This window comes from Vigna radiata, unplaced genomic scaffold, assembly GCF_000741045.1.
Source record: "Vigna radiata var. radiata cultivar VC1973A unplaced genomic scaffold, Vradiata_ver6 scaffold_223, whole genome shotgun sequence".
NCBI lineage: Eukaryota > Viridiplantae > Streptophyta > Magnoliopsida > Fabales > Fabaceae > Vigna > Vigna radiata.
Genome location: NW_014543246.1, coordinates 1 through 51073, shown reverse-complemented (window position 1 = coordinate 51073; position 51073 = coordinate 1). Strand labels below are relative to the sequence as shown.

The 51073-nt window shown below is 33.3% G+C and overlaps 5 protein-coding genes across 11 annotated transcripts; 2 read left to right on the top strand and 3 right to left on the bottom strand.

The window, feature by feature from the left end:
• Nucleotides 1-3509: 3509 nt before the first annotated feature.
• Nucleotides 3510-9301, bottom strand: LOC106753276 (boron transporter 1). Of its 6 annotated transcripts, none has more exons than XM_022777472.1 (12): nt 9075-9296; nt 8115-8978; nt 7188-7553; nt 6958-7096; nt 6652-6823; nt 6264-6430; nt 5958-6131; nt 5732-5827; nt 5230-5367; nt 4828-5150; nt 4314-4584; nt 3510-4000 (listed from the first exon to the last, which is right to left on the bottom strand). In XM_022777472.1, exons 2-12 carry the CDS (start codon nt 8216-8218, stop codon nt 3842-3844), a joined length of 2109 nt encoding a protein of 702 aa, XP_022633193.1. In that variant the 5' UTR covers nt 8219-8978; nt 9075-9296; the 3' UTR covers nt 3510-3841. The 6 variants fall into 6 exon arrangements, with proteins under 6 accessions (XP_022633193.1, XP_022633194.1, XP_014490555.1 ...); XM_022777473.1 differs by having other exon boundaries at nt 7188-7380; nt 7471-7553; nt 8115-9291; XM_014635069.2 differs by having other exon boundaries at nt 4828-5147; nt 7188-7380; nt 7471-7553; nt 8115-9287.
• A 3162-nt stretch (nt 9302-12463) lies between these two features.
• On the top strand, nt 12464-14644 carry LOC106753332 (iron-sulfur cluster assembly protein 1). The gene is made up of 3 exons (XM_014635134.2): nt 12464-12792; nt 12895-12949; nt 14172-14644. The coding sequence occupies exons 1-3, from the start codon at nt 12510-12512 to the stop codon at nt 14332-14334; spliced, it is 501 nt and encodes a 166-aa protein (XP_014490620.1). The 5' UTR covers nt 12464-12509; the 3' UTR covers nt 14335-14644.
• A 592-nt stretch (nt 14645-15236) lies between these two features.
• On the bottom strand, nt 15237-16616 carry LOC106753331 (inositol-tetrakisphosphate 1-kinase 1). Its single transcript, XM_014635133.2, has one exon. The coding sequence runs from the start codon at nt 16434-16436 to the stop codon at nt 15483-15485; it is 954 nt and encodes a 317-aa protein (XP_014490619.1). The 5' UTR covers nt 16437-16616; the 3' UTR covers nt 15237-15482.
• Nucleotides 16617-17531: 915 nt separating this feature from the next.
• On the bottom strand, nt 17532-28288 carry LOC106753328 (transducin beta-like protein 3). 2 transcript variants are annotated; one of them, XM_014635129.2, is made up of 14 exons: nt 27888-28288; nt 27611-27793; nt 26042-26212; nt 25728-25942; nt 25325-25607; nt 23267-23401; nt 22962-23080; nt 21191-21347; nt 20702-20948; nt 20549-20625; nt 19812-19931; nt 18685-18815; nt 18444-18621; nt 17532-18175 (listed from the first exon to the last, which is right to left on the bottom strand). In XM_014635129.2, exons 1-14 carry the CDS (start codon nt 28182-28184, stop codon nt 17834-17836), a joined length of 2655 nt encoding a protein of 884 aa, XP_014490615.1. In that variant the 5' UTR covers nt 28185-28288; the 3' UTR covers nt 17532-17833. The 2 variants fall into 2 exon arrangements, with proteins under 2 accessions (XP_014490615.1, XP_014490616.1); XM_014635130.2 differs by having other exon boundaries at nt 18444-18618.
• A 5764-nt stretch (nt 28289-34052) lies between these two features.
• Nucleotides 34053-49016, top strand: LOC106753321 (pantothenate kinase 2). Its single transcript, XM_014635120.2, has 22 exons — nt 34053-34531; nt 35113-35322; nt 35514-35566; nt 35933-36049; nt 36642-36761; nt 36869-36963; nt 37054-37147; nt 37306-37437; nt 38055-38167; nt 38266-38458; nt 39301-39509; nt 39592-39636; nt 39740-39788; nt 42393-42475; nt 43258-43374; nt 45941-46004; nt 46213-46359; nt 46457-46615; nt 46882-46965; nt 47643-47837; nt 47930-48001; nt 48610-49016. The coding sequence occupies exons 1-22, from the start codon at nt 34369-34371 to the stop codon at nt 48697-48699; spliced, it is 2604 nt and encodes an 867-aa protein (XP_014490606.1). The 5' UTR covers nt 34053-34368; the 3' UTR covers nt 48700-49016.
• The last annotated feature ends 2057 nt before the right edge of the window (nt 49017-51073 follow it).

Below are 51073 nucleotides of genomic sequence, written 5' to 3'. Positions count from 1 at the left end.
GCAGATAGTTCATGTGCTAGACCCCTAAAACTGTAGATGAACTCCAAGAAAGGGCTGCAGAATTCATCCACGTAGAAGATATGTGAACTTCGCAGAAGAAGCAACAACAAGAAGCTTCATCGGGAGGAGAGAAGAAGGACGCCAGAAAACCATTCACCGATAATGACAGGGGGCAGGTCCTCATTCAAATGATTTCCTCCGAACGCCCAAATTTAATCATTATACAACCCTTAATGCACCTAGGGCAAAAATTTTAGACGAAGCCCTTAGTGCTGACCTCTTCTCGATTAAGAAGTCTAGTACACCCAAAGATGTTGATTGAAGGAAGCACTGTCGATATCATCAAAACATGGGACACACTACTGAAGAGTGTGCAACATTAAAAGATGAGATCGAAAAGCTTATGCAGACAGATCATCTCCATAAATATTTGAAAGAGGAAAGGCCAGGAAGAATTGAGCGTATGGAAAATTAACGGCCAACTGGGAAGGACCATTTCGCATTTCATCACAGAGGATTTGATGAATGGAGCTTATCGTCTCGAGTCATTAAATGGGAAAGTCATTCCCAACACTTGGAATACAACTCATCTCAAGTTTTACTTTAGTTGAATTTTGATGTCATGTTTTGTTTCAATCAAATTTCGTTGACAACACTTATGTTATTTGAATTCTTTTGAACATATACACTTTTGGTATGAATAAAGCCAGACAATTTTCGGTCAATCATAGGTTGCATGGTCATAGCAAAACCCAGGAAGCGTTCTCTAAAAAACTCCTGATGCAATCCAAGTTGTGATAAAAGTTATCAACGAACTGTCACTCTCATCCACTAAGGAATATTCTCCATGAACTCCTAATCTAAAACCAGGCGGTGATAAAAGTTCTCAACGAAATGTTGTTCTCGTCCACTAAAAATTTTTCTCCGTGAACTCCTAGTCCAAAACTGAGTGGTGATAAAAGTTCTCAATGAACTATCACCCTCGTCCACCAGGGAACGTTCTCAAAAAAGCTCCTGGTCCAAACCAAGCTGTAATAAAAGTTCACAATGAACTATCACTCTTTTCCACTAGGAAATGTTCTCCGTGACCTCCTAGTCCAAACCGAGTTGTGATAAAAGTTCTCAATGAAGTGTCACTCTCGTCCACTAGGAAATGTTCTCCATGAACTCCTAGTCCAAAACCGAGTGGTGATAAAAGTTTTCAACGAATTGTCACTATCGTCCACTAGGGAATGTTCTCCGTGAACTCTTAGTCCAAAACCGAACGGTGATAAAAGTTTTCAACGAACTATCACTCTCGTCCACTAGGGAACGTTCTCCAAAAAAACTCCTAATCCAAACCAAGTTGTGATAAAAGTTCTAAACAAATTGTCACTCTCGTCCCCTAGGGAATGTTCTCCGTGAACTCCTAGTCCAAACAGAGTTGTGATAAAAGTTCTCAACGAACTATCACTCTCGTCCACTAGGGAATGTTCTTTGTGAACTCTTAGTCCAAAACTGGGCAGTGATAAAAGTTCTCAATGAACTATCACTCCCGTCCTCTATGGAATGTTTTTCGTGAACTCCTAGTCCAAAATTGAGCTGTGATAAAAGTTCTCAACGAGTTTTCGCTCTCAGGAATGTTCTCCGTGAACTCCTATTCCAAAACCGAGTGGTGATAAAGTTCTCAACGAACTGTCGCTCTCGTCCACCAGGGAACATTCTCCAAAAAACTCCTGGTTCAAACCGAATTGTGATAAAAGTTCTCAGCGAACTGTCACTCTCGTCCACAAAACCCAGGGAACGTTCTCCAAGAACTCATGGTCCTAACTTGAGCTATGAGGAAGTTCTTAGTGAACTCTCACTCTTGTCCAAGAAACCCAGGGAACGTTCTCAATGAACTCCTAGTATCAACCGCTCAGTGAGGAACGTTCTTCGTGAACTCTCACCCGAGTTTCTTCGACCTAGAGAACGTTTAAAGTGAACTCCTAGAGTCTGCCTCTTGGTACAAAGAGGAATGAAGACTTAAGGCGCATTGAACACAACCTCCCTAATATTTTTCAGCGGTTACGGTACCATGTCTCGATTGGGGTCCGTCACTTAGGCTTATCATAAGTCCTATAATTAACTATGATTAACTCGGAATTGGAGGCATATGTATGGTATAGAGGATAGGCCGAACGATTAACATTTGTAGTTGTTCGGTCTGTTCCTTCTATCGACGGTCAAGCAGGTTAAATGTTGGGCAAGTGTTCAAAGATATTAGGTTAGGCCATAATTGGGCCAGCACTCAAGATATTGTTATTGGGCCAATGGATTGAGCAAATAAAACAAGTTAATAAACTAATAACAAAATGATTAAAGATATTGATAACTGATTACAGGTTAAGGAAGTTGTTAATAAGTAACAGACCGAAATTAAAAGTAAGATCGTTTTGATAGACTTATAACAGGGTCCACGAAATAACTTATAAATAGAAAGCTAAGCTGCAAAGGTAAGGAACTTTGAATTAATTCTCAATATTTACTCTCTATTGAATATTATCATTATTATCATGCAAAATCACTTGCTTAAGTATAAAAAAGATTTTAAAGCAACAAGTTCTAACATGAGAAGGACAGAAAAGTATGTCTCGGTTTCACTTAATTATCTAAAGAAACAAGCTTTATTTAGTATACATATCATTTAGAAATCAAAATCATTGTATTTCTTTTTAAAGTAACTACGATGAAAAAATTGATTTAATGAGTGTTTGAAACTATGCACCAACAGTCCCTACATGAACCTGTTTTTCACCAGTGGTAAACAGAAAAAAGCAAACTGTTTGAAGCGCACTATCAAATGTTGTCTGCAATTTGGCTTTATAGTTTTACGAAAGTTTAACTATAAGTTTATCTATACACTTGACACCTTTTTTTTTTTAGTCTCTATAGTTGAAATTGTTTTTCATATTAGGCCCTACGTTCGAAAGAACCACACCTCATTTTTTTTTCTCTCCGTCCATTCTGGTACACCCGCACATGACTATTTTTCATTTTGGTCCCTTCATGAAAAATACACTTAACTCCCTCATAACTATTGTAAACAAAAATTGGTGTCAAGTACGACCAAATTTATGATTAAACCGTTTACATACAGAGAACTGGTACTTTGATATGTTGAGGTGTCAAATCCATTTATTTGACACGGTAATACGTCAATAATTTTTAAAATGGTGCAATTTGATTGGTTAAAAAAAAAATATTCACTGCACTTGAATGTTAAAGTAAAAAAAAGCGTGTGAATCTATTATTATTCTTGCATATATCACAGAACATATGCAGTAAATTTGGCAACGAAGAAGGTTGAACGCAAGGTCTATGATACACAGCGAACTAACCATACATTCATACGATGCTTTATTTAGTAGCAAGGAGTAAGATAAATATTCATCAGATCTTTGTTTCAAAATCCCCTTGTTTTTTTTTTCTTTGCAGTTTCCATATACACTACACGTAAGCAAACTTAAAGTCAGATTCAACACCATCTATCCATCAACTCGAAATGCCCGTGATCATTCTGTATAAAGGTATAATGAAGTCAATATGGTTAAAGATTGAAAGGAAGAAGAATCAAAGATAAACATCTATAAGATAACTTGTATTACATCAATCAAGCTCATGACCTAGTGCACTACTTAAAACTATTTTCAACGGACTTAAGGAAACCCTTCAAATAAAGCTTTGAAGGTGAACCTCTGGAGTCTTGTCCAAGAACAGTGGCTGTGAATTAGTACTTCTCTTGAACTTGATCTCCTTCATGATCTTGATTGATCCTTGGCGGCTTTCCCCTCTCAATTGAGTTACTCGAGGGCAATGAATCCTATGAGTTATTTGCACAAGCAGGAATAGTATGTCCACATGATGTTGGAGTTGAATTCCTCGATTTCTGACTTACGATCTCCCCACGACTCCTTGTAATAATTTCATCAAGGATTTCCTCACTATTAATATTGACTGTTGCTGTCTGACTACCTGAGTCCTGTGAGGTATATAAGCATCAATCTATGAACAAGATCTTCGACAGATTCATGTATGTAATATCATGTTATGCAGTATGAATATTTTGTGGTCTAGCTAAGCAAGCTGAGTTTGTACTCCACCCATCAGAAGTCCAGAGAAAGCCATTTTCTAATCAGAAAAATCATGTTTGGAAAAGAAAATGAATCCTTTTATAAACCTAATTATAATTTATAAGGATTGAATTGAGCATGTCTTATTCATTCTCAATTATAAATGAAAGTAGCTCGAGAAAGACTTCTTATGCTAATTTGATGAGGGTTGAAACTACCTACTTCGAATGACAAGTTGAAACTGACAACAGATGCTTCCTCATATGCTGCAGCATCCAATTCTTGAAGATGGGCTCCTTTAAAAAACTTGGGAAGGAAATATTGACGTACTGGGATAAGAAGCATGATTAACATTGGGAAAAGGACCCCGGCAATCGGTATCCATGTTAGACCAAAGCAGAGAAGCAAGTAAGCTGTCTGGAATAATGTAAACATGGCCACCGCTTTGAAAGGCACGGTCTCAATAAAGGCCGCATGGTGTTTCTCCAGCACTCTAGTAAAGAGAAAATAAAATGGAATAAGCACTCCCAAAAGATCAATAACTTCGTTTAATAATTGAGCAAAAAAAAAAAAAATGAATAAACTGGTCGTGAAATTCTGGAAAATCAAAGAATGTAGGCTTCTTATGGACTAAATTTAAAGTAGGAAGTTGATGCAGGATGAAATTTTTGACACTATTTATATCCATGAATCCTGGGACCATGAAAAAGATAAAATTGACTGAGCATAGATATACTTGTATCTACGACTTGGAGCAGTGAAAAGATATAATATTCTCTCCCAAAACTGATTTCCGGGCAAGCTTTCAATTGCCATGAAAGCAAAGTAACCCCAAAGCACTGAAGTTGGTATCTTCTTCAAAAGAGGCATAGCAGCAACACAAAGTGCAACCATTAATGCCTGCAGTAGATTGCTGAGGCGCTGTTCTTTTACTTCAACAGGTAAAAGGTCATCAACATCTTTATCCACATCGAATACAACCTCATCAACAGGGGTGTCAATGTATCCATGACTTTGAGCAAGTTGGATGGTGGATTCCTCCATCTCCTTTAGCCCCTGCTTGAATAACAAAATATAGGACAAAGGTGAGAAAGATCACAAATTTAAAATCGTTAGGAAATGATAGGATTATATATACCAAGGCAGGTGGTATTTGGTGGGCTAACGGAGTCTGCATTTGATCATATGCTTCTTGCATACTTTGGTATAGCTGATTCAGGTTCATATTTTTCTGCATGCTTTTCCGTGCGGCAGATACAATTTTTTTACGCAACAGCTGTTCCAAACAAAGCAAGTAACAATGGTTGCCATAAACAAGCAAAAGTTAGCAACATGGACTATACAAGTTTGTCAGTACACAGAAAAATTAGTGAAACAATGACAGACAAAAATACTACAAGAGGAGGTAATGAAAGGGTAACAGTTTTAGTTTCAGAATGAAACTGATATAGTTTTCACTAGAAATATGCATTAGATAGTATCCAAGACAGTTACTAAAACTATGAAGTAATGAAATGGTTAGATTGTGGTCAACTGCCTGAGAAAACTATTTGTCCACCAAAATAAATGAAGAAGTTTGCAGGGAATTCACTATTAACAATTGAGTTGTATAATTATTGAAGGTAAGAAAATTATATTACCTGATGTTTTAGAGTAGCTAGGCTTTTAGTATGCATAGGAGATTGAGGAATCACACCGTTGGCCGGAGGGATTCCAATAAGCCCACACAAAATGGTCTGGCAAACAACTTAAATAAGATTTCAAAAGGAAAATATTTGCTATATGTCTACCTACACAAAAAGCCGTCATTTGACATTCATTAATACTGCAAATGAATTTCAGAAGTATTTCAGAGAAATAACATACCAAGAAACCCAAGAGGAGAAGGTCATAATGATATGATGAGGGTTTTCTTAGATTGAACTCCTTTTGCTGGGCAAGTTGTGAAGCAACACTGTGATCAAAGTAATAAAGCACGGCAATCATAGTCGCTGGTATAAATGCTCCAATAATATAGATGAGAGGGACATTCAACATTTCCTGCTAGTAAAAGAAAAAATGAGCAAAGAACTACACATTTCAAGGGAAAAATATAGAATTCAGCTTTCCTAAAAGTGACGTTGTCTATCATTTACTGTTTTAGAATATTATCCACATTAAATAATCAGAGACCTTAATTACTGTCCAATTTGTGTATGCACCGGGAGACCATGGATTTGGACTGAAAAGTCGCCTAGGGATTCCCCTTGGAACCTTATTGGTTGGCATATAAGACACAGCAGTCCACACCAGAATCATTAGTGGGACTCCATAATCAGCCACAAATCCCCGCAACCAACCTATAACACAATGTTATTTATCAGAAAGTAACTTGTAGCCAAAACTAATCAGCAAAAAGCATTAAGGAAATTTTAAATCAATGTAAAGTATAGAAATAGACCGATGAGATAGCCCTGAGAACAGAACATTAGTATGTCACAATCAAAGTTGTAGCATATCTTGCAATGCATGAAATTCCCTACAGAATCGTTTCATCAGGATTCAGAAGCATAACCACTACCTGCTCCGTATCGCCAGGATCTAGCCTTACGGCTTTTTAGTGCAGTAAACAGAAGGCCAAATGACAAAACCAAAGCAAACATTCCATTTCCGAACAGCCAAGAAGATTGGAGTGCAATCTGATTGGTACCTTCTCCCTGGGACTGGGGCACACCGAACTCTTCAACAAGTCCCTTTTAAGAAGGAGATTACTGATTTTATTACAAAACAGTAGTTTTAATTTTGGTAATTGTAAATAAAGGATCCCAATATCAAATTTTCATGTTACTTAACAAAAATTGTTCATGGTTGGTGTATGTGTACTCACCCTTATCGCCTGCTGCATGAAGAGCATTGCAATCAGCAGACCAAATAGTTCACCTGCAAGGCGCGTGAATCTGTTGATTATGGAGCATGCACCAACAATAGCCAGCAAGAAGAGCAACGCAGCAGTCCAAACACACACCCTAAAAATAAAAAAGTGGAGAATTTTTTCTTCAAATTAATAGTGCTTTCCTTTCAATAAATAATTCACCACTCAAGGAAATCAAGAGATACCATCCAGTCCAAGGAAGGAACAGTTTGTGTCCCAAATCTTTTCTATCCTTTGCAAAGTCATACAAAAATGTATACATCAGAACTGTTGGCTCCGCTACACCAAGTATGAGGAGGGGCTGCCCTCCTAAGATTGAATGGATAATGCCACAGAGTGCTGTTGATGCAAGGGTCTGCACTGCAGTTAGAGTTCCATCTATAGAATATAACCAATGAAGCACTTTTTTAGGAAAAGGGTCACCAAAATTCCAGAAAGGACACTGAACCAGAAAAGTTTTAATTGTACCTGTGTTTCTCTCCAGTTGCTCCCCGAAAGAGATCACTGGAATTGCTGAAGCGAAAAATATATATGTAGTTGGGGCAAGGATCCTATATCAAACAACATCAAAATTAAAAGTTTAACAAATCTTCTTGTAAGTTTCATGAGGCTAACTGTGCAAGTAGTGTTGGGTTTATCAAAAGAGGAGGTTGATTTGAAAGATATAGAATCAATAATCACATATAAAAAATTGATACTACTCTCTATCCAATGGGTTAATGTATCTTCATCTGTGTTGTTCTACTTTTTTTATTTCAACCCAATTGAACTGACACTTGGATTCCAGCCATTATCTGTTCCATTTGCATTAGCTATGCGTTATTTATTTATTTATTTTGAAATGAGTGATTTTGTTTTCAAACTTGATGCAGCTAGACATGTTAAATAATTTCTGCATAATTGGACACAGAGAAAAAGAAAGTAGAAAGGTAAATAAATAAATAAATAACTCATAATTTAAAACTAATTTACAAGTAAACTAATTTTAATTTATAAAAGCGGTTTATTTCATTGTTTCCTTCCTATTATCTTCTTCTCCTACCATTATTCATGGAAAAAATTTATCCATAATTAGATTGAAATATCAGAATCTAAAACTTTATACCACGAACCTGATGCCTGCTTGGAATCCACTAGTCCAATCTTGTTTGTAGCACACAAGTCTTCCTTTGAGGTCATTCTTTATCCCACGTAACGGAACAAATGTTTCTTCCATGAAAGTATTGGAATGTGAAGATATGAGTTTTAGTTTGCAAGAAGGAAATGAAGCAGAAGATTTGAGTGGAAGATAGTGAGTCACTTCAAGGGACTCTAGAGGCAAATGGTGATTAAAGTTGCTTAGAAGAAATGCCTATAACCAGACTTTGAGCAGGGAGACGGAAAACCTACATATCTAAATCTTCCTACATAGGAAAGTAAGACAATAATGGATGTTCATCGGTAGCTTGTAGCAGCACACCAGGCCGGAAAACGAATAAACGAATTCAGATGACGAATTCTCATTTGCAATGACAATGAAAATGTTTTCGGTATATTGCTATGAGTGAGCAAAGAATGAGTTAAGTTAGTAAATGAATAAAAAACAATCGGTTAGCATATCCAAGTTGAATTCGAGAGTAACAGAAAAGTGAACATTCTCCATAAGCTGTATATGAAGAGCAGAGTTCAATAACCACGATGAGTTAAAGAACCAAAATCTCTTTCACTATCTTACCACATGAGCCTTCCACGCAATCGTCATTCTGCGAGAGCAAACGTGAACCTTAAACAGAAGTTCACGTTAGTCACATTCAAACTGAAATTTAGCCTTGGAGAACAATCCAAAGAAATTAACGGAACCCCATCATTGCAAGCTGCACTGGCTACAGCTCAGAAACGTCTGAGAGAATGGACATGACAGAAGACAAACAGAGTTGTCGAAAATGAAAAGCTAGAACCAGATGGGTTTGTCTGGAAAGATTAACGAGATTCCATGACTGAAACCATGATGGGAAATAATTGTTTAAAAGACTTGTGAGAAATTGGACATTAAATGAAAGAGAAATCGAACGCTTATCACATAAAAAAATTACTTTTTTCTTTTCACAGAAAGAAGATTGCAGCAGTTACATTAAAGTGAGGGTACTAATGAAGATTGCACGCTATGGCTATAACTGAACAGTTTCTGAGCAACGAGGAAGCAGAAAAACGGTGAGTGAAGTTGGAAGATTTTTGTGTGACATGTGAGAATGTGTGTGAAGGCAGCTCATGCATATATAGTTGTAAGTCATGAATGAAAGTTGCAGTGGAAGGAGCAGTGACAGGAATAAAAACCGTAAATGGAAGTGTGACGCAAACACGGACAGACACATGAAGAAGATATTTTAAGTTATTTGTATAGATTCAAATCAAGTTAATGCTAACACTGTAAGAAAATCAGTGTTATATTGAATTAGTAATGTTTTTATGTTCTAAAATTGAAATTACAGAATTAAATATGCATATGCATAGATAGATGAGATACTGAGACGTTATTGGCACCAAAATTAGGTAATCTGTAAGAAAGCAGTGTTTTGAAAAGGAAAGCCCAAATCGAATAGATACGTATCTGTCAAACGCACATCGCATTATAGTGTGTAGAACTCCTGCCAAACACATTTTTTTTTTTAAATTCAATTAAAATATTCGTAACTTTTAAAGCAATTCCCAGTCAGTAACCACTATGAGTCCTATGTTTAAGGAATATTTTATTTTTTATTTTATATTTTATATTAGCAGCTAAAAAAATGCAACCCGTTAGGTATCCGTACTCTATCAATGGTGGTCGAATCTAAGATTCAATATTTTATTAGAAATGTAAGTTTAATATTTCACTTCATTCCATTTCAAACATAATAATTATCTTTAATGAAACAAATTCTCTCTCTTATTTTCTTCTTTTGTGAAAGGGACAACAATAATTTTTTAAATCTTAACTTAAGTCTGATTCATGAAAATAATAAACTCTAAAGATGAGTTAATTTTATCATATATAAATATTTTTTACTTTTGGAAAGCGTTAGTTTCTAGAAAATATATACTCAGCTTAAATAAAAAAAAAAAAAAACTGTAGCTCTAATAAAAAATTTACTAATCTCATTGGCTGGGGTCTTTTTTATGCTTTCAAGAAACTAATTAATTATTATTATTATTATTATTATTAAAGGAAATGAAAAAAATAATAATTTGAAGTTATAGATTATGTAAAAAACTTTTATATTTGTCACGTAATTATAAATTGCGAAGTATAATAAATGTGTTCATTTTTCATAAAAGTCAGACCTTATATGATTATTTATTGACAAATAGAGAGAAATATTTATATTGCCGTACACAAATTTAGAGTTTAAAATCTATGTGGGATTACTTTTATGTTGTATTTGTACGAGGTTAAGAGAGTAATTCGTTTATTTAGAAAATTTGAAATTCTTTGGATAAAAAATTAAAAATTACATAAAATTGAGACAAGTATTTCAAAAAACTAAAGAGAGTTATAAGATGACATAGTGATAAAGTTGAAAAAGAGAATAGGTCAGGTTGTGGTTCAAATTCTTCCACTAACAATATGAATGAAGAGATTTCTTAAAAGATTTATTTATTAAGTTTCATTGATAGATAATTTACAGCATAAATACTTAAAAACCAAAGTGAATAGTTAAATTGTAGTGAGAAAATTGGAGGCATGCGATTCAATTCCCCTCTTTTGCCCAAATTCGAAGCCATAAAGTTGACCACATTTTTTTCTACTAATTGAAGAAATACCTAACATGATTCATTACTAATATAAAAATCCTTGGACTGAAGATCTCAAAATCTCTTACATAGTATCATGTGTTTCAAAACACATGCTTGTGTGTAGTGGCAAGAGCAAGTAGAGGTGATAGAAGTGACTTTTGAAAATAATGTAAGTTAGGTGCGATCACCACAAATACTTAATACCCTCATTCCCAAAATACTTAATGCTTTTGTTGATCTTCTTGGTATAAAGAATATATAATTACTGGATTTGACAATGATAGTGCACACATCAAGAATGTCAACAGTGTTTTTTCCGAATATTTAAAATTAAATTTAACACAAGTTGTTGTAAATATACTTGTTTTTTAATAAAAAGGAAACATCTGTGGGGAAACTGTTATTAATGGAGTCAATTGCAAAATGTTTTCATTGTTTTTGGTATATTATAATATTCGGGTTTGAGTGAATCAAGCTAACAAATTTTTAATTCCTATTATTTCTTAGAACATAGTTTGAGAAAAGGGATTAGTGGTGTTAAATATATAGAGATTCGTTATTAAATTTAAAGCAATGTTAATTAATTCATAAAAATAACAATGCTGTTTATTTTGAAGTTTAAAATGAAGGATTTTCTGACAGGGTGAGAGAGTAGGATTATTTAATGTTGTCATTAAAAAGAACAAAAAATACATGTAAGGATGCATTTTTTGCTTTGCTTGTTCATCCACTCATCCAAAATTTGGATAAGACAAAGTGGTGTGGAGGACCATTTTAAGGAATACAATTTCTAAGATTCGTTAATTATAATTCAACGAATCTTACAATCATAGTATTAGTTAATCATTCATAATTCGTCTTTTTCAGGAGAAACTTTGGATGATGATTTTCCAGCTGAACCTGGAACATTATTGTTTTTGTACTTATGTAGACATTTTACAAACAAATTGTATATACAAAATGGAATTTTGTCGGCCGGTGTCGTTATCTCTATCTCAAGTTTCATCCATAAATTCACTTGTCTGTTTTTCAAATTATGTTGTTGAATGCATAGTCTATACCATCAGGCCCATTACGGAAGAGGATATTTCTTACTGCACCCGTATAAAGTATGATACGACCATTTTACACCAGAATAAAATATATATTAAAATTATGGGGTGTAGAAAGTAAATGCCTTGCAAAACCGGCTTCCTAGTCCACATCCCCATTGATACTTTTAAGGGAGTTACTCCCTGTACCTCCCCAATTCCAACCCCCACCCCCCAATTTTTTTGGATTTTTTTTTTAAATACAAAATTAATCTTTATGTTTTTTTTTATTTTTACCGTTTTACACCTATTTACTAAAGTTAACCTACTCTTTTACAGTCTGCCTCAGTCAAAACACACAGACTCAAATTCCTCTCCTTCGTATTCCCACCCCCACCCCCACCAAAGCTTTTGAAACGCTCCTCCTCCAAACGCTCTCTGCAACTCTCACTCTCCCATTTATACGTTAAAAATATATTTAAAAATAATACATCAAAACATATAAATTCCATTATTAAAATATCTGAAAATTAATATAAAAAGTAAACTAATAAAACAAATCTTAAAAATGGAATGGGGGGTGGGGGTTAGAATTGGAGAGGTACAGGGAGTAACCCCCTACTTTTAATTAATTTACTTAAAAAAAATAAAAAGCGAATTATTATTAATATTTTCCCATTTTCTTGGCTTTCTCTCTGGTGTAGGGTGGAAGGGAAAATCAAGATGCTGAGAGTGGGCGCAAAGAGGGTTTTAGGAACGACATCGTTGGGCGTTAGGGTTTCGGCGCGGTTGTACCACGAGAGGGTTGTGGATCATTATGACAATCCCCGGAATGTTGGATCTTTCGACAAGAACGACCCAAGCGTTGGGACGGGTTTGGTGGGGGCACCGGCTTGCGGTGATGTCATGAAGCTCCAGATTAAGGTCGACGACAAAACCGGAAAAATCGTCGATGCGCGATTCAAGACTTTTGGGTGTGGCTCTGCCATTGCTTCTTCCTCCGTCGGTAATCACAAACACAAACCTTGCTCTCTGTTTTTGACTCAATTCATTCTATTCTGTCCTATCCTCATTTACCACTTTTCTGATGTATCTATCTTATTTTCAGCTACTGAGTGGGTGAAGGGAAAGCAAATGGAGGAAGTTCTGTCCATAAAAAATACGTAAGTGTAAATACTATATCTGCAGTTTTGCGTAATATATCAGCCCTATCTTATATATGCATTGGAAAACACTGGATGGAGTAGAAATACACACACACACACACATATATATATATATATATATATATTTGCTATGCTGTGCTAATTTTCTGTGTAAGGCTATAGAACAGCTTGCCTTTTTGAATGAAAGAAGAATCTTTTGTGGAGTGAATGGTTAGTGATGGAAATGTGCTGTACTTTAATGTCTGTTTGTTCTTTGTTATGTACTGCCTTTAGGAATTTAGTCTTGCCGGATAGTTCGTGAAGAACCAGTAAACTTCAATTTACTTCACATATTCACATATGATTCGTATTGAATACCGATAATCATGGATACTTCACTGGTATATTTATAGGTATGTGAAGTATCTAACTTTAAAAAAGTTGTGAAAATCCAATACTATATAGAAACATAGAACCTTGTTCCTTGATGAATGAAAAATAGTTTTTGTCCTCGTTAGGGTTTATTTCTACAAAGAAATGAGATTAATGTTGTTCGTATCTGCAGATTATAAGGAGTGTTTTATGAAAATGATTTATAATTTTTATTTTGTTTAGTAATATCCAAGAAATACATATTTAATTTGGATTTGCAGAATCGCAATTCTCTACCAACCTCGTTAATGACCACTATACAACTGAAAATGCAAATTCCTTGCAGATGACAGTCATTCAAAAATCAGTAGATCAACCCTAGAACTCCTATGATCAACAAACCCTTATTCGTTTTCTAAATGTTAATTAAAGACTGAACCTAGACTATTATCAAGATCCTTTAATGACTGAATCTTCAAAGCCCTTTAAGAATTACTATTTTTAGGTATAATTAAATCAACATAATTAAAAAAATCAATCAATTAAAGAAGCAAACGAAAATAAGGATTATAGACTCCTAATCAAAGAAACTTAACTGGAATTTTAAAAGAAATGACCAATTATTATTAAGGAGCTCTAGTTCCAGTATAAGACAACAGAATATTACTGAATGCTCTAACCTGGAGAACCTCTTAAACTCTTGGCTAAAAGATATAGTATATTATATATTTCTAGAATGATCATGCCATGTGCATATTGTATTAGATACACTTATTGTAATTTGGATCATAGCTTCGGTTCTGCTTCATGATTGATGGCTCTGGCCTGTTATGAGATCTTGAACTGACAAATAGTCGATGTCCTGCAGTGAGATTGCAAAGCATCTTTCACTTCCACCAGTTAAGCTCCACTGCAGCATGCTTGCTGAAGATGCCATTAAAGCGGCTGTTAAGGATTATGAAGCTAAGCGTGCTAAGGCAACTGCTAGCGGAGAGGCTGCAACAGAAGAGACGGCGGCGGCCACTGCATGATTTCGTGTACACAATGTTGATGACGACAACCGTTTGTTTGTTTGTGTAATTCTGTTAATCAGTTACCAAACGAAGAATACACCTTAACTCAAGACATTTTGTGGAAGTTATTCAGCCAGCGACTATTCACATTATGTGAAGTAAATATTTGATACCCCGGTTATGATTTGTTATCTGCTCGGTATGTATTCAGTAGTTCAATTATTAACTGTGTACGCTTACAATAAAGCATGTCGGAATTTTTGGAAGTTCCTCAATACAATTAAGCCAATAGCGTGATATTTTCATAAATCGAATTCATTGAGATGCATGTGTTGTCTACTTTTTTTTGGTGAATTTGTAATTAGATTTTATCTGAAAATTAATATATGTGCTCAAGAGTAGAGGCGTGCTAATCACAAGAGCCGCATCACATGAGGATGTGGAATTGTCCTTCCATGCATGGCAGAATCTTTCTTTTCTTTTTTTCATTGTAGACAAATGAAAATTTATGGTAATTGTTAATGTGTAGTGGAGTAAAGCATCTCATAAAGTACCAAAGCATAGAATCAGATTCTGAAGCAAATCCGTGTTATGGTATATCAATAAAGACACACGGCCGAAAAGCCGAGCACCATCCACCCGCAACAAATTTCAATTCTTCATAATTTATGTTTGTTTCATTCCTTAACTTTGTCCATGAATACTTTTGACGGAAGACGCATAGCTTTGTAGAAGACAAACTCTTAGACCTTAAAAAACCGATGCCTACGAACAAATGAGACTGACATTTGTCGTTCTTAAAAATAACAATGAGATTCCTGCAATTTCATGGACTGGTGTATTTGTTGTCAAATAGTATTTTAAAAAATGAGAATGAGTGGTTGAGTCCAAAGCAAAGGGAAGGATTCATACAAATCCAGTTATCCAAGGAAAAACCAATGCCATGAATTTAACTTCATGGTAGCAAACCAGGTTACAAGGGAGGACACTGCACAGTGCAGTTGATGACTAGTGGGAACTTTAAATGAGCAGTATCCTATAACAGGTGCAAAGTGAAGGTGGAATATCAATTGCACTGTGGATTGAAAAACAACATAAAAAAAATGATTACACAGTAGTGTTATAACATTACTACATTATCGATCATCCTCAGGCTTGTAATTCACTTAATTAGTCTTAGTGCGAACAGCATCCAACAAAAAGTCAGTGATAAAGGGCTCATAAGAGGGCAATTTTGCATAGCCGGGAAAGTAATTGATATCAATAACAAGGTACCTTGTTGGTTCCTTACTATCTCTGATAACATCAATGTTGAACAGGTTAAGTCCCAAGGCCTCCCTCAACGCCTTCGCCAACTCATCCACCAGACACTGCGGCGGCATTTCGGCTTTCTCGACGGCGTCACCCTCCTCTTCGACGCCCAAGTTCGATACACGAGAAAACGGTAGCACCTCTCCCTTTAAAGTTCTCAGCCTCTCCTCCGATATATCACCTAAAGATTTCCGCTTCACGCATTTCACGTGACGCCCAGCAACGTATATCTTGAACAAAACCCCACCGTGATTCACGAACTCTTGTAGCACTGTGGGAGCGCTCAGCGCGTTGAGTCCTTCGCGGTCGAAGACCAGGCACATTTCGTGAGAGCCATCGCCGCCGTCAGCCGCCAACGGTTTGGCGATCGCGGGGAATCGCAGACCCAGTTGTTCAATTTTGTCGAAATCGAGGGCTTTTGGTTCGTTTACGACCACTTGGTTGGGAACCCCAACGGTGGCATTTTGGAGGGAAATTTGCAAGTGGGTGACTGCCTCGAGCATTGAAACTCGGTCGTGGAGGCGACTCACCAACTCGGGGGGGTCAATGATTGCGGTGTCTGGATGCGTGGCTGAGAATTGTTGGAGGTGTTTGTTCCATTGTGGAGTGTGAAGTTTGTGGATGATGCAGTGGAAGGGAGCTTGTTGTTCTAAGGGTGAAGAGGGGTCGATTTGGACGAGATCGACGGCGTGTTGTTTGGCGTAATCGAGGAGGGAGGGTTGAAGGAAACTTTCCACTTTCTTGGTTTGGAGAGCATAGCCCACACGGTACCTCTCACCTTCTGCAACTTCCGATTCAAACTTTGACATCTCTGCTTTCTATGAGAATTGAATGACACTGAAAATGAAGAAGAGACTCTTAACCAGCAGGATTGTTTCTTCAAACACTCAAATAAAACACAATCTTAGTTTAGTTCTGTTCAATTTAAATTTAATATGAAGTTTGAATTGATTTTTCTTGTGTTGTTAAAAAATGTAAAATATTTATAATTTTTTTTTATTAAAATATTTTATCAGGATAAATTTATACCATTATATAAAGAGATTTTTTTTCTGCTAGTGTATATATTTTATGTCCCTTTTTATCCTTTAAATAACAGCTTTTTAAATTAAAATAATTATCTTTTTAATTTAATCATTTATTTTTAAATTTAATTTTTTATTTGACTGTTTTTTCGTTAAATATAATCACTATTCTAAACTAAAATAAATATCTATTATAAAAAAAATATTTACAAAATAAACAAATTATTTACAATAAAATTATAAAATTTAATTACATTTACTTTTATAATAACAATAATAATTTTACTATTTTTATCATAAACAAAATAATACATATATGCGTAAAACATGACTAGTCAAATAAATAAAATACGTTGTAATTGTTTTATAGTTGTTATGATATTTGTAATATTGATTTTTTCTAATATTCTGAATGTGTTTTCACTAATTCTTAAATAAAGGAAGTACGTTGTATTTAAAAACGAAAATGTTAAATTTGAAAATCACTGTTTTCAACTGCTAAAAGCTTATCCACCAGTAATTTTAATCGTCTTTAAGTAGACTAAAGGCTTTCGATCTTTCGCATTTACTTAAAAACTTTCGTTTTCTGTTTTAACTCTGTTTACCAAAAGAGATAAAAACTATAATCAGCATACAATGTTTACCAATTATATATCTGAATCCATCTAATCAGTGTATTACAATGCTGATGAAACAGTACAAGACCATGATCATGACAATCTTTGCGTAGCACTAGAAACAAGACACTGTTCAGACGCACAAATACATGATAAGAACATTCAGAACATAAAGGAAATCGATAGTACTCCTTCAAAACGCTGGTTTTTCCTTAATATTTTTAATTTAAGGCAAAAAACAAGGAATTGAACATTATAAGAATTGTGGGTCAAATTTGGTGCAAATCCTTTGAATTACCTTTTTCATACAACAGTTGACAGCGCCTCAGCAGTCTCTCAAGAACTAATAACTTTCTTTCGTTATACAGCAGAATTCCTATAACATGTTGAGGGCAGACCGGAAAACTAATCTACTCGAATAACCAATGGTGATGCAATCACAGTAGCTACGCTTACATATTATCAAATGAAGGTAAGATTTCAAAATTTGGATGAATCAAAACTGTTCTTCCATCGACCAATAAACATTTATGTATACATTAGACAACGACCAAAGCACCAACCCTATGCCTGTAGTGGTATAGACTCGACCCTATTGAAAGCTACATTCTTAACTTTCTTATGTGAACCATGTCTTGATCTTTTTGATTTTCTTTTCTTTGAAGCGGTAATTTCAGGACTGTCATCTCTCTCCTCGATGTCATTTTCTGTGTCCGGAATGTGGATATCGGACTGCAACAGTAACTTGGTCTTTGATTCTGTCGGTTGAGCTTCTGGTTCAATAACTGACATTCCTGATAGAATGAAATCTAATAAAAATGTACTTCTAACAAGTCTGTCTATCCTGCCAAAGTGTCTCTGACTATAAGGGATAAGACCTTCAAGAACTTCACCAATCCCTTTAATCTGAAATAACCAATAAAAAAATGTTCATTAATATGGTGTTTTTTTCTTTCCTCGAAAAACATCCCAACAATTACACGTAGGCTGAAATCAATGTAAAATTATAAAAAAAAATAGAAATAGTACGTAAATGTAAGGGGTTATTTGTACAAAACCATATTCAATAATCGGGCCAAGCATTTCACTCATTAACCATCATGCATAATACGAAAGAAATGCATGATTAGATGCTCAACGCCACTTCAAACTTTGAAGGGTTAAAAAACCGCACCTCAACAATATGAGTTGGAGGAAAGACGCTGAAAACTCTGAAAAGTACAAACTGTGAAACATAACAGAGTTTTGGTTTTGTATTCCACTCTCGAACATAGTTAAATAATGTGCGAAGCTCTTCATCCCCCAAGCCCTTGAGTGCTCTGTCAAGATGCTCCTCAGCCTCTCTCTTCCTGCTGCAGAAATACCAGTCAAGTTTACGCTAACAAAATTCAGGCAACCAAATGATTGTTGCTAACCTGCAAAGCTCAGAAAATAACTCAAAAAGCCTATGTGGCCTGCGCAGTTCAAATGCAATTTGGATTGCTTTCGTATAGTCAGCATCTGAGACAGCATTCTCTAGCTCTTGACCTTTCAGAACTCCTTCTTCCTGCATTAAAAGTAGACATTACAATGCTTTCTTTCTAAAACACAGGATATAAAAAAACCTAAAAATAAAACATGAAGCGGGTAATAATACATTTCAACTTATAAAAAAGATCTTTATAGACAATTTTCTTGAATCCCCTTTTCTCGATGTCATTAAAATAAATATCCTTGAGCTGAAACTACTCCACGATGAAGTAAAACGAAGTAGATAACTTTGTCTTTTTGTGAGTGAATTTATGATATAGAATTAAAAAAAATGCCTGAGTAAAGAGTTGCTTACCATTGCAACTGATTTAGTATTTGTTTGGTTAGGCTTATTTTGAGAAAGCCATTATTCAGCTTTCTGATAGCTTTAGAAAAAAATAGCATATTTCCCAAAAAATAAATCTTTAGACCAAACATACACTTGATGCCCAGGTTATTTTATGCCCGTTATGAAACTATATAATAAAGTATGTAAAACAAACTAAGTTATTGCGAAAATAAATAACCATTAACTAAACCGCAATATTCAGAAAAGCAAACACCCAACCCCTACCACTTTGTTACTAAAGTAAACCGTGATTTCAAACTTACAACATAAAAAGTAAAATCAAACAGCTTTGATAATCTGTGATTCAGGATATAATTGAGGTATTGCAGTTTATTTTCAATTAAAATTTAAAAACTGCATAAAATCCTAATATTGCATGTTTTGCAAGACAGTTGCATTAGAAAAAACATGAGCAAAATGCACAAATTCCTGGCAATTAACCAACGGATGTTAATGACTTTTACCGATAGAAATTCCATTCAGATGATTTCCAACATTGTGACTACTCTTGGTCCTACATTGTTGCATTAAATTCACAGGAAGAGCAACATAAAATTGGTATGATATGCAATAGGAACCATTAGATCTTCACAACAATTATATCAAGAATCACGGTGAAATGCAACTTTTGATTCAATTTTCAGGATATGAGGGTATCAGTACTGAATGATTGGTTGAACTCACCTCTTTACGGAAAGCTTCTTCTTTGTCAGCTGCAGTGGAATCAAACCATAAATTGACAACAGCATCACCACCACCAGTTGCAAGCATTTCTGTTTTCTTGCCTACAGCCAAGGCCCAAACCTGCATGTCAAATTTAGTCAGCAAAAGAAAAGGTACAAGAAACCTGAACTTTTTTGAATTTAACCTGTTTTTCAGTTTTCCAAAAAGTCGGTTTTTTCAATGAAAAGATATGTTTTCAACAATTTATGATAATTAGATATTATAAAAAGTTGTTTTAGTTATTTTCTTGGCACCTAAAAAGCATCTTCTAAAGAAGCAAAAAAACTCAAAACAGCTGTGTATCATAGAATGACTTTTTCTATGCTTAAACAAATACTCGCTTATTGTGGAAACGTGTCATTGCCAAAATAATTAAAAAAAAAAATCACATTTTCTCTAAAATTCGGAATAATGGGTGACTAAGGAAAGCATAATTTGAATGTTCAACACTGCATACAATTTAGCAGCATTGATATAATTTCTTGGATGAAACCTAAGGAGATCAATATACAGCTTTTAATTAATAATTCAAGAACTCACCTTTGGAAAATATTAAGCATGTAACAAATTTGCCGATAAAGAAAAGAAAAAAAAAAAACATGTAATGTAACAAATTTATACCATATTTTCAGGTGTTACATTTATAGACAGAAAAATATGAAATTGGATGAAAAGAAATATCAAGGATCAACTGGCACCTTATCTTCATGATGATCATAAGTAGCAACACATTCATTAGTTTTTACAGTCCACAGCTTTACTAAACCATCAGCACCTGAAAATTAATTAAGCTGATCACTCTGACAAAACAAAAATGTTATAAAGAAAATCAGCATAGGATAGCCTCCTACCACAGGAAACAATTTGTGTTCCACGGGTAACAAACAATGCTCTTAACACACTTGAAGTGTGTCCTTCAAATGTCTTCAAACAGGAGCCATCAGATATAGCCCATATCCTTATTGTCTTGTCACCAGATGCTGTTACAACACACTGATCGACAGGAGAAAATTCTACTGACCAAATTCCCCTTTTATGCCCTTTAAACACAACAACCGATACAAGATCTGGAAGTCTCCAAACACAAGCTGTACGATCCTGATAGGATATACAAGTGGAACATAATGACAATGATAACTACAGTGGAAACACTATAATATAAAAAAAAAAAAAAAAAAAAAAAAGTAAAAAGATAAGTAAAGAAGGCTGTGTAAGTAACTAGTGACACTTTACTAGAATAAAACAAGAAACGCACAAGTGACAGTAATTATTTCTGCAAATAATTACAATACATGATATAAAGGCATAAAGTAAGCTGCAAGTCAGATATAATTACCAACCTGAGAACCACTACATACTAAACTATCATTTGGAGCAACTGCTACAGAATTGATATCTTTATCATGAGCTGCAACAACAGCTTTTGCTTTTAAATTAATTGGCACTGTCGTATTGTCTGAGAGGCCATCCATACTCCACACTTTAAGAGTATGATCACTGAAAAAACAATGAAAGGGAATAAATAACAAATAGTACCATCTAAAGGCTAGCAGGATTAGAACCAATGAATTCAACAGGACAATCAATGAAAATTACGAAATTCAGTTCATATAGTAGAATAAAAAGGAAGGCCACATTGTAATCTGGGTAAATGATCCATGGGTAGCAAAACATCTTGCATGATTCAGTGAACTCGAAAAGGGAAGGAACAGGAGATTAAATTCAGCACAAATTTTCTGATACTGATTCTGATGCTAAAACAAGGTGAATGAAATTATACTATTAACAGTGGGAAGTTTGCCTGCGTTTCCAATTCTACTATCTTCAAAAGGGAAACACCACACGGAAGGTCAACCATAAAATAACTAGTAAAACAAAATCATCACTGTTGCAAAATAGGTTCAAATGTTGCTTTACAACTAGTTGAAGTCATCTCATAATCTCATTTGATAAAATGTTCTTATGAGAATTGCAAAACAGATAACATTACTTATTATTGTCTTTCTCCCGTATAACATTATCACTTAAGAGTCAAAAAAACCCTTGGCATATCACATTTCATGTTGGGTTTAATGGTTATGCATTGCATTTAAAACGTAGTTAAAATTGAGATTATGGTTAGAATCATGAAGGAATCACAAAATCGTAAATCCTAGGATCTAACATGTATAGTAGATTTTCCTTTCTACAAAAATATGATACACACAAAAGGTGACAAAACAGGCCAGACCCAACGGGCCGACCCATCAACCCATCAAGAAAGAAGTGGGCCGAGTCAGACTTTTGAACTTGTCAGCACATAGTAACCTGGCCTGTTTGACCCGTCAACTTGTTGGGCCATAGAACAGGTTGGTCACGGGCTGGCCCATGGCCCTTGTTAGCATGTGAAAAGTTGACTTAACATGTTTACCACTCTCCAATGCATTTGGCACGGAGATGCTGTGGCCACATGATGCATTAGTTCAAAATCTAAACTATTCTAAGTTACTATACTTTTGCATTCACTCGTTCATGGACCAAACATATCATTGTCCTATTCCAGTCAAGGTACTTTGGCTTTAGCCTTGGGGGCACATTGAGCCGGGAGATTATATATCCGGATCCAGCTTCTATAGTCTCCATTTTTGCTGAACTTCCTTCTTGTTTGTGGATAATGGCGCTGAGGAATGGAATTAACAGTTTAAGGGTTGAACGAAGGCCTCTTCAAGCGGCCAAAAAAGTTGATGGAGGTAATCTTCATATTAGCATAAGTGATGGCACTGCTCTACTACACCAAGAGACGCTTCCAAACAAAATAACGGGCTGGCCCGTCAGCCTATCTAGGGAACTGACCCATTTTGGCACCCCACCCTAAACAAACTTATCATACATGGTAATTTGTGATTGGATATCAATGTAAACTTGTTGTACACTGTCAGTACATGGTCATTTTTCTCTTGTTACAACTTCAATGTTACTTTCATTTAATAGTAGCTAATTTTGCAATTAAGAGATTGAACATAAGAAAAACCCAGAAAGGGAATCCAAAATGAAGGAACACGCAAAGAATAAAAAACTAGACAAGTTTTTGCTATTGAGAATCAAAATAGGAATAAATGCATCAATACTCACCTACTGCCACTAACAAAGAAATCTCGTTTTCTTTTGGAAAAGGCGACGGCTCCAACAGCTCCCATATGACCTATACCAACTCCAATGCAGTTTGCACTTTCTGACTCCCACAACCTAACCTGTTTGACAAGCAGACATCTGTTTTAAACTACTCATCCCATTACATAACTATAAGCATATACATACTATGAAGTTAATAGGGCACCTGTTGTTAACACTTACTGAAGCACCTCAAGCACTTCTTCCCATAAAATAAATTTTGAAGCATTTTCAACAATCATGAGATCAAAGGGGAGAATACTTACACTGTTGTCTTTACTTCCAGTTACAATCAATGTTCTGCCAGAAGTTGATACACAGGTGTCAAGGCATAGAACAATTTCAGTGTGACCAGATAAGACGTATGAACATGACATAGATGCAGTATCATAAATCCGAACCTGCAAAGCTCGAGTAGGTTTGTGCATTAAAGATCATTGATAAAATAAAGAATGGAAGACGTGTAAGAAACTGAAAGTTAGAGAATCAAATGCTGAATATTTTATATTCATCAAGCAGTAAGCTAATTTTTTGCTCAACAAAGAAAGATATTCATAATAATAATGGTACCACCTAAGGTACCTTACTTAAATTCAATACATACATATCACCAGAAAGTAAATAAACAATTAATATCTGGTTAGTGTATTTATATACAATGCTGCAGCATATAAATAAACTTTAACCAGCCTCCAAAATAATACATCTCCATCACCTATATTCATCAATAAGTACATCTGATTACGCTCCTGCAAGTTCCTTTTTTCTGTTTTACATACCAAAATAATTACCCCAGGTAAATCATGTGGATGTTCATTTCTACTTCCACCCCATCAATTGAAGCCATGCTCCTTTCTCTTATGTCCACCATTTGTTAGTGGCATCCTTCAAGCATAGTTTCACTTGAGCTTGCTACTGGGAATATGAATGAGCAAGATGGAATATATCCTCTCACCCACATCCATGTATAGAAAATAATGTTGATGATTGAGTTGTGATCAGAATGTTCGTCAGAGAACAACTCCCCTTTTGTTGTTTTGAATTGGCATGAAGTCTAGCATTAACATGACGCAAGCACACCTTCTCCCATCCAATTATCTAACCAAAACCTCCGGACCCGCCCATTTCCAATTTTCCATTTCATCATATAATCATACCACCAAGGTAAATTTTGCCCCCCACACACCTTACATAGGCCTCTCCACCATAAAGATACATTTATGCATCTCTCCTCCCCTACTCTTACCCTTCCAAGCACCATATTTTGATTCTAGTACTCTAACCCTCAATGCTGCTTAGTGTTCAAATAATTATCACATCCATTTGCTAGCAATGACTCATTGAACAGTTTTATATCTCTCACTCCAAATCCTCCATATTTTTTCGTCTACATAATTTTTCCCAAGTAACCCAATGTATTTTTCTTAATACACCCACAATAACTTTCTTTGCATCTTCTAATTTTCTTCCACATCCCACTCAGAATTTTGAAATTGGATGGGAAAAAGATTCATAAAGATAACAAAACATAAGTGACTAAGCATAACCTCCCGGCAAACAGATCAAAGACCTATGTTTCCAAGGTGCCAATTTCTTAGAGAAATTACCTAGAATAGGCTTCCAATCAACCTCTCGAAGAGGATTTGCACCCAAAGCTACACCAATATAAATAAAAGGAAAATGTGAAACCTTGCAATTTAAAAAATTAGCAAACCTCTCCAAGTTGCTTCGTCCAAATTCACTCTTGAAAAATTACTTTTAAGTCCAGACACAGGTTCAACCCACCCCAACATCATGGTTATAAAACTCATAGTCCACTACCCCATTTAGTCTTAACTCGTTTGTATAATCATTTTGAATGGGCTTGGTGGGAATATCCTTCCTGGTGTAAACATGTGATGTTCATCCAAAAGACAAATTTAAAAATCAAGGAGATTTTCATATGTCACGGATCACCAAAGCACAAATAACATTGGAAAATCATCTTAGAAACAATTATAACTCATTCGCCTTGTGAGCTAAAGATTTCAGAATGGACTTATTTACAAAGTTGATGTAATTAATTGTAAAATGAAAAATAGCTATAAACCAAATTTCATCCCAAAATTTTCTATGNATAAAAATCTTCTAAAAGTGCTTATACTCTGACAAATTACAATTACATTGACAAAGCGACAAGAACAAACACCAGAAAACTAAACAAGAACAACATTGTGCAGCCAAGAAAATTTAGCTTTTCACTCTGTGTGTGTGTTGAAAGTGTCGAATTATATTTAATTCACAACAGTTTGCTAATTTCTAGATAAAAACACACATCCCCATACCTGTTCAAGATTTGTAGCAAGGGCTAGGAATTTTTCATCATCCCCCAAAAACTTCATATCCACAATTTCTTCATTATATCCAACAAGTCTTTTGGTTAGATTTAATTGTAACAACTCTTCAGTGCATTCCAGAGAGTAAAATAAAAACTGCTGATCTGCAGTCACACAAAGCAATCCTTGATCAGAGGGAAGCATAACAGCAGAAGTGAAACCCCTACGTGATCCATCATCATCTACGCTGGCTGTAACATCTGAAGTCTTCTGCTCAAAGATGCAACCTGCCCTGTTAATAGGAAAACAAAAACAAAATAAAAACTAATTAAACAAACCCAACCCAGGTGCAACTAGCACAAAATGTAATTAGAAATATTAACGCTGATGATTGAAAAAATCTTTATATTACCCTTTAGAATTCCATATGCGTACAATGCCACGTTCACCAACTGTAATGAAATAGAATGCTTTGGAACCACTACGTTTTTTTGCATCTTGCTTATATGAATGCAGAGATGAAGCAAAGGGACTGCTGGAATCAATCACACAGACAGCTTCAACTGCCTCATTAGTAATGACAGTCTTTTTGTTGCTATAATCGTGAAGATCCCACAATGTTACAACCTGCCAACGACCAGCACACCAATTTGTCGACTTATTGGACTATACTAATTAACATACTCCACTAAAACAAAAAGTTGGACAGAGAATTGTAGAACCGACCTTGTCTCTTCCAGAACTAAGTAGCGTCCAGCCATCTTCAGATATTGCCAAAGAAGTCACAGCTGAGCGATGATTATCTAATGTAGCAATACAGTTCTTTTTCTTGGTTTTGGAAACATCCCAAACCCTTACTGTTGCATTATCACCACCGTCATCACTTCCAGAAAAAAGCTGGGCACCAATCTCACCATGATCAGTTAAATATATGAAGTGAAAAGGTAAAATCAATAGTTGGGAATAGTAGAAATTGAGGAACAAGGTAAGGATAAACAAAATCACACTTGCATCAAAAGGACTACAAGCAAGCAATCATATTGCATTTGTATCACTATTATGGAATTCTAATCAGCCCTTGAGCACCATCAGCAATCACTATGTTCACCACATTGGTTTGAGATTCAATTCACACAAATCCATCAAGTTGTTTTACATCATAACATGTGTTCTTATACTTATCCATTGAAAAAACAAGAGAAAAAGCCCAGTCCTTCAATTAAATTAATAAGTAACTCATAATAGTGGTCAAAGATTCCAATCTAATTATATACAGGCACATCATATGGTTCAGACAGTAGTAAGCAATGCTTCATGCTATCACGAATATGTACACTGGCACAGTGTAATCCTATGAGGCCCAAATACTCCAAAAGTAAAAAAGGATTATAGACATAAGTGTGTCGAATATTGATACTTCTTGATACTTCCACGTTGAATCTGAAAAGCATGCAATATTTTTTTCTTTTTTTTTTTCTAACATGTTTCTCAGATGTGTTTGAAAAGCATCCAATTCCTTTTCCAGTGATTTTTTTTCTCCTTTCAAGATATGGCTTGGTTACATCCGGATACACCAAAAAGCTTTCATTTAAAGCTTCGGGTGTAGCCATTTCTTCCTCATACAGTGAGAGGAAGTAGAGTACATATTCATTCATCCCTCGAAGATAAACAAAACGAGTGCAAAAAAGGGTGAATATTTTATTCATGTGCATTTCAACCTTCAACTTTGTGTATAGAAAAGATGAAGAATATAATTTTATAAAAGCAGGACACAACAATGTGGAATATTAGTGGAGCATGGTCCACTACATGATAGTGTTGAACTTGTAGAATTGGCAAAGTTGCTTGCTGATGAATCAAACTTAAAAGTTGTGCTATTATGAATGGTAGTAATGAAATAGAGGAGAATGATACAGCCAAAGATGATGTTTAGTGATGATGCTTATGAATTGTAGGCTATTGTTTAGAGTCAATAGTTGTTCTGAATTCCACCAAAGATACTTTTTATTGATACAGTTGACCAGGACTGGTTATACTATAGATAAAGGTTATATTAGCTTTTGTAAAACATTTTTGTAAAGTGTGATATCATACTTATAAAGTTATAATGAATCGGTTATAAAATATTTTATAAATTTTTGTTCCATAGGGGCATAATGGAATAAAACAACTTGATTTAGTACTCAACTTATGCATATAGGAAGAAACTAGATGACATAATTTCTATAAACATTGAATCTCGATGCTCACTAGCAGAACAAAATCAAATGAAAAAGCTTTATGCACAGTACTCACAAGTTGTTTCTCAGGATCGGGATGGAACATAACACAAGAAACTACTCCACCGTGACCTTTAAAGTAATGAGTACAGTAACCACCATCTACGTCCCACACTAGAACCTTCCTATCAGCTCCACCGGTAGCGAGCAACCCTCCGGAAGGATGACACGTCATGCACATAACCGGACCATCATGACCCTAAACCCAAAGCGCACATTAGCGCTCTCAGTACATTATTCATCACAGCAAAACAAATAGTGATGAAGAGAACAAGAATTATGAGATACGGTACCTTCCAGGAGCGGACGCACTTGAACGTGGACAAATCCCAGACTCTGATTTGGCGGCTGTGGCTGGAAGAGAAGAGTATGCGGTCGTCGGGGCTGAGTGCCAAGGCGGTGACGGACTCAGAGTCGGCGTCGAGGGTGGAGCGTATGGCGGCGGTGACGGAGTCGACGATTTTGATTGACTCGCCGCAGGCACAGGCAATGAAGGAGTTGTCCGATGAAACGACAAAGGGGCCACCGGTGTAGAACTGCTGCAGTGCGGGGACGCAGCGGTAGTTAGTTTTCAATCTGAGAGATTCCATGCCTGGATTCGGTGAAAGTTTGTTAGGGTTTAAGGAAAAGGGTCCAGGGTTTTTGAGTTTTGGTGTGCTTCCGCTTCTCCATTCAGAAGATTAAAAGTTTTTAAAAGGTTTAAAATTCATCACAATATATAATATATAAATATATATATATATATATATATGGGTTTGTTAACACGCGTAGTTGATACGTTTTAAAAATGTGTACCACATTATTCTAAGTTTTAAGGTCAAAGATATTTAAATAATTTTCATTCTCAAAACTAAAAAAAAGAAACCCCCAAACCCTTACTCACCTTCCTCATTCTTCTCAACTCTTTCTCTTTCATCTCTCTCACTTCAACATTTTCTTTGTCATCTCTCTCACTCCAACATTTTCTCTGTCATCCCTACTATTGCCCCAATTGGAAAAAAAAAATCAGAAACCCGTCAGAGATATTTTCTCTCTCATCTCAACATTTTCTCTGCCATCTTTCCAAAAAAAAAAATTCTTATCTCAATCCAATTAAAGATGGTGGTAGCAATTTGAATAAGAGATATTTTTTAAAAATTGAAAAAAAATTATATTTATTAATGTGTGTAAAATGGATATAAACTTTGTCATTTTATGTTACTCTTTCCAAATCTCAAAGGTAAAAAATGATTTTACTGTTTTTTTATCTTGCACAGTGGTTAAAGTTTATTTTAAACGTATTTGATTCAGTGATAAAAAAGGGACATAAGGAAATTAAAGAAAGAAATAGGTATGGAAGAATTTTATAGGAATACAATTCTTTCAATTCTAGGTTGTAATCTTACATCATGTATCTCATACCAATAGAAAAAGGAAAAAGAAACACTTTGTGTAAAGGGAAAAAGGACAAGGGTTAGGCAAGGGTTTCTGATATATTTTTTTTTTCAATTGGGGCAATAGGAATGACAGAGAAAATGTTGGAGTGAGAGAGATGAAAGAAAAGGGTTGAGAGGAATGAGGGAGGTGAGTAAGGGTTTGGAGTTTTTTTTTTAGTTTTGAGAATGAAAATTATTTAAATATCCTTGAGCTTAGAACTTAGAATCTATGATAAATGAGGGTATTTTTGTCTACTATAATAACAAACATATATATATATATATATATATATATATATATATATACTCACACGACATTTGCTAATTTAAGTTTTTTAATGGTATATTTTAACAGTATATTAAGTTTTCAAAATTTAATTTAAAAATAAAAATAAATAATAATTATATCTCATTCTCATTAGTCATTATTATTTTTTATTTTATTTTTTATTTTAAAAGACAATTTCTCTATATGAAATAACTACTTTTTATTTTTTTTATTTTAAATTAAATTTTAAAATTATTTTTAAACAACTATTTTTTAAAAAATATATAATAAAAAATAATAACATCTCTGACCAATAACTATTTTTATTTTTTATTTTAAATTAAATATTAAAATTATTAAAATGTATTAGGTTTTTTTAATTGAAATTTCTTTTAACCTAAAACTTGATACATTTTTGTTAAGATATATTAAAAAAAACCACGTAAATTATATATAAAGAGATAATTATATTATCTAATAAAGAATATTCATAAAAATAATCAATTTACACATAATTTTAAAATTATGTTATTTCAATGTAACAAAATTATGAACAGTTGTCCCAAATGTATTTTCAATTATTAATGTAAAAGTTTGATGATTTTATAATTAATTATTAAATAAATCATATTATTACTTATTTTCATGGTAATATTTTACATAAATAACGTTGTCTTACATGTATATATAATTTATAAAAAATACAGTAAAAATAAGAGATGAAACAATTGATTTGATAAAAAAATAATATATTACCAACAAAATTAAAATATATATAATAAAAAATATCATATCTTAATGTTGGTTATTTATTCGGTCTTTTGAATTTACAATGAATCACTTGTTTGATTTATATTAATGTTGTCATGTTGTAGATAAACAAAATTATGAGAATAGTTGAATATGAGCATTATTATTAAATTTTATATGTGTGTAATTTCGTCTTTTGCACCCCGTTTTTATTACATTAATATATTGTAATTTTAAGAAAATAGAATGTTATGATGACTATTTTTAATGTAAAATAAATATTTAATTACTTCTGATTGGAAAGGTTATATAAGTATGTGTTTTGTTAAATAAATAAGTCATTTATTTATGTAAAATTAAATATTGAGATTGCGAAATGATATATAAGTAAAATTAATAACATTTTATATATTGATAGAGTATTTAGCTAAAATCACAAGTACTATTGAATATTTATATTTTGTAAAAACTTTTAAATATTTTGTAAAAACTTATAAAATGATATTTTAATAGTTGTTTAAAATTAATGAGATTCAAATGTGCTAATATTATAAGGTTTTAACATAAATAATTTTGTTATAAAGGAGTTTAATTATTTTAAAAAGGCTTAATACTTCCATTGATCCTCATATTTGTATGTCAATCTCAGTTTGGTCTTCAAGCTTTGAACTGTCTTGGATCATAATTTTTGTAAAAATGCATACATTTTACACTAACAGTTAAGTTGTCTCAAACGAAATGAATTTTTTATTTTAAGCTTAATTCCTCCCTTGGTCCTTATGTTTGTGTGGAAATCTCAGTTTGGTCCTCCAGTTTTTCCTCAAGTCCTTATGAAATGCAAACATTTTACCCCAACCATTAAGTGTATTGAGACGACATTAACTTTGAATTGAGTTGTATTTTTTTTTTTTTGTTTTAAAATCATTAACTCCACGTGGCTATGGTCTTTCTTTTTCCTTCCAATCACTTATCATACTTTTTCCTCAAGTCCTTATGAAATGCAAACATTTTACAACATTTTACCCCAACCGTTAAGTGTATTGAGACGACGTTAACTTTGAATTGAGGTGTATTTTTTTTTTATGTTTTAAAATCATTAAATCCACGTGGCTATGGTCTTTCTTTTTCCTTCCAATCACTTATCACATTTCACTCATTCCTCCACCCTCAAACCCCCCGACTCACACCTTTTCTCCCTCTCAAACTAAAAAATGTCGTCGTTGTCGACAGTTCAAAAATTATGACCCAATTGAGACAGTTCAAAACTTGAGGACGGAACTGAGATTTTCACACAAACATAAGGACCAAGAGAGGGATTAAGCCTAAAATAAAAAAATCATCTCAGCATCAATTAACGCCGTTTGAGACAATTTAACGGTTAGGATAAAATGTGTGCATTTTTACAAAAATTATGACTTAATTGAGACAGTTCAAAACTTGAGGACCAAACTGAGATTTGCACACAAATATGAGGACCAATAGAGGTATTAAGCCTTTTAAAAATAAACTATTTCTCTCAAAATAACTTTTCTAAAGTTATCTAACTTTTTTATAGGTGATTTTTAATTTTAACCAAATAATTTCTTTCTTCTAGTTGAGTCATCAATATAACTCTTTGTTGGATATACTTTGATGGTGTTTTTATTGTTCCTATGAGCATATAAAGTTTTTTATGTGTTTGAAGTTGCTTTAAGCTTCCTAAAGCGTTTTGGATCTGTCAGGTAAGGGAAATTAATTATCCTGTTTTGAGTTTTGCTATTTTAATAATTTTGACTTGTATGTTTGAATTGATTTGGAATTGGTTACAAATGTTGTTGTATTGGTTTCTTGTATTGTATGTTTGGTTTGGTTTGAATTGATCATGTGGTATGTTGAGTTGTTGTTGTGATTGTTGTAAGAAATATGTTTGTTTTGATTAAAATTGATGTTGAATTGGATAATCAAGAAGTTGGTCATTTGATCGAATTGGTATCCATTCTAACACCTAAACATGTTTTAGAACCCTCCATTGAGTCAGAAATACCAAATTGGTCATTTAAAAAGGTCATTGGTTATCCACAAGCATTTAGAGGAAATTTTGTCTTTTAATGTAACATTGAGGGCTAGTGGTATAGGGTTGAGCAATGGCTAACCAATGGAAATCTAATGTGGCCTTTGAACGCATGGCATTGAGTGGTGGTCTTGTGTCGATAATCGCCTCCTACTACGAGTTGTCTTTTCTCTATTTTGGACTATTTTGGATTCTAGTGCTATTGATTTAATGTATATTTAAATGAAAATGTTCATGCTCTATGGATTTTAAATACTAATGTAAGTACGGTTAAAGCACAATGGTAAATATGTATGATTATCGTTCATGTATGATATTTTGATGATGATGATGAGTGTGTTATTGATGGTGAATGTGGTATGTGTGTTTAGCGAAATTCTATGAATCTAGTGGGTAGATTTTACAATAGTGTTTTAGTAGTGCATGTACTGATGTAAGAAATTAAAAATGAGGGTTTTTCTGACGCTTTAGTAACCATCAAATCTAAAGTAGTGAAAGGTGTATATGTGATGAGAGGAGCAAAAGATCCTTTCATAAAAATAGTCACAGGGTTCTTATGGCATTGAAAGTGGTCAACCTTTTGTTTAGTAGGATGAAACTCATTGACAATAACTTTGCAAAACAATAGAGATCACCATAAGTGTGTGTTAGGTTTCTATTTCAATACACGTATCTGGATGGTAAAGTGTAGTATGTACGATGGTAGGATATGTTGATATGAATGTTTATGTGTTTTAATATATAAAAAATGTTATGAAAAGTCTTTTGGTACATTAACTTACCTTTTTTATTGTCTACTTTGTTTCTTACTATTTTGTGATTATCACTTCAATGGTGTGAGTAAATGAAAATATTCTATTTGATTTAATGTAGACAAAGTGGTGTTAAAGCTTGGAAGTAAACAATTTCCATTTTATGTTTGTTAGTATTGAAAATCAATATTATGTTTTTGTTTTATGTGTATCGGAACTCTAAGCTAAATTATAAATATTTAATATATTTTTTATATGATAATATTTTTTTGTTAGATTTTTTAGATAAGACATGAAAATACCACTTTAATCAAAATACCACTTTAATCCAGAATACTTTAATTTTGCCTCAATTTCAAAAAAATACAAAATCGTTTCATTTTAAACAAATTTGGAACTGAATAAGATATTAACCAAATTAAATATAAAATACTTGTACTTACAATGTTAACTTGATACGTAAATAATTTTTTTAAAATTAAAAAAATTAATTAAAATTAAAATATTTAAAAAATATGACTACTTGTTCACTTATTATTAATTATTTAAACGAAGTTAAATAAACTAAATTGAGTGACGAAAATTAGGACTCTGTTAAAAAAATATTAAAATTAAATTAGCCGAAAAAAATACAGACTAAAATAGTATTTTAACTAATAAAATATTACATTATAAAGTGTTAATAAATTAGTTGACAAATCCAAAACAATACAATGAGATAAATTTTATGTTTTTTAAAATAATTTTATTTTCATAATTTTTAATACCTTTTATTTATTTTTCAAAAGTTGAATATTTTTTTTACGGGTGCAAATAATTTTATTTAAATAAGTTGATACAATAAGTATATCAGACTTTATTTTTTGGAATTTCTGTTTCATTTACCAATTTAAACTCTTATTACAATAAGTATATTTAATTTTTACTATTTTTATTGTGTATAACTTTCACATAATATTATTAATTACTTCAATTTACATTTTCCTGTAGAAGCCAAATCTTGAATTACACATTAAAAATGACAAATTTCTCTTAGTCCTTTTTCTTTCCCCAAATCCAGCTCCTATTCATGCTGTGGTGAAAAAGAATCAAACTCCCACAAGACATAAAATAAGTAATTGGATTTGAAGCCAATAAAGCTTAAGATTTTATCATGGTGGGGTAGAAAACTAAAAATCCCATTTGCAAAATTTGAAATGATATTTCTCAGTCCATGTAATTAGAGAAATTTACTTGTGTGAATTCAAAAGGGTTTCAGTCGTGTAATTTGTAATTAATACCTATTTTATTTTCACGGGAAAGAGGGAAGGGGTGAAAATTACGTTTGTTGATCCAGTGTAGCGTCCACACGTGGCTTGAAATTGAGGTAGTGGTTTGGTGAGGTTAAGGATGTAGTGGTTTGGTGGGGTTGACTAGATTACAGTGGTCAAGCAGAATGGGTCATCTGCTAGTGACAGTTCCGTGCGTTTCATGAGCAGAAAAAGCATTGAAGTTGTCGTTCAAACTTTGAGACTCTGAGAGAGTGTGCGAGAGAGAGAGATGGCGCACACAGGTAGCAGTTCAATGCACCGGTCGAGTTCGCGGCCTCAATTGTTGGATCTCAGCAAAGCAGAAATTCAAGGAAACGTGGAAGAGAAGTATCCATCCATTTTGCTACCCAATCAGTCTCATGATATATCGTACCTCGCTCTTGACATTGGAGGTAGTTTAGATTCATATTTCGTGTTTCCGTTCCTTATTTAGAACTTGTTCCTAATTTCGTTTTAGTTATATTTGATGTGAAGTGATAGACGGTGGTGGAAGTGTGATTATAGTGGGGGCTTAAGCCTTTCTTTCATTTGTCCAATGCTTACTATGTTTTATACCCAGTTTTTTAAATTATGTAAAACAATTATAATTTATGCTCAACTTTCTTTCTCAACTCAAATGCTTCCTGAGAGCGCCTTTAATCAATGGTTTCAAGTTTGAATTCTAAAGTTTTGGAGCGAGAGCTTTGCCACCCTAACGATTGTATCCAGTTCAAAGATGACTGTTTCCGCTGTGGAGGATAGCTATGATATCTTAAAAAACATTGAACGTAACCAGCTCTTTGCAATCTTTCATTGTGTGCTATATCATCCTTTTACGAGGGGAAAATAATAATGAAAAAATGATTGAACGGTAGCAATGGTAGATTCTCCCCCAATGACGTGCGACTCTTAAGTTTCTTGTTAATTTCAGAGAAAAAGGTTGTTAGTATTTGAAGGATGGCGGGATCTTATGGTTATTGAAATTTATGGGCAGGATCTCTTATAAAGTTGGTGTACTTTTCAAGACACCAAGATCAATCAACCAATGATAAAAGGATGAGAAATGTGAAGAATCGACTGGGGTTTCCCAGTAACAGGAGAAGCTATCCTATTCTTGGTGGAAGGCTTCATTTTGTGAAGTTTGAGACTCGGAAGATTAGCGAGTGCTTAGACTTCATTTATTCAAAAAAGCTTCACTTCGGTGGTATTACTATCTTATTCAATTTACTTATTTTATGTTTTATCTGTCTCTTCTCTACCTCATTTGATTGCTAAATCAGCACCATATGTTTTGAGCTTGAATATCATCCTGTAACTTTGTTGTGTCTTATGTGTTAGTTTAATAGCTTTCAGAACTTAATGGATTCAAGATTATTGAATTTTTCTGGTTTTCAGGAGGGGAATCTCGTTATTCTGATGGCTCAACTGAATTAAATGCCATAGTTAAGGTAACTTGGATTCTCTGACTATTTCTACATTTTCAGAAGCTGGGCTATTTTTTCTTGTGCTGGAGGAATATAGTAAATCTCCAAAACACACGTTGTTTCATTTTGGCTTGTGCTTGCATGCACAACAGCTATAATCTATGTTTTGCTTATCACATTTGAAAGTAGTTGTTGTGAAAATGATAATCAGCCTCCTCCCTCCTCCCTTTTGTATAATAATGAACATCAAAGATGTTTCCTTTTGTTTCCGATATTGCTTATAGCACTTGATTTTAAAGGGACTGTTGTTATAATTGTGTAGTTCATTAGTTCTTGTTTGGTGTTAATGCAATTGAACTACTCCATTAATGGATTCATCTTGTGACAAAGGCTACTGGTGGTGGAGCACACAAATTTGCTGACCTCTTCAAAGAAAGACTTGGACTTGTTCTCGACAAAGAAGATGAAATGAGCTGCCTTGTGGCAGGAGCAAATTTCTTGCTGAAGGTGGATCCAACTCTTTAAATTATCTGTTTCTCTTGTATTTTTTTAAGAATGATCTTGATAGTGACAAGACCATCTTGTGAGTTGAAATGTATTTGCAGGTCAAGTCTATATGTATAATTTCCTTTCCTTGCATAATAGTTATAATAAGGATAAGACCACTGTAACTAGGTACTCGTTATTTATTGTGATAAATAATCAAAGAAAAAGGGTTATCTTTTTTACATTTCTTTCTTTAGACAGTTTATAGTGCTTCCCCTTGTCTAAGAAGGTAGAGAGCCGATCAATTGCCAAGATTGGCATGCTATCACTTTGACCAGAGTGTGGGAAAACCTGCTCTAAATTTTATTCAAAGTTATTGATTCATTGTTTTATTGGTGAATTAGTTGAAGGAAAATAAGACTAGAATTTAACTTTTCACTTAATTTATATAGCTATAGCTGACAACTCTATTTTCTGTATTTGAGATCTATTTTTGCTCTTCTCTCTTAAAATAAAGACATCTATGCTTTGGAGCAGGTGACCATGCCATTAATTCTTTCTTGCCTACTTATATTGATGATTACTAATTAAATGTCGTATCACTTCTTAGTAGGCGATTCGTCATGAAGCTTTTACGCACATGGAGGGCCAGAAAGAGTTTGTTCAAATTGACCCTAATGATTTGTTTCCATATCTTCTAGTTAATATTGGATCTGGTGTAAGCATGATCAAGGTATATTTGTTTAGTTCCTCATTTTATTTATCTTTCTGATTTCTTTGGTGTGTTTTTTATCAAGACAAACTGGTGGTAATCCATTATCTTAATCCGACTAAACACAGGTTGATGGGGATGGAAAATTTGAGAGGATCAGTGGGACTAATGTTGGTGGTGGTACTTATTGGGGCCTGGGCAGGCTGTTAACAAAGTGTGAGAGGTCATTTTTCTGATGACTTTCCAGTTTTTTACCCTTTATTGACTTCTGTATTTGAACTATTACAAAAGGGTTTATTAAAATGACTTCCAGCTTTGATGAATTACTTGAGCTGAGTCAGAAAGGAGATAATAGAAATACTGACATGCTTGTTGGGGACATTTATGGTGGCATGGACTATGCTAAGGTAAATTTCTCAATTGATCATTGCCACATGATATTTATCCATTTAAAAGAAAAATTGGTCTAAATTTACTTAATTTCAGGACTGTATTGATATGAGTCATTTGATATTCTTTTTCTATCAATCACAACTCAGTATTTACTGTTACTAAATTACCCTAGATCGGCCTATCAGCTTCTACCATTGCTTCAAGTTTTGGCAAGGCTACCTCAGAAAAAAAGGGGCTTGAAGATTACAGACCTGAAGATATATCACTCTCTCTTTTGCGAATGATATCATACAATATTGCCCAAGTGAGCTTACAGTTGTAATATTTTTATCTTTTGTACAGCAATAAATCAAGCTGGAAAAGTGCATGCAATTTGTGATACATTTGGGCTCATGTTTTTACTGTTTCATTAAGCTTATTTTTTTTTTGTAAGTTTGTTATTTTCTACTCTTGAGTACCTTGTGGAAATATTAGACGCACAGACAATATGCAATTCTGTGTATTCTTAATTTGATATTGTTAAATATGAATTTAAATAATGAAAACATGTATCTTTGACAGAGTTTCTCCATAAAAGTACTTAAAACATTTATATTTTGTTGTGAAAGAGCTATTCGTTTTATGTTAAAAATTTCATTAATTTTTTTCAGAAACCGCAGATATCTAATTTGGTTAAATTTTAAATGACAGCATGCTAATTTTGAAATATGTTCTTTTTATTAGAAATATATTCTAGAAAAATGTTCTTTTGATCCACCTACTATAAGAAAAGACATGAATAGGGACACTCACGTATCTTATCTAATAACGAGGATGATGCATGACACTAGTTCTAGATCATGCTTTCTGGCATTATCAGGATATATCTGTTCTTCCATCGTTTAGCTCACGAATTCTGTTATTTTTGTCTCTTCTGTGTAGATAGCCTACTTAAATGCATTGCGATTTGGGTTGAAGAGAATATTTTTTGGAGGATTTTTTATACGGGGTCATGCCTATACCATGGATGCTATTTCTTTTGCAATTCATTTCTGGTACATAAATTTTATAATGACATAACGTAGCAAAATCTTTTATATATTTGCTCTTTTAATTGTTATATTTTGTCAAGATCTATATATTTGTCTTTCAGGTCCAATGGGGCTGCACAAGCAATGTTTTTGCGACATGAAGGATTTCTCGGAGCATTAGGTGCATTTATGAGCTACGAAAAGCATGGTTTAGATGATCTCATGGTGCATCAATTAGTTGAAAGATTCCCAATGGGTGCTCCATATACGGGAGGCAATATTCATGGTCCCCCACTCAGGGATTTGAATGAGAAGGCAAGGGAGAGGAATTGGAAAACCTTAATGTTTGCTGATCACCTGTTTGAGAAAACGATCCAATTAAATGTGTTCTAACTTTTAGTTATGGTGTAAATTTTAAGCTAAATTAATAGGAATTAATTTTTTTGGCTATCAATCTTGTTACCATCAAGAATGTCCCAATATAGTGTTCGGACTCAGGTTTCTATTAAAGCAATAATGAAATTAATAAAGTAAGTCCACTAGTGAGATTCTCTGAATAATTCGTCTTTTCAGAAAATGTAGAATCTACAAATTTGAATGACAATCCGTGGGAAGGAATCATATTCAATGGAATTGGAATATTTGTCTACTCGCTAAAGACACTAAAATATATTTATATATGGAGAAAGCCATTAAATGTGAAAAAGAAAGGAGTGAAAAATTTGTTAACTGTGTCAACATCCTTGGCAGTTAGTAAATATTTATGATGATTTGAATTTGTGAAAAAAGAAACTTTTTTTCTTTGTTTATATTTTAAATTTGATTATTGTTCTTATAAATCCCTAAAAATTTCTGGTCCTTGCCATTTATGAGGTGTGTGTATTCTTGTGTCTTTTCCTTTGGCTTTTATTTTTGAAGTTTCAGTTTCCTGTGCCATGACTCATTTTGAAGCTCTTGAATGAATGAATTAATAAAGCAATAGGCGGTGAAAAACTTTGAATACTTGCCATTGCCAGCTTGATTGCATGATTTTGACTGAATTTAGAGGTTATAGAAACTGGTATGCCATTAAGAGGCATTTTTTTTGTTATTTTTCTTATTTGTAGAAGCAGCTCAATCTGTCAGGAAATTTTATAATTTTAGCAATTCTAGTGCAGATTTCTTGGATGGAGAAGTTTCTGCAGAAGGGAACTGAGATCACTGCCCCTGTCCCAATGACTCGTCCTGGAACCACTGGACTTGGGGGTTTTGAAGTTCCTTTGTCAAAAGGAAGTATTCTGCGGTCTGATGCTAGCGCTCTAAATGTTGGTGTCCTTCATCTAGTACCCACTTTAGAGGTGTTTCCACTATTAGCAGACCCGAAAATGTATGTATCATACTCAACACATTGGCTTTCTGTTATCAATATTGTATTAGTTTATTTCTTAACACGACTTATATCTCCACAGGTATGAACCTAATACTCTTGATCTCTCAGATCACAGTGAATTAGAGTAAGCACAGTATTGTAATTTTTTTAGTTTCATTGCAAATCAAGGCTTCAATTGTCTCAAGTGCTTGGCTTCTGTGGTTGATGCAAAATTTGTATCTGTGTAGGTATTGGTTCAAAATTTTGTCGGAAAACTTGCCTGATCTTGTGGCCAAGGTAACAGTTCTGTCTTAAAACAAGTAGACTGCTATCATCCTTTTTCTTTTCATATGTTGCAATGGCAGTAGACAGAATATCCTTGCACCTGATAAGGAAATCTATCCGTATAACTATGTTCTGCATATGAAAAAGTTAAAAGGTATCCCTATAACTGTACTGATACTAAATGAGTAATAATATTTTTCACACATGTCAATATATCATATAAAACTTACAAGAGAATAAAGAAAGAAAAGTACAAAGCAAAGCATGAGATCGGGTTTCCTCTTTAAACAAACCCATGAACATAAGCATCAAGGCAAAACTTTACCAAGAAGCTTAGTCTCACCTAGGGGTGAAACGAACCTTAGCTATTTGCGAACTAATTGGGTCCTACTCGTGAATTACTTGTTTGTTTAGTTAAATAAAAAGCCTAAGCTTGAGATAGTACTTGATTATTTAACTTAACCGGACTCAAGTTTTAAACAGTTGACATCAAGAGCTTGTGAATAGCTCTTTAATATAATTTTCATGAAAACAGTTTTAAATATTCTTCTACTACTAATTTTTATTAAAAATAACTTATATTTATCATTTATCTTTTTTTAGTTAAAATTAATCAAAAAAAGATAATGTTAAAGTAAGAGGAAAAAATAATTAAGTTATACATGGGCCGAATAAACAGAGCTACATTTTACTTTTTATAACAAGGCAACTCTAAGTTTTCACTTAAGCTTATTAATAAATAAGTCAAACTTGAACATCTAATCTTTTTCACAAGTCAAGTCCTAGTTTCAAGATCTCCAACTACTTGTATTTTTACATCCCTCTCAGTAGTCTCTTTTCATGTCTAACGTTGAAATCTCTCTTTAAAAATCTGACAACCTTATCTTCGTAATTAGCATGCAAAGAAGAAAAAAAGATCCTGCTATCCCATAAAAAAGGGAGCAATATAAGTCTTAAAATTTGAACTTAGGCTTAATTCTCCCCAAAAGCTAGTTCATGAAGTGAGGTTTGTCCACTATATACACATACACACGTATATATATGCACACACACAAAATGTAACTAGACTTTGCTTTCCTCTCAGAGTAGTTTGGGTACAAAATAAATTATGACAAATGCTAGGATCCTTAAGGCACTGGTAAAAAAAAAATAATAGAAATTTGTCATTGAAAAAAGGACATTTGTTATATAAAAAAGATGAAACTAAAAAAATGTTCAATATCTGTTTTCCAAATAATTAGAAGCACTTGGTAATGTGAAGTTAAGGCCCAATGCCCTTAGGGCTTGTTAGCGTGACCCATAAACTACATACATACATACATATATATATATATATATATATATATATATATATATATATGTATGTATGTATATATATATGTATGTATNTATATATATATGTATGTATGTATATATATATGTATGTATATATATATGTATGTATATATATAATGCTCAAAGCTTATTGGATGACAAGACTAACAACAAGCAATTGCAGAACCTTATCTCACCAGATAAGGCTGGTTGCATGGATCATATGATGCCATTTGGCTTCGTCAAAAACCAAAGTTTTAGGAATATTACTTGCCATAAGATCTCTCTCGACCATTGCCTCCAAAGTTCTTTTTGATCTCCTTCTCTCCTATTCACAAGACTGAAAACTGTGTAATCTACTCTTCTTATTGGTGCTTCCTTCGGTCTTCTTTTTGTCTATTTAGCAACAGGAGCATTTGCCAAAAATGCCAAGGAGGCTTACATATATCTAATAGCTGGGCATATACAACGTATGACTATTAATCTGAGAATCAGTGAAACACTAAAAACTACGAGAGAAAGCTTGTTGTGGATTATGAACATAAATTCTGTTTAGTAATTATGATTTTATCAGTGTTAAATGTCATCACTCGAGCTTTGACCTTCACAGTATTCTAGGTAATCGTATGGAGTGATTAGTGTAGTTGCTCTGGTACCAGTCTTGTGTAATGTGTTGTGCTTGTTGGTGGTTGGATAGAAACCCCTAACCTATTTGGTTGAATGATTGCTATATCCTTCCACTAATCCTCATAACATTTTTATAAAGAAAGTATTGAATAAAAAAATAAACACATTTAACATCTTGAAGAGTTGAAAAATATTCAATATTGAATATATAATGTAAGTATAATTCAATCTCTTAATCCACTAACCATCCGACTGTAATCTAACCAAAACTCCAAATATAGAACAAAAACCAATGGATTAGTTGGACATGATTACTTTTTGTTATTAGATAAATAGTGAACTATCCAACATACTTTTGTAATTCATAGGGTCAAGTAGTCCAAAGTTCATTGGCTGAGCATAAGTCTCCAAGGAACGAATCTTCCACATTGTTTGATACGAAATTGTGAATAAATATTGAACTTTATTTTATAAAAATATTTAAATGGGTGGATTGGATTTCCATCTATAAAAAATGGTTAATGAATGAGTTGGATAGTTTTTTATTAGACAAGTCACGGGTGAACTGAACTTTTGAATGGATTATGGATGATGGTTTATTTTTAACGCATCCAATATAATTCGATTTGATTATGCTCAATCCATACATTTGATATCCTTACTAAAATATGTTAGGCCGTAGCAAGTGAAGGTGGGACTGATGATGCCAAAAGAAGGGGTGATGCTTTTGCTCGTGCATTTTCTGCCCACCTGACTAGGTAATTATATTGACATGACGTTGCTGCTTTCGTGGCTTCCTTCCTATTGTTACTATTTAATTATTTTATGGTTGATCAATTGCATTAGTGTTAATTTCTTGTAACAACCATTTATTTGATCCTTGTTGCAGAATCAATTTGATTAGTTTTAACTTAAAAGGATTTTAGTGAGTGAAGCTTTCAACCAGTGTAATTGATGGTTTTTCAGAACTCATCAAGAAAAAAGCATATTAAAATCAACTTTGGTTGCCGAACTCCCTGACTCTGCTGTTGGTCTTTCCCTATCTTAACCCTCCACCGACACTTCTCTAACGAAAGCCTGTAAAGAAAAAGACCTGGTTAATTTAAGGAAATGACATTTTTAATGCATAACGTGCTATTTGGTTTTTGATGGTTATCATTTACTTTTTTCCCAATGATGACAAATTGAGTTTTGACTTTTATGTTTATACTACCTCTATGACATTCTAAGCATGGTCAGATTAGTATGTTTTATAGTCTTCATACGACCAGCTATGTGATTGTTTCCATCTATGCTCCATTACTCTCTCTTATTATGAATAACTTATTTTTATTTGCCACTTTTCCAGGCCTGATATGTTTACTATTCTTGTAGATTATGGCATATCTGGAATAAAAGCTTTAAATTTCAGTTATATGCGGATGCATTTTTGTACCATTTTTGTCGACATAACAAACATTGAGATCAATAAGTATTTAAAACTATTAACTTTGGTTGGCAATACACTTCTAACTGATTAACTTACACAACAACTGAATAGGTTAATGGAGGAACCTGCTGCATACGGCAAGTTAGGCCTGGCCAGACTACTGGAAATGAGGGAAGAGTGCCTGAGGGAATTCCATTTTTTTGATGCTTATATAAGTATAAAGCAGAGGTAATTATGTTTGAAAAATGCTATAAATACACTCTCTGGCATGTTCTTTTCCAACACATTTTTATTATTTAACGAATTGCAAGTAGTTTCTATAAAATAAGAACTGGATCGTGCTTCATTTAGTGTACTTACATATATTTCATCCAATAATGGTTTGTTGGAAAGTGTGTTCCGGAAAGGGTTTTACTTGTTTTTCTCATTTATCTTCGTTGAGCCATATGTATGAGATCTTTACTTGGATTCTAGATGTAAGTATCTGTCAACTAGTTGTGTGACATGATGCAATGCATTAGCATTATTCTGGCTCACTGAATTTTATGTAGAATGCATGTTCCACTGCAATCAAATGGTTATATAAGGAGATGGTGTTGAATTTTAACTTCTTCAGTATAATTAGAAAAAAAAAAGGGGAGAATTGGGCTCTTGGCTCTTCTTTCCTGTCTACACTTTATTTCTGTTTCTTACTCATTCTTTGGGAGAGGTCTCTTGTTAAATCCACCTGAAAATCCAAATCTCCTTCAGAGGTCAAATTGTGAACTTGGATTTTGGTACTGCTGGGACTCAATATGAATATGTTGGAAATATTTTCTATAATAAAAATATAGAAACAGTGGAACTTGCAGAGAAGAATACTGAGATTTAAAATGAAGGAAATACAAAGTCAAATTAATAAATGAGAATACTTATGTGTAACCAATTTGAAATCACTAAGCTATCTAATCTACCGTTATATTTACTTGAAATTTAGACTAACTATCTGAAACAAATAATCTTCAACAATACCGAAATCACTATCTGAAACTTATTTAAAATTCAAAATTCAAGTAAAGGAAATTCCCATAACTGTACATTCCTTTTTGAACTTTGCCATGGAAATTCCGAGTTTGAACTCTCAAACTTGATATCATAAATTTTAATACCAAGTTGCCAATAAATATTTTGACTTAAATTATTGTCATCATATAATTTAATTTAACTCCTGTCTTTAAAGACCATCTGCCAAGATTTGTCATCTCAAATTCATCTTGCATGAACTTTAATGATGTCAATTTTATGTGACACAATCTTTCATCAATTTTGTCCATAGTCATGATCTTTAATTATATCCAAATGCACATAAAAACTATTTCCAACTCCATGTTTGTCAATGATAAAACAATGCTTTTCTTTGAAAGAGACTTCAAATTCACTTCTAACAATTGTGCAACACTAAGGAAATTTTTATCCAGTTTTGGAATGTAGAGAACATTTGTGACAATCATCAGACAATTCTTGGTTGATATAAAAGTTATTCTTTTTCCTTTGGCTTGCACAGATTTGCCATTTCCCAAATGACTGTAGGTTGAACTGACCTGTCAATGGAGGAAAAAGTAAAAAAAACATTTTGTCATGTGATTGGTGCAGTCACGGTCAAATAAGCCAAATATTCAATCATGCGAACTGAGTTCTTTTGATGCCACAAATAAATACTCATCATTGTTATTTTTTTCAATCAATCTTTCCTGTCATATGTGCTATTACTCAGGTTGTTTTTTCTTTAACTTGCAATACTTTTTCACTATGACCAAGTTGTTTTTGCAAACGTCAGTGAAAAAAGGTTTATCTTTGTACAAACATTCTTCTTCCCTATGGTTAGTTTTTGGCAATGAAAACAAATAAAAAAACTTTCCTTGTTAAACATCCGCCATTATATTTCTCTTGAAAGGTTCTTTCAATCATTTTACCAGTTCTCATTGAGACCCTTTTGCTTTTTTGCATGACATTTGTCTGTTAGCTTTGTAAAATAAAAATATCTAACCTGCCAGAGATTAAAGATGAAGGAAAATAATAATACAGATATATGAGAATGCAAGTGTAGGCTTATAACAATTTGAAATCCCTAAAATATCTAACCTATCATTGGATTTACTTGAAATTTAAGCTAACAGAAACAAACCATAGAAGGTAAAATGTTCAAAAATAAAAATATCACAATGTAAAACTTATTTAGAATTAGAAATTCAAGTAAAGGAAACTCTAACAGAATATCATCAGGGGCATCCCCATTTAAAAATCTGAATATTCTAAACATCATAAAAACATTTGGAAATCAAAATATGCTCTTTTGGGTTGATTCTGGGGATCTCACCATCCTGCTTTCGTTGCATATCCTTATTTTCTTAATTGAAAGAATTTTCCTTTGGAACTTGTTCATAATTTGGCTTATTTTAATTTTGGCAAAAAAGTTGTTTAGATGTATTGTGTTTCATTGCTAAAACCATGATTGGACCCATTTTGACTGGAGTCAACATGAAAACCTTGATTTTTTCTTTTGTTTGTAGTTTATACGGTTGGATTTGCAAAGGATTTAATTCAAGATAAAAACTAAAGTGTCTTTTGATTTATATATCTAGTCGCACATTGCTGCATTGTAAAAGATACAAGCTTTAGGCTTACATCTCAAATCTAAAATAAAAAAAGAGGACTTCCCTGCTATACATAGTTAAGGTCATCATTATACCTACATTATCCTCATAACGTCCTTATTCTTGATCACTTAAATTTGTTATTTTTATATCTATGATAGGGAAAATGAGGCATCAATTGCAGTCTTACCTGATTTGTTGATGGAGCTTGATAGTCTGGATGAGGTATGCCTTACTAATAATACAATCCCAGGAATAAAAATTGGTGGTAGGAGTCAATATTTGTTCTTTCTAGTGTAGTGGATGATATATGCAACTGACATACATTTTCACGTGAGTGGACGTGACAATGTACCTGAATCAATATTCGTAGGCCCCTAAGTCACCCTTGTTTCTCATAAATCATGTTGGTTGAAAGTCTTATTTGTTTCAGGAAACAAGACTACTTACTTTAATTGAAGGTGTTCTTGCTGCAAACATTTTTGATTGGGGATCTCGTGCATGTGTGGATCTCTATAATAAAGGAACTATTATTGAAATTTACAGAATGAGTCGCAACAAAATGCAGAGACCCTGGCGAGTAGGTTTTGTTCAACATATTCATGATGAGGGTTTTTGTTTTCTTATTTATTATCATGATTGATTGTTGAATATTAAGCTAATTGTTTTCCATCTAGGTGGATGACTTTGATGTCTTTAAGGAGAGAATATTAGGAACTGGGGACAAGAAACCACCACCACATAGAAGAGCTTTACTTTTTGTGGATAATTCAGGTGCTGACATTGTTCTTGGGATGCTTCCACTGGCACGAGAACTCCTCCGTCGTGGAACTGAAGTGAGTTTTTATTGGAGAAAATTTGAATTTGTATTATGGAATGGGTTTTCACGCAGGAAATGAACTCATATGAATTTTAACTACTCAAGAACCACGAATTTAATAATGGTGTCTTGATTTAGTATAGACGTGAAATAATTACGTTTGTTCTCTAGGTAGACAAGTAAACAGGGGTAATGCTATAATGAATCAAATCAATATCCATATCATTGGTCCTATACTATGCCTACGAGTGTGTAGTTCGAATATATAATGGGTGAGTGCAGGTGGTCCTGGTTGCAAATTCCCTTCCTGCTTTGAATGATGTGACTGCAATGGAGCTTCCTGACATTGTTGCCGAGGCTGCCAAGGTTTGTGTATTTTCATGAACTTCAACTTATTGGTCTCTGTAATGTTTGTGACGTTGGAGAATTGCCTTGTAAGATTTATATGAATGTCTTTACCATTAATTAGTTACCACTTTCTTGTTTTTCTTTTTAATGTTTTCCAGGTAAAATTTCATGCTCAATATAATTCCTAGCATATAAATCTCTATGAACACAAATTTGGCATGCAATGATGTTATGAAAAGCACAGTTTTCCGATGAAGGGGCATTTTATGTAAAAATCTGTCTTTGTAGCACTTTAGTTGACTAATTTTTTTCTTCTTCACTTCGTGATCTTCCCTTTAATTTTTGTATTCTTAACTCCAAATAAACAGCTGTATAAATTTATAAAATGCAATTTGTTTTCTTGTCTTGTAGATTTTCCCTTACAAGTTAAACGATCAAGTAGGCCAGCATTTACGTGATTTAAACAACAATGGTTATAACTGATAGAACATTTTTTCAGTGTCAACTCATGTGTTTTTCTTTCAGCATCATTGGTAAAAGAAAGTATTTGCCGTGGTACCTTATTAAGTGTTAATGGAAGATTCTGATATCATTGACCTAATTGTTTTATTCAATTTCCTTACTTCACCTCAACCGCAGTATCTGTGATGATCATGAATTAGTTTAAACAGTGAACTAATTCTTCTATCTTACAGCACTGTGACATTCTTAGGCGAGCTGCTGAATCTGGTGGCTTGCTTGTTGATGCAATGAGTACTACCTTGGACAGTCCTAGAGAAAATTCGTCTTCCGTTCCCTTGATGGTTGTTGAGAATGGATGTGGTAGCCCTTGTATAGACTTTAGGCAGGTCAGCTCCGAGCTGGCTGCTGCTGCAAAAGATGCCGATTTGGTGGGGAGAACAATTCTGTTTATCTAATAACATCAATATGGATGTAATGAAATCAAGATGCATATTATAATTGAGCTTTCTCTGTTGAACAGATAATTTTGGAAGGCATGGGTAGAGCTCTTCATACCAATCTCAATGCCCGGTTTAAGTGTGATGCTTTGAAGGTAAGCTCGTGTAGCTTATACTTACTGTCAGTCAGCTGAATTTCAATTTGGCATTTTTATCTGTGTTTCATGGTATACTTACCGAGTTAACTCTAATTCTTCTCTAGGATTTCTTGTTCTCTTATCCATGACCATGTTGAAAACTTGTCTGCTTTGGTTGTTGCGTGAATTCCTGAACTCATTAGGATTCATTAAATGCAAAGTCTTTATCACGCTGCCATATCTGTGATTATGCATCACTGTCAGTCTTCTTATAGTCACATTTTTTAGTTCTTTCTTTTTGTGCATCCGCCTCTGAACAGCACTTAATCCAATCATCATAGTTTATAGGCAACCTTATTGCACATTCATATCTTCAGATTTATGACATTTTAATGGTTTCTTCTTTCATTGCTATGATATTCATAACTTCTGTATTAGAGTCGCGAATGTGCTATTTAATTTCCAACTATTGTACGTCAATATGAATGTAAAACTGCACCATTAATTACTTTATATTTTTAATGAAGCCTATTACTGTCCCTTATAGTGTTAATAAGATGGATTTACGTCTAAGGGGCTATTTTGACACATTTCTTTCCCTCTCCCTTTTTCTTATATTTTGGTAGCTTGCAATGGTGAAAAATCAGAGATTTGCTGAAAAGCTGATTAAAGGGAACATATACGACTGTATTTGCAAATACGAGCCGGCTAACTGAAAGCTTCTATATCATACGAGCTCCTAGTCCAATGTGTCAATAGCATCCATCCTTGGAGGGGATATAGAATAATCTTCTGGGAGCAGAATTGTTTGCCATAATACTCAGCTGCTCAACGTAAAACGCGCTTAAGGTTGCGAAAACCATTTTCTCTGAAGCTTTGATTTTGTAAAATAGTGAATCATCCTATAATCCTTTTGTAAGGAATGTGCTTTTTGTAACCAACAATCATCACTATCTTAATTTTGGTTCAATGGGAAAACAAGACTTCAATCCTTTCATCCCAGGAACTTAAATGATTAAGATCTGCCTTTGAATGTGTTTTTTATAACCAGAAATTATTCTTCTCTTTATTTTGGTTCAATGGGTAAACAAGACTGGAAATCTTTTTATGTAAAAAATGATTAAGAGTGCCTTTGAAGGAAGGATTTCTTTACCTTAAGCTATTTTATTTTTATTTTAATTCTATAAAATTTGAATTTCATTGTGCTAAAGAAGATGCGAAATTTTAGTATGCTCAGTGATGCAGTCAAACTCAGATTAAAAAAATAGAGCAACTAGTTCGATTAAAGTTTCGTAAGATTGATTAAAAACTGGCTCAAGGAACATAAAAATTACGAAACTTGGTAAAAAATAATGGTTTGTGTACAATGCTCTATTATTTGTAAAATCTGGCTTATTTGAGTTTTTCTGTTTCTTTTCTTATCTATTTCTATGTTATAAATTATAATATTTAGATAGTAGGAATCTCATTTTTTTTCCCTCTTGTTTGTACAGAACACACAAAGTTTTGTTTCATGGATTTGAATTATATTTCCAGTAAGTATATTGTTAAGATTACTGTAATTGGGAAAATTATCCCATAAAAAATGTTTAGTAAATATATGTATTTCAATATTATTTTAACTCAAATAAAATATTACAAAGATAGTATAGTAAGATGAAAGTGTAAAGGTGTGAGTGGAAGAGGATGTGGGTTCAACTTTCTTACTTATAGAGAATAGAGAATTATAAGGTTGGGGGGAACGAGGTTTAAATTCCTCTACTAACAAACAAACCACTGTCAACTAATATCTGTTTATAAAGTATATATAATGTATATTCTCCGAAATAAGATTTAAAATAAATATATTCATGCATTTTTTTTTGCTAAGACATTATGTTTAAAACTATATAGTTTAAGTATTTAAAGATCTTTATTTAGTTTTAATTTTAATTTTAATTAATGTAAAAAACATTTATTTATTTATCAGGCCTTTGAATAATATGAAATATATACATTTTTTTGGACAACTGTGCAAGTATACAAACTATTCCTGACTGAATTTATATCTTTCACTTTCAATGCGTCTTAATTTTGTTCACTTTATTTTTAAGCCATAATAATATTTTATTAATAATTTTTAAAATAAAGTAATTATAACGTAGCAGTTAAACCTTAAATGAAAACTTCTGGCATTTGTTGCTAGATTAAGATTATAAGACTTTTGAACTTGATGTAAGTTTTTGTCACTGTGTGAGTGGGATTTTGAAGGCTTATCTATGTTGATAAAGTTGACAGAAGGCTGTGAAGGGATTCTTTGAATAAAACAGAACACACATTAGTGCAGGTAAGACAAGTTAATAATCCAATATTTGCATTCTATTGTTGTTTTGTAGAAGAATATGTTGTATGTTTATGGAATGGAATATAGCACATGATAAACGAAGATGTTGATGATTGAAAAATATGTTTTTAGCACATTATTGTGATTGAAAGCGTCCCTTTATGATATTAATTTTACCATTTGGTATTTTGAGGACTATATAGTGTTATTGCATTTATTTACCGATATATATATATATATATATATATATATATATATATATATATATATATATATATATAATTGTAATAGGTTTGATGGTACGTGACACTATTTGATTTAAATAAACTAATAAATAGGTTGTTATAGGGATGAATAGTAGTCGATCACGTGTTCACTTCGGAAAATGAATTTAGGAGACTGGCGAGGATGAATTTAAGAAGATTTGAGAGTGAGTTGATTTTTATTTGTTCAGGAATTTGGAGTAGGTGACAATAGATTTGGAAGTAAAATTTATGAAAATTAGTCTAAGATTGATCGAAGTAACAAATAAAAAAATAATTTAATTAGTAAAAATTAAAAATTACCAAAATACTCTTAATTGTATAAGTAATAAAAAATGAAAATGATTAATATTATATATAATTATAAAAATTATTATAAGAAAAAAGATAATTTTAAACATGAAAAGAACTGTATTATTATTATTATTATTATTATTATTATTATTATTATTATTATTATTATTATTATTATTATTATTATTATTATTATTATTATTATTATTA

Excerpts from the sequence above, each read along its gene's own strand:
- LOC106753331 (XM_014635133.2), bottom strand. The coding sequence starts at position 16,436 with ATGTCAAAGTTTGAATCGGAAGTTGCAGAAGGTGAGAGGTACCGTGTG.
- LOC106753328 (XM_014635129.2), bottom strand. The coding sequence starts at position 28,184 with ATGGAATCTCTCAGATTGAAAACTAACTACCGCTGCGTCCCCGCACTG. Across the intron at positions 18,816-19,811 it reads AAGAAGCTTTCCGTAAAGAG|GAAGAAGGAGTTCTGAAAGG; the intron begins GTGAGTTCAACC and ends CTTTTAATGCAG. Across the intron at positions 18,176-18,443 it reads CTCCAACTCATATTGTTGAG|ATTAAAGGGATTGGTGAAGT; the intron begins GTGCGGTTTTTT and ends TGGTTATTTCAG.
- LOC106753332 (XM_014635134.2), top strand. The coding sequence starts at position 12,510 with ATGCTGAGAGTGGGCGCAAAGAGGGTTTTAGGAACGACATCGTTGGGC. Across the intron at positions 12,793-12,894 it reads CATTGCTTCTTCCTCCGTCG|CTACTGAGTGGGTGAAGGGA; the intron begins GTAATCACAAAC and ends TCTTATTTTCAG. Across the intron at positions 12,950-14,171 it reads GTTCTGTCCATAAAAAATAC|TGAGATTGCAAAGCATCTTT; the intron begins GTAAGTGTAAAT and ends GATGTCCTGCAG.
- LOC106753276 (XM_022777471.1), bottom strand. The coding sequence starts at position 8,218 with ATGGAAGAAACATTTGTTCCGTTACGTGGGATAAAGAATGACCTCAAA. Across the intron at positions 7,554-8,114 it reads GGATTCCAAGCAGGCATCAG|GATCCTTGCCCCAACTACAT; the intron begins GTTCGTGGTATA and ends TGTTTGATATAG. Across the intron at positions 7,097-7,187 it reads TTCCTTCCTTGGACTGGATG|GGTGTGTGTTTGGACTGCTG; the intron begins GTATCTCTTGAT and ends TTTTATTTTTAG.
- LOC106753321 (XM_014635120.2), top strand. The coding sequence starts at position 34,369 with ATGGCGCACACAGGTAGCAGTTCAATGCACCGGTCGAGTTCGCGGCCT. Across the intron at positions 37,148-37,305 it reads GTGGCATGGACTATGCTAAG|ATCGGCCTATCAGCTTCTAC; the intron begins GTAAATTTCTCA and ends AAATTACCCTAG. Across the intron at positions 46,966-47,642 it reads TTGTTGCCGAGGCTGCCAAG|CACTGTGACATTCTTAGGCG; the intron begins GTTTGTGTATTT and ends TCTATCTTACAG.